We start from the raw sequence: 72089 nt of genomic DNA, 5'->3' as shown, positions 1-72089 counted from the left end.
TCTTTGTATGTGTTTGTTTTTTTCTATGTTTTTGTATTGTTTTTCGTTCTGCCAGTGTTTTTTTAGACTGTATTATTGTTAGTTCATCTGTAATTTTATATTTTTTTTCAGAGTTATGTATCTTTCTTTTCTTCGTGCGTGTTTACGTTCACGCGATACAACATTATCACAAGCATTAACACCATGATCATCTTCATCATCACTTATCATCATTGTCATCATCATAACATCACTTTAACATCATCATTAAATTGTCATAACAGTACAACAACATCATTATGACATCATCACGACACCATCACATCATCATATCTAGCTTGCATCCAGGTGACTTGTACATGTTCACTAGAAAACCACTTTTTCTCATCGTAGACAGCAACAATAGTTCTGCGTTTAAGGCTAGCTAGATCACTTAGTTGTCATCTTTTTTTTCTGTTTTGATCTTTCTTTTCTTTAGTTTTTCATTCATTCATTTGTTAGTTCATTCATTCATTCATTTGTTAGTTCATTCATTCATTCATTTGTTAGTTCATTCATTTCATTTGTTAGTTCATTCATTCATTCATTTGTTAGTTCATTCATTCATTCATTTGTTAGTTCATTCATTCATTCATTTGTTAGTTCTTTCATTCATTTCTTACTTCATTCATTGATTCTTTAATTCATTAATTTCACCCATGTTGTCATCACAATCATCAACATCATCGTTTCTGCTTGTTTAGTTTTGGCCCAACTTATTTGGGCAGCCACTTGTTTGCTTGCTGTCACCTGAAGAGGTTCCGACCACATTTGAAGGTAGGTGCGTTTGTTTTTGGCCTGTCGTTCGTTTGTGGTGTGGCTGGTTTGTGGTGTGGCTGGTTTGTGGTGTGGCTAGTTTGTGGTGTGGCTAGTTTGTGGTGTGGCTGATTTGTGGTGTGGCTGGTTTGGGGTGTGGCTGGTTTGTGGTGTAGCTGGTTTGGGGTGTGGCTGGTTTGTGGTGTGGCTGGTTTGTGGTGGGCTGGTTGTTTGTCGTGCGCTGTGGTGAATAGTAATTACGGTTAAGCTGACGGTGACACGATCGATTTTCCCAAGCAGATCAGCATCAGAAGGGCAACATATTAACACTGTTTCTACACAGTCCCCTGACGGCATTCTGTTACGTCTGCAATATAAGCGAAGTACCTGTTAGACTCTGGGATGCGTGCCAGGTGTGTGTTGTTGTGTACAGTTGTGTGTGGTTTTGTGTGGTAGTGTCTGGTTTTGTGTGGTAGTGTCTGGTTGTGTGTGGTTGTGTGTGGTTGTGGTGGGTTTTGATCGTGTGGTTGTGGTGGATTTTGATTAGTCAACTAATGATTCTCTGTAATCCGTTAGAGGACTTTTTGCTCTTTCCAAAATTTGTTTGCCATTGCTTTCAGACACAAACCTTCCAACCTTAATTCCATTTCTCTGAATGTTGTGAGTTGTTTGCCCATCCTACAAGAGTTTATTTTTGTCATTAGTGCAATTTTAATTACTTTGATTAGCTCGTTGTTTAGCTCAATTCTCATTCAGCGTCTTTGCTAGATTGATGTGATGATATGTGTCTCTGTACTGTACTTAATAATTGCTGTTAGAAGTTTACAACAGCGCATGCAGTTTATATTTCATGCGTGCGCTATTTTGCAAGCCATGCAATAACTCTTTTTCAAAAGTCTCAGGTTGACAAGTTCATATCAGATGCTAGCAAGTGTTTCACAAGGTCCAATCACATCGGTCAGTTTTTTTTTCATCGTTGCTGATGTTGTTGTGTGTGCTTGTGTATGAGGTCATTCTTGTTGGCGATTTCACGTGAATGTTGTTGGTTGATCCGTGTAGTATTCGGTGTAAGGACGTGTGTAAACGATTTGTGTCAGTGCATGCATGCAAGAATTTCTGTGTTTTTTCTAAGTTTAGCTGCAAATAATGTGTTGCCATTTGATATATTATTAATAATTATAAATCAATATTAATTTGTTATATTGTTGAATATATGTCGGCGGCAAATGCTAATGACACCTATTTTGGCCAACGTCACCTATTTTCATCAACAACACCACCACTACCACTGACAGACATGTTCTTCATGTACTTCTTCGGAGATGACTTCCTGAGAACATTGCTACTGAGGCACGTCTTCTGTTACCTAGTGCTTGCCATGCACAAGATGTTCAGAGTCAGTTATAAATGAAGATAGTTTTTTTTACTCTTATGTGTTTTTCTTCTTCAAAATTTACTCCAAAGAACACACGGCGTATGTAATACATATGACTCAACACATCACATACACAGTTTGTGTGCTATTGGCGGGATATCATTGCGTTTGAATCCAGGCACGTTAATCATTGCACCATCTTTCTATACATGATTCTGATGCCTGTTCTGTAATGTTATGTGATTGTTTGTGTTGTTTTCGTCTTATGAAGAGGATGATGATGATGATGAGTGATGAGAAATTGAACAGTTGAAGTTCTGATGAATAGCATTTAACAGAGTGAGTAGTTATATAAAAATTGAATAAAAATATAATGCGATGTAATAGAACGTATAACATAACAACAACAACAATAATAATAATAATAATTTATAATTCAATATAATATCGCTAAATGATTCTTAACCAGTTAAATCGATCGATTAGTTTGACTAACTATTTAGTTAACCGTACAATTCAGTCGGTCAAGTACTTGCCCAGTTCCTACCCCAGCTTACCAAAGGAGGACGTCATAGAGAACATCCAACTGGTCAGGTGCGTGAGGGAGATTGCTGCCATCCTCAACATCGGGCACCTCTTCCTGGATGAACTGGACACCAGCATGGTCAACAACAACAACAATAACAACAACAACAATAATAACAATAATAATAATGCCAATTGAAGCATGCCTGTGTTGTGTAATATGGGAGATGGTGAATGAGTGGACGAATAATAACTTTGGGATTTATTGAATTAATGGATTTATAAATGAATGAATGAGTGAGTGAGTGAATAAATAAATGGATGAATGGATGGACGAATGAATGGATGGATGAATGAATGGATGAATGAATGAATGAATGAATGATTGTATATTTGATTGATTTATTGAATGATTGGTTGAATGAATGAAAGAATATTTGGTGATTCAAGCAAATCGTGTAGCAAAATGTTAAGGATGATTGTGTAATTAATATTGTATATTGTATGTAAGTATGTATGTTTAAAAGAACGTATATATAGATGCATGTATGTATGTATGTATGTGTGTTTGTTTGTATGTATGTTTGTATGTATGTTTGTATGTTTGTAAAGGTATTTGTTGTAATATGACGCTCATGCAATAGAATGAAAGTATTAATCTATTTACCTAGTCAAGTAAACCTATCGTTTAAAAATCTTCATCAATAACACTTGTTTGTTTCACCGTAGTAAGTTGACCGATTTGATTGATTGATTGATTGATTGAATTAATGACGGAATGATTGAACGAATGAATGAAGAAACGAATAAATGAAGAAACGAATGAATGAATGAATGAATAAATGAATGAAGGAATGAATGAAGGAATGAATGAAGGAATTAATGAAGGAATTAATGAAGGAATGAAAGAATGAATGAATGAATGAAGAAATGAAGGATTGAATGGCTACATAAATGCCTGAACGAATGGTCAATTAATTTTCGCTATTATTAAAAATAGGTTAATACGTACGTTTGCCAGTCTTTTGTTAAGATTAGCGTTTAAGATTGTCTCCATTTTAGAACTCAGTTAGTTCTCTATTGTTAATTAAATAAATTTTCGTACCTAGCTCAAATTTTTATATTTCTAACTGCAATGGACTATTTATTGATCACGTGATGATTCATGGTGATTACACTGGGATATAATTTTAACATTATTAAGAGTAAACGTTAGTTAACTAAGATAAAATACTAAAAATGAATAAATAATCGTTAATTAATTAATATTAATTAATTAATATTAATTAACTAATTAATATTAATAACCCTGTGACTACCTTACTTATTTCATGATCAATTAATCATCATCATTGTATCACGAGCAATGCAGCTGTCACTGTTTAATTTACATTCCATTTAATTTCAATTCCTACTACCTACAACCAACTAACTAACCAACTATCATCTTTCAGGTATTATTAATTGATGTATCTTTTTTTATCATTTCATCGTTTCGCCAATCTAGTCGGTTTAAACATTTTTTTTTCTAACGATTTTCAAGTTGGAACTTTTTCAATTTTATTCATAAATTCATTTATTTGCTCCTGTTTTAATTATACATGTTGAGTAACAACTATAGCTATGTATACATATGAAGCGAATGTTGTGTCTTGCTGATTATATATATATATATATATATATATATATATATATATATATATATATATATATATATATATATCTAACTGACCGACTAATGATTTATTATTGTTGATTCAAATTATTGTGTGCTATCGTTCGCATTTTACTAGATGATTTGGATGGTGATGATAATTAATTGATATTAACATCATGTCATGTTGTTCATCAAAAAGTTGTTCATAGCTATCTGTGTACGGTCAACCCAATCGAGACATTCATTTTGGGACTAACTTGAAGTTCGCTTCCTTGTTATTACTTCTTTTATGTCATGTTGCTAACTGTCTGAAACATCATATCACAATTGCGGCATTCAAATAGCAAGAAGAGATGTTTGTTGAATTTTTATTACTGCACCTATTGAAAATTTCCTATCTTTTGTTTATTCCAAGTTGCGTTGTATATACTCTTCTTATCAGAAATGACCTTCTCAAATAATTTGTCGACAGTCACCAATGATGTGTGGATGAGTTTTTTTTCCAGCTTTTAAATGTCTGTACATGCTGTTGTATCTGTTTTGAAGATTAGATCCATTCCTACTATTTCTAGAGTGTAGGGATTTCATTTGGTGAGACTTCGTATTATCATGTCGTATGTTGGCATACTTGTGTCGTCAGCAGGGCTCTATGAATAGTTGATCTCTTTAACGAAAAGTTTTAGGGAGTTGTTAAAGCTTGATACTAAGTACACTTAGGGTGTAATTATTCTATGCGTATATAAGTCATGCTGTTTATATTTCAAGTTTAGATTTAGTAACTAGAGTTGAATTGCACACAAACTTGTATTGGGTTTTTACTATATGTGTATGTGCTAGTATGATGCACTGTACCGTACACCGACATGCTGCGTTTTAAAGTAAACTCACGCGTTACATTGTACATAGACACACAGATGCTAAACTAAAGTTTTTCACCTTTCTTGCCTCTATTACGTGTCGAAGTGTTTGTGTGTGCTTGTTCGCGATTCTTTTTGTTGCTTTATGTGTGTGTGTGTGTAGGTATGTATGTGTGTGTGTGTTGTGTGTGTGTGAGTGTAGTTTAGTGTCTAGCATGAAAAAGTCCGCGTGCTTAAGTATTTGTTCTAACCATACAATCTTACGTAGTTGTGTTTATTCAATTTTATTTTTTCTCCGAAGATGTATTCTTTCTTGTTGACCGTACATGCTTGGGTCTTCCTATTTGCAATTTTTGACTCTACGTGTCGTTAAATCTTCGAATTGTCTTTGCTTATTTAACTGATTCATTATATAGCTCTCAGAATGCTTATCTTTTAATGGCATCTATCCGCTGTGTTTCATGCTTTTGATGAATTCATAATTTTTCCAGCTACTCTCCAGACAGGGCATTTTAGGTCCAAGCTTGATTTTTCATATTTTTGTTTTTCACAATTTTCTAACTCAGTGAACCAACCAGTTGGTTGTTTAATCTCATGTCCTTGTTTGGTTAAGTTTTACCTGGTCCACGCCATCATTGTTCTTTTTGTCGGCACTGTATGCCTGTTAACTGCAATGTCTCATTTTTTTTTCAGTGACATCTGCGGAATCTTTCAGCCTTACCCTGTTCTGTCACATATTCTTTAATTTTTCTGTGGGCTCATTTTGCGTCATATAACCTTCGTATTTAATAACCATTGAATAACTGTACGTTGTATATATATGTCATTGGATTTAAGATCCAATACGTTGTTATACATTATATACATACATACATACATTTATTTATATATAAATATAAATGTGTGTGTGTGGTGAAGTGTGTTTTTCGATTGTATGTATCACATTGTGTTTAGTAATCTCGGTCTAGTATGGCTTAATAATATTCAGAACTCAGACTACGTTGAATTGTTATGTTGGTTGCTTTCATTTTTGTTGAAGCTCCAGATATTAACTGAGTATGGTTTTCTACCAGTCGATCCAACTTGGTGTGTTTGATCATTTCTTTGTAATCTAGTAAATATTAGTGACCGTATGTGTAGTACACATAAATAAGAGTGTGTGTATATACATTGATATTTGTATATATGTTTTTGTAGTTACGTATTTATTATTTGTACGTGCTTGTTTGTGCTTGCATGTATGTCTATGTTGTGATTGGCGTGAAGGTTCTGTTTTAACGTTCATCAGGTATAGTTAACGTGTTTGATTTCGTCATTTCTACTCCATGTTGGATGCACATTCATCGACAGCCTACAGCGAGATACATTGAAATGTTAGGATTTTCAAGTTTATGAATCTGTTCTTACTGACCATCGTATAAATAGTTTGAATGGTTGAATGTTTAGCTGTGTGGCAAAAGAAAAAATGGGCAAACTTTATCTTTTTGAGTTGTCCTTTGCCTAAATATTCTCGAATTGTAAACTACAACACTGTAACATTTTGTAGAAATTATTATCGTTTATTTTCCAACGCGTGTTCGCGTGTCCTGGTACTATTTTAGTGTTATCTGGTTGATGTTGAACAAAAATTGCTACCTGAGAGCTTTTTTCATTGAAGTTGGAACAGCAGACCATCTTACCGAAATCTGGTGACAGTTTTTTTTGTGGTGTTTTGTTCTGGTTTTACTTCAGTTGTTTTAGTTGGAGTTTGTTATTATATTAAGAGAATGTAAATAACTTGGAAGTAAATGTTTGAAATGATTGTTTGGAATTATGAAAATGTTGGACCTGACATTAATTATATAGTTGCTTGAATGGGGCCAGGTGGTGCTGCTGCTGTGTGTCTGATTTTTTTTTGTAACGTTACTTCGTCTGTAAACGTTTTTTTTTATATTTTCTTGTCGCTTTTAATATTAGCTCAAATCTCGTTCCTTTTTATTTAAAATTATTTTTCCCCGCTGTGTGTTTGTAAATATTGATACAAATAATTTACCGTTATCTAGGTTTTTAAACGAATTTAATTCCCTATTGTTATTTTTTCTAAATTGTCTTAAAGTATGAAGCGTTTTTAAATTTCACAGTTTGAACATTCAAAGTGTTCTATACAGTCTCTTATCATTTTATAACTTTTACATTTGTGTTAGTAAATTTTGAAAAAAAAATATAGTCGCGCTTTTTAAACTCTCAATTATTTCAATTGAACAGCTCACGTTTTTTAGTCATTTAAAAAAAAAATTAGTTCTTTTTTTGGGTGACTACTTTTGAAGTTTTTTTTTATATGAAACTGAATTTAACCTTCAGAAATATATTTGCATTTATATTATTACCTGTACTATTTTTATCCGTATTATTATTTCCCATGCTAAAAATACATCCTATTTATAATAATCGAATTTGAGTTATAGAAATTTAACCTGAAACATTTTCAACTTCGATTTTAATGCTGCATCTTGCAGTTTGGCTTAAATTCTTTTCAGGAACATGTTTGTCAATTATTATGAAACGTTTTTTTTTCTTTCTTTATTGAGTTTTTTTTTCAGATTGTAAACCAGCAAACTCTATCGTCACCGAGTTGTTTATTGAATTGTATTTTTGAAGTTTTTTTTTGTTTGTATGTTTTTTGCATTTATGTTTTTACATCCCAATTTAGCGCGAGTTAAAACTTTGTCACATCTTAGTAGTAGAATTTACATTTTAATTAAAACCTAATGGTCGTCAAAATGGTCATTAGATAGTCATCCTTTGCGGCTTTAATTGAGTAATATAACTAATTATCTAATTAATTATGTAACATAACGAAGTGACATGATTAACTAATTAGGAATAATGTAACTCCTATTAAGTATTTTTAACTTTTATTTATAAATAACTAAATAATTGAAATCGTATCGTATACCTTAATAATGTCTAGTCAGTATTCCATATTTCATTCCCGTTCATCAATGAACTATCTTTATCTTAGTTCCTCCCGTGTGTTATTTTAATTTGTATGTAGTACACGCACACACACACACACACACACACACACACACACCACACACACACACAAACACACACGCGCACATACACACGAACGCACACACACACACAAGCAAACAAACACTCACAGTTTTATAGGATTTTAAAAATCTACGCGTCAAATCCTTTGTAAAGACGAATCCATTTGATCACGTCGGTTATTTATTTTCCATAGTTTGACATGTTCTCAATGTTGTTTCACTCTTCCAGACTTTTAGTCTATTAACTTTTATTTTTTTTATTTATTTATTTATATTATTTATAATTAATTTAATTATTTATGTTACTAAGTATTGAAATTATCTTTTATATTGAGTTTATTTTTTGGTTGCACTGTTCTTTTTTCTTCGTATTTTAATATTGTTAAATTAACTGTCAGTAATTCACGTGGGAGTGTGTGCATGTGTGGTGTTTGTGCGTGTGTGTATGTGTGTATGTGTCTCATAAAACACTAAACAATGAATTGAATTAGTTTGTGACATATAGAAAAACATGTAGTATTTTAGTAGCAATCAGTTAAGAAGTATTTCTTACATTACGAATGTCTTTTTAATAATTTTCTAAGGTATCTATCTATCAACAATTTGGGTTATTTTACATTATCTTTTTGATTTCATTTAGTTGAGTTAAAATTTGGGTTTTCTTTGAAATAAGGCCTTATTTAAATCTGAAAAAAATGTTATTTCAGTATTTTAAGTTGGAATTGTGTGAAATTACGTGCTCGTGTGAATGAATTTTGCGTTTAACACGTGGCTGAAATGAAAATTATTATTATAAAATGACTTAAATATTCTGACGTAAAATATTGTAACGGCTGCTAACTGGAAGTGGTTTGAAATGAACGAACGGACCATTGAACCGTTGACAACAGCTGATTTTTCAATGTCTCTTCATTCAAATTATTTATCTGAAATTTTCAATTTGCAAAATTTCTAGACATTTGCATAGAACGGATATTATTATTATTGTTCGTATTTTGGTGATTTTTTATAATATTTTTTCCGAAGGACTCTTCTTGTCTTCATTGTCATGCATATGCCTGTTTAAGTGTGTGCGTGTCTGTCTGTGTGTGTGCGTGTCTGTGCGTGCGTGTGTGTGATACTGTGCACTGTGTGTTGCATTTGCTCTTTATTATTTCATTTTCATTTCAATCCAATCATTTGCATTATTAAAAAATCAATTCTAAACATTTTGGAGACTTCTTTTTGTTTTATAAAACTTCAGCTGTAAACTTGATGAAAACTGTAAACGTTAATCAATAACAAAACATATAAATTTGGTAACGGTTGGTCTCACTTGTGCGACAATGACTTTGGAAAGTATGGCAAAGGAGCTTCTTGCCTTTCTACTTGTTACGGAGACCCAGAAGAAACCTGCGGTGGATTCCACCAAAACAGTGTCTTCAGGGGTAGGCCAAGTTTATTCAATTTTTGATATTTTAGAGTAATTTTTTATTCTATTTAATATTTGTATTGTTTTTGTTTTTGAGGTGTTTTTTTGCTAAATTGCGGCAATTGTTTTAATAACGTAAATGAGTTATTTTTAAAAGTGTGAAAACATGATCGGTGAAGTAATCTTATGCTCACGAAGATAGACCAAGTGAAAAAATTAACTCTAGAAAATTTTAATGTAAGGGTTTTACTTTTTTTTCATTGATAGTTTTTCAGATTTGTGGTAGCTCTACAGAATACTGAAATTTATCCCACAGGTTTTGGCCTGGCAACATTTTTCTACATTTTCTAATTTTGATTTTTTAATAGACTTTTTTTATGAATATATATAGTTTCAACATTTTAAGGTAATCTTTTAAATAATTATTCTTTATTCTAGTCAAAACTGGAGTTTGCCCACATTTGTTAAGTAATGTTACACATCCATCAGTGGATCTATCGTTTCATAATAGTCAGCTTGTTTTGGTGGAGTGAACAAAATCTTTCGTTCGTTTGTTCATTCATTCGTTTGTTTTTTCAAATTTTTTATGGCGTTTTAGCACGTTTTTTACGGCCTTTTAGCACGTTTTCAGGCTATCTTAAGCAAATGAAAAAACGCTGAAGACATTCACTTCCCATCAGCGAAACGTTCAAAAATGTCTTATCTATGTACGTCAAAATAAACAAGAAAAACATAAAAAGTGTAAATAAAAACTAATTCATTTTTAAATTAAAAAACCATTGAGCAAATGAAATTTCATACAAATGGATTCAAAAGAAGAAAATCGAAAACAGTCAGTGTAATATCAGGCGCTGTCACTTGTCGAGAGGATTTTGTCTTTACTTTTTTCAACATGTTCACTTATTTGCTACAAATATACGATCCACTAATAATAATTTTAACATTATAATTGAGCTAAATGTCAGTTACAACAGACACAAAACAAATTTTATAAAGTTCATTTGAACATCAAACATGTTCAAGTGAGGCAAGCGATGAACATTCATTACCCATAAAACCAGACACGGTTTAACACTTATCATCATATGTTCATCATCTTAATATTATATTATAAAATATTATTATTATACTACCATTATTATCATCGTATGTAGTGGGGATGTATGAACATGTTTGTAATTATTGACAACATTTTTTAAAATGAAATCTATTGCAACGGAGATGAAAAATTATGTCGTGTAGACTTAAAAAGTATCAAGAAAAAATATTTTGTAATTTTAAGCCGTTAGTTTTAGAAAATAAAAATACAATTAAACTAATTATCCCAACAATATTTTTCATCAATTCACCCATACGCGCCACATCAGCCATTCAAGTGCCGATAAAAAATGTTTGAAGAAGTTTTCCGCCTTTCTAAAGTTGCCTGCGACTTGGCAGATGAAGTTTGATAAAGTACACAAAAAATAGTTCGTCATTTTACTTCATTAAACAAATTAGATTTAATTACTATTAAATTTGTTGATTGGTAACAATTTCTAATATATATATATATATATACATATAAAAATATATTATGCAATTATGGAATAAGTTGAATTAAATAAACTATTTAATCTTACTACATGAAAAATTGTCTCAACCAGTAAAGGCGCTATGTTGCATGGTGTTGCATAGATCTTGTTCAAATGCACGGTGAAGTAACGGTTTGCTGGTGCGTTATTCCACTAGCGATGTCATATGTAATTAGTGTAGCTATTGTTAGTAGTTATTGTTATAATAATTCTCAAGATCACAAATGAAAGTAACCTTTAAAATTAAATAAATAAACTCAACACAAAACAAGTTTAAAAGAAAACAAAATTCAAACGAGTCACCAAAGTTTATTTAAAGAACATTCACCTCTTAAGTGAAGTGGATTATCTATTGCGATGAATGTACCAATACTAGAATTTAAATTACTTTTTATTAAAAATCTATTGGGTAAATTAAGAACTGCTTATAACGCAGTGCTAAATGATGGAAATGCGAAAATTTCAACAGCTATTTCATCAACCATGCCCGCAAGGAAACCACGTGGGCAGATCCGAGGTGCAAACTGTGGAGGAAATACATCGGATCGGTGAGTGAGTGAATGAATGAACGAATGAATGAATGAATGAACGAACGAACAAATGAATGAATGAATGAATGAATGATTGTGAGTGAGTGAATGAGTAAATGAATGAAAGAATGAATGAATGAATGAAGGAAGGAATGAATGATTGACTGACTGATTGAACAACTAAATAAACTTCATAGAACAACTAAACTATATGATGAAAAATCTTATCCCAAAAGGAATCTACCGAGATGAACCACAATGAACAGGACGACGAGAAGGTCATCCAGACCATGTACTCGTCTGCCGACAGCAAGTTCATTAGCTCCGTCTTCATAGCTAACAACTTCAACGTCTACCTCACTTCGAAATGTTTGCGGAAGATGCACTATAACGCCAATGAGGTTTGCGTTTGGTTTGTCATTGCTGAGGGTTTGTGGAAATTCATTTTTCGTCAAATTGGACAAGTCCCACTCTCATTCAGTAAAATTTGACGTGTCTGAGCCATATTCGGTCGAGTTTTTTAAAATTTGTTTTGACCTTCTTTTAATGTTTAGTTTTATTTTTTTAGCTCATCATTGTGACATTTTTTCGTTCACAATAGTAACGGTTGAAAGTTTTTTGACTCCAATTTAATGTCAGTTTCGAATAAATTTTGATGTGCACCAGTATGAACTTCGAGCTTTATAATGTATTTGGGACACACACACACACACCACACCACACCACACACACACACCACACACACTCACACACACAAACACACATTTTTAACATTCAATAACTTTTTTGACAAACTGTTTGTGACTTCATTGACAAAAAATAATTTAAAAAAATTTCAGTCTTTTGCCAACGCCGTCTTGATAGCTAAAAACAGAGTGCCTGCCTACGGAAATAGTACTTAACAATTTAATTTTAAACAATTTTAAGCATAAACATTATCAGTGTATTAAGCTAAATAACTATTTATTAAGCCTATTTACCTAAAAATATTTTAATTGTATTATTTTACAAAACATTTTGTAAATAAAAATCTTGTTTTAACACGTTTACAGCCTAATCAATACATTTTTAATAAAATTAAATGAATTTAAACTGAATTTAATGAAAATGGAAAATTTTAAAAATTAAAAATGATCAATTCATTTTTTACTAGCTAGTGATTTTGCTTGTGGAAGCCAAAATAAGTCGTCAAAACCGAAAAAAAGAAAAAAGGCAAATAAAGGAAAAAACATCCAAACTTCTTCCAAGTTAGTTTTTAATCATTTTGCATCTCTGAAATATGCGGATCGGCCTACAGAAATTTATCATGGTATAAATTCCGTGCTTAACTTAGTGTGACTTTACTTTAACTTTCGTGCTCCCAACACCCAAGCAACGCAATGTATTAACAATTACATTATTTTTATGAACGTGCAAGCACTGCACCATACACTCATGGCATAAAATGTTTTATGTGCTTCGCACAGACAGAATTCGAACCTGGTCATCATGCAATGACAACTCGAGAAATGACACTTTTACAGACTGAGCTAATTCGCCAACCAAATTTCATAAATGCCAGTTATTGAGCTGCTGTTGTATCAATGTCCAATACCTTTTTCAAAAACTGACACCTTTTTTTGAAACATTGAACAATTTGAACTCTTACAGTAGCATGGTAAAAAAATAATGTTTTTCTATATTATCTATTATTTGTTTAATAAATATTTTCGCCATTTACATTTCACTAGAAGTTTCGTAGAACAAAAAGGTGGGCAAATTCATTTAATCGCATTTGTTATAACAATTTCGGTTTTAAATGTTTTTGCTTTCACATTTATACAATATTCTATTGTGTTTTTTACTTTTTGTCGTGTCGTCTGTCATCTTATGCGGACTTTAAAATTGTGAGGTGGTTAAAGCGCCTGACTCTATCCTTACATGTCAGTTGCAGCGTGTGTGATGCTTTAAACGCACTGAGTTATGACATTTTAGACATTTTATTTATATCTGCCAAATATTTTAGTTAAATTATTTTTTCAAATGTAAATGTTATTTTTTCTTAAAACTGGTTAAAGTTTCGTTTAATTAAAATGGAGATTTTCTTTAGAAACAATTGAAAACCCAATACTTAATATCTTTTTAATTCATTATTTTTAAACCGTTGAAAATACTTTTTTTAAAATAATTTTTCAAGTCCATATAACCAAATCGACAAAAGAACAAAGTGAATTAATGAGCCCCCCAACCGTAATAAATATTGATAAGTTGATGAAATACCTCACACTGCCAGCTGGATGGGTTATGAAGTATGATGCCGTCCAAGGACGCCAGTTAGTTATCTCTCTCTCTCTCTCTCTTTCTCTCTCTCTCTTTCTCTATTTTATTTTTATCGCAGTTTTTTTCTGCTTCTTTGTCTATCTGCTTATCTCTGTTTGTCTCTTATTTGTTTCTCTCTGTCGATCAATCTTTTCGTCTCTTTCTCTCTCTTTTTAATTTCTTTTTTCTCTCCTTCTTTTCACTTGCCCTCTCTTCCTCATACAGCTACTAGTTTTTTTTAGGTTCTCTCTCTCTCTCTCTTTTTCTCTTTTTCTTTACAAACTTTAAAAGTTATATCTAAATTGAAACGCTTCTAGTTATTTCCACCACGTCGCGAAAGATTTCTCAACGAGTTACGACCCACGATTTTTTCTACTGAAAAAAGCAATCAATATCAAGGTCATTTATCAATTTAAAATAAAATAATTTTAATTGAATATTTAAATAAAATACACCATAATAAAACTATCTAAAACTTAATTAAACTGAAACTGAAACTAAAACAGCGGGTAAAGCTCACCCATGAGCAGACGCATGACGAACAGCTGATCAGATTTTCCTATCCATCTGTCAGCAAGACCATCATCCGATGTCTTTTTGTGGCCTGCGGATTCAAAGTCAATGAGGTCTGGTACCATCTCTACAACATGGGCTATTCCAATCGTGATGTATGTTGGAAAATATCTTTTGACGCTATCCTTTGGTCAAAAATCTAAGAGCAATTAATCCAACTTAGTTGTATTTGTTTTGAAAAATAAATTTTCGTTTATTATTTTATTGAAAATTTTTTACTTTATTGTATTTCTTCATGTTAAAAATTATGATTATCGGACTTTTAAAATTTGAACTGACGTTGTTAGCATGGAGATTATTCAAAATTAAAAACGTCAAAAAATGAATTGCATAAATTTAGAATCATAAAAGAATCAGATTATTGATTGTTTCCAAAATAATTAATATTTAACTAAGAACTTTCTTTACAGAACTCTGCTGAGCAAGAATACAAACAATACAGCGGTTAGTTACCTTTAATCTTTATCAGCAGTTTGTGTAAAAAAATTATCACTCCAATTCCAAAACAGTCTTTTTTTAAAACTTGCCCAAATTAAGTAACTGAATAAAAATATTATATAAAAAAGATATTCCAATGGTTAATGCACCTAGCTCTATTGTCGCAGTGACTGGATTCGAATGCCAAGTTATCCCATCTTTCACATGTACTGTGGTGTGTGTCTTTGATACTTCTGATAAATAAATATAAGAACAATTTTTGCCGATTTAAAATCAGAACTGCGTGTTATGGCCGATACAACTAGAACAAGAAGCGAGTTCTTCAACTCCGCTGTACAACTACCCATGTTGACACCTTCATTAACAGGATCGAATGCCGGAGATGGATTGAAGTTTGCAACAACTGTGTGTGTGTGTATGCGTTTTTGTTTTTGTCACTGTGTGTGTATGCGTGTATGTGTTTGGGGTTTACGATTTTGTATGTGTCAGTATTTTTTGTATGTGTGCGTACGTGTTTGTCTCTTTCTCTTTTTCTTTCTCTCTTTCTCCGTGAATTTGTGTGTGGGGATTTGTATTTTTTTTATCTTGTTAGGCTTGCATTTCTTCTAAATACATAAAAGTTTTATCAAAACCGTCTTTCATACATGCCGATTTATAAAATTTATAAACACTTTTATTTCTTGACTCGACAGAGTTGGAAATACAACGACAGGTTGGCTAATATCATACTGTGACGTTTTTGCATCTATTAATTTTCCAAGTCTATCCTTATTATAAAATATTTTATGTTAGAAGGATAGCTACACACAGCAAAAAACAGACACACACAACACATACAAATTCATTTAAGCATAAAAAAGTTAGAAATTTAGTAACATTTAAAAGTTTTCTTACGTTAAACTAGTAGGTACATAACATTACTATACAGATCAGTGCGTAAACACACTGACACTTGAGAAATTGACACTGCTGCCAAAGGAGTGGGAAATGATGTTTTCTGAAAGAGATAACAAATAGTTTGTTCTTTTTTAACATTTTTATTCCAATAAGAATGATTTGCGCATTCAGAGTTTGAAGCAAATGTTCCACTTCAAAAAATTTTCATTTCTTCTTTAGTTATTTCACGAATGTCCATTTAAAATATTCAACCCTGGAAGACCCGAGATTGAAACTTGCCAAACAGCTTTTTGATACTAATGTTAGAATTTTTCCGGCTATTAAGTTTTTATAAAAATTTAAACAGCGCGCATGTACACACACACACACAAATACACAAACACAAACACACACACACAAACACACACATTTGAAGTTGAAGCTGACGGAACCAGAGGAGCAGGCAGACTGCTTACTGGCAACGTTGTTTCCGAATGTCAGCCGAGAACTGATCAGATGCATGTTCATCGCTTGTTACTTCAACTCAAAAGAAACTGCTACGTGGTTGTTGAAGATGGGTTACAAGGGACTTGTACAACATACTGAAAAGGTTGTCCTGGCAGTACTTGCACTAAAATATCAATGATACATAATGTACCTGAAAACGAGTAATTTGACCAATCTTTAAATTGACAAATATTTCGAGAATTTAATTTTTGACAAGGACTTGAAAGAAAACTTTAGATGATAATCTCTGCTTTTAGTTTTATACAAACGAAAATTAAATAATTTTTTGTTGTTCTGACAATTTTACTACAAAAACTCAGATAATGAAATCATATCAACTATATTTATAATATTTCCATAGAGTTTGACTAGTGACAAAGTAGCATGTGAGGCGAGTGTGTTGAACAGTGCAAAGTGCAGTTTGCCTCCAAGGGCACCGAAGAAAATTAATAAAGGCGAGTATTGTAATAAGTATGGCTCCAAACCAGGGGTGGGCAAACTTTTTGCTGTAAGGGCCGCATTGAGAACTATTTTACCTTTGAATGGCTGCATATGTATTTAAATAGCAAATTTGTTCGACCCGGGGAAGAATTTTTTTAAGATTTGTGTCTCCTTTTTTAATCATAATGCCTGGCTAATGACCTTATTTAAAATGGCTTCACAGGCCGCATGCGGCCCGCGGGCCTTAGTTTGCCCACCTCTGCTCTGAACGAGAGGTAAGAAAAGTATGGATGGCTCTACAGAGAATATTGAAATTAAATTTGAAATTACAGAATTTTCAGCATGGTGAATTTATGCGTTTGAAATAACTCCACGAGTTTATGTAACTGAAAATAGAATATTATATCAATAACTTTTTACAAATAATTTTCTAAAAAAAAAATAAAAACACACAGGTCCAGAATTTGTAAGTTCGCAAAAATTTTCACTCTCTTGCAAGAACAGTCTTCTAATCCAAATGTCTCCGACCAAAACATTCACCTACTCCTCCTCAAGCCCACTTAGAACTTACGGGATTCAGAAATTATTTCAATCCGTACCTTCTTCGATTCAGGACTGTCAACCACAATCGTCAAGTTTCAAGTGAGAATAATGTTTTGCATTTAAAATCATATAATCGTTTTTATTCATCTAAATAAAATCAAGAAATTATTTCAAAATTTTTCTTCTTAAAAGTGTACCAACTTTGCCAGCTCTGGACGTGTCCAACATCGTCAGATCATCCTGCCCATTTTCACTTTCTTCCATACAGCTATAGTACAAGTGCTGCTTTCCATTGAGTATCTGTTACCAAAACCAACGTTTTGTGGTTATAAAAATAATAAGTAAAGAACTTTTCAGAATTTGTGCCTGTACATTTTGTGTGTTAACATTACGGAAGTTAAACAACATAATTTACATTTTGCTCTTATCAGGTATTGGAATAAACAATTTAGAAAAAAAATTTAATAAAACAATTTGTTAACTAAATTTGTGGTCATTATATAACGGTAGAGATGGACTGCGAGCTGATATAATTGTTATGGTTAATGAGACCTCCACCTACAACCCATAGATGTCTCGATGAAATAACAGGCTATTACATCGAGATGTCTATGCTACAAAGTATCCCATGCAAATTGTGTGACTTGTGGATTCATGCGTGTTCACTTGGTGGAGGTATTGTTGTTGATAGCATTGAGAATCAAATTAAAACTAATTGATAGTATCCAAATATAGAAATATAATTGTCCCGATTTGCAAATGCAAATTGCAGTATGGTAATTTACTGTAATTTTTTTCTATAAAAACATACATCATCCTAATGAACAAAAAAGTAATCATTGAAAGGATGAAAAACACTCCAAAAATTTACACACACACACACGCACACACATACACACACACACACAAATTTGGTCAACATATTTTAGACGTTATTTAAACATTTCCTCGAAAGCAAGCCATAGAAATGATAATCACCAACGCGCGCCTAATATGCATCTCATTATTCCGACTTCGATCTCAATCATCTCCAGTGTCATAATATTTTTTGCCGGACTCTCGTCGTTCGAAGAGTGGATGGATACTCCAGATACTATACTTTGTTAAAACAGTTGTTTGTGTGCATATAGGGCTGACAATATATATATATATATATATATATATATATATATATATGTATATATATATATATATATATATATATATATATAAATATACGGCCTAAAATATATATATATATATATATATATACACAAATGCATGAAAAACATGTATTATATATATTATATATGTCTATGCCGATATCCTTACATATTGTATATTGTAGCGGCGGATGTAGAGAGAACCGCGGGGATGTGCCATCAGTTGCTTGCAATATTTTCAATAATAGTCAGTAAGACTCAGTGTTTTAACGAAAAACAACATTGTTTTATTTTAAAAATTAGCCAAAATAGAGGACGTGATGAGCAAATAAAAAAGCAGTCGTCAGCTAGAGTAGCAAAATGTTGGCCCTGGTAAATGTGTCGGCTCTGCCGTGAAAATCAAAATATTTTAAAAAGTTTTCTAGATAAGCCACTGAGTGCATGCATATTATTCGCTCATATATTTTCATAATGTCAAAATGTATAATAGTGTATAATACATGTATACAATGTTTATAAATCTATACCGTATTTATATATGTGAATGTGCATGTATGAATATATGTATATTAGATATATGACTAAAAATTTTTTTTGGCAATTTTTGGTTTCCCATGCCATTATGAGTGGAGAAATTACATTTTAAAACTAGAAATATCATTTGAAAGTGTTGAATCTCAAAAAAGTTCACCCCCTAAGCTGAAAACCGTTTTCTCCCATCTATCTATTGTTAGATACAGTACAGTTTAAGGTATCACAGCTTCAGTTTATTGCTGATGTGATTTGCTATATGTATGCATTCTTATTACATAATCTTTCATATTATATATTATATTTGTTATCATCACCTGACTTTTGATATTTTATAAACTTATTTTGATAACCTAAACTCATAAGATTTGTTTATTTGTAGATAATTAAATTTACAATCAAATTATAATTCGACAGGACTATAGTCAAGATGTCTAAAAATAGTCTTCCTTTAGATTTGAATAAGAAACTATGGGAATCAAATTTGGTGAGATTTGAAAAAGCTAAGAATTCAAAAAAGTATGCAAAGATTGTTGACAGTCTTGATCAAATGAACAAAATGCCAACAGAACAGCATATCCTGGACAGATTTAAGTGCTTGGCTGCAAATGTGAAAAGTAGACAGGAGAGAGTTGTGATAGTGATCAAAGAAGTAAAAATCTTATGGAAAAAACTGAATCTTCCAATTCAAAAAGGCAAATCTACAGTGGAAAGAAAAATTGAGAATGTACTAAACAAGTATGAAAAAGACAGCAGAAAACCAGGAACGTAAGACTTTACCAACTTGTTCAACGTAACTGATGAAAATGGAGAATAGTTATGTAGAAAGATAGAGCCCTCTATAATCTTCAGAAGTCAAGAAATGGTAGAGCTGGCTACTGCACCACAATTGAAGATACACAAGGAGTTCATCCTAGAAAACTAAAGTTGATTAAGCAAAAAGTCAGTCAAGATACTAAGGATGATTTAAACAGTGAAGATGAAAAACAGCAGAGTCAGTCAAGATACTAAGGATGATTTAAGCAGTAAAGATGAAGAACATTTTAACACTGAAGAAGAAAAACAAGATTCTGACAGTGGTTCTCAAGATTCAGATGCTCTGAAGGAAGAAGAAATTGTTTAGAGAGATGATATGGCTTTCCTTCATCACTTGATCACTTGTTACAGACAGTTTAAGAAAACAGGATGCTTCCTAAAGTAAATTTCAGAACTTTGCCAAATATAAGCAATGCAAGATAGAATAGCCGAGCAATCTATGCTTTGCTAGCTTATATTTTACTTCCAGAATTTTGACAGTCAGCCGAGGGTCAGTCATCATGTGACTTTATTACTGGCACGTGAAGTGACATCTGGTTTTCTGGTCAGGTTTATAATCAGGATAACTACAATAATTTGGCAGCCGTTTGCAAAGATCAAAGGCAATAAAGACTTTAAGGACTTTTTGGTCGGTTGAGCCGACTCCAATCTCAACTCAAAGGTCAAATATTTGTGCTGAACGTGCAATTAAAGTTCTGCAGGATTTACTTCTATTGTGCAAAAGCATTGAAAAAATTAACATTAAATTTCTTTTGACAAATGAACACTAAAACCTGTATGTTTGTATTTCTGATTAAAAAAACCATTTTGTACAATGTATATATAATATAAATTTAATTAAGGGGGTGACATTTTTTTAAATTTGACACTTGCCATTGGATTTTTCTTGATCTTTGCATTAAAACTCCACAAAAAATAACATGGGGATAGGGTCTTTAAAAATTGTCATATCCCTAATGTATATATATGCTTCTGTGTATGCGTATGTGTAATTATGTATGTATGTTAATATGTTGACGTAGTGGAGCTTGCCGACTTTAGCTATAAAAGGCTGCGGTTGACTTATCATTCCAGCTTGTTTTGTAAAAGTTGATGACTATTAAGTCAAAAGTTCGTCGGAAATTTTAAAAAGTAAAAGCTTTTTCAAAAATCTTTCTAATAATTAATTAATAAACTATCGTAAAGTTAGCCTATCGTTCGCAGTTATTTCAAGCTCAACTTTAACAGTCAGTTTTTTATTTCTTAACAAAATTTGATTTTTGTTTAAATTATTTTTGTGTTTTTAACCCAAAATCTAATGCTAAAGATGTCTACAATAAATTTTTTAAATAATTTTCAGCTCGGTTTTATACTGTTGTGTATTTACTCAATGAAATTAGAAAATATAAATAAAAATTGTTAAAGGAACTTATTTGTTAACTAAATCAGATGAGCAACCTCATTAACAAAGTTGTAATATTCGCTCTTCTCTTTGTTGCACCATCTCTGTCGGATTCCAGTCTGGATGACATCGACGTCCACCCAATCAGCGTCAGGTCGAAAGCGAAACCACTTCCGCTGCCAGCTTTGTTCAAAAATATCGACCAGCTGGACAAGATGTTGACTGATTCTTTTCATTCGTCATCGGTCTATGGTAGGCCGAGGTATAATTAGCAACTTTTTGAAGATTTTAAAACTGGGAAGAATTTTTTTGGATTTTTTAACGATGAAATTGCGTACACAAAACAAATAACATTCCATTAACCGTTTAAGAAATCTAAAAATTCTTATTTATTGTTTAAGACAAACTTTTCTTTTTAGTTTATTGATTTATTAATGTTTTAATTTATGAAGTTATCATATTTTTTTGCATAATTAATTGTTATTCAAAACACTTATGAGCTGAATTGATTAATATTGAAATTTTTTGAAAATTTTTTATAAATCATTTAACAAAACCTGACCAACAAAGATTTGGCAAAAGAAGCGAGTTATATCAAGATGGAAAATCTCTGGCTGAGTTGGTGAACGAGCTGAAAGAAAACATTCAACTACTCAACTTGCTGAGATCGGAAAATTACAGGTGCACGTGTGTTTGTAACTTGTTTGATTTTTGGGAAATAAAAAAATTGTTCTAAAAATTTTTTCTCTAACAAATTTTGAGTTAAATTTTATATTTTTAACAAATTTTGAATTTTCAGAACTTGAATTCCAGATTTCAAAGAATAGGAACTCTTTTTTTTGTTTGAAAAGGACAGTTGAATAAAATAATTTTAATGTACATGAATAAATCATTATTTCAAAAAGTTGTAGATTTTTTTCAATTTATTGACAAAAAACATGTTTTAAAAATGCATTTGCAATTATTAATACAATTAAAACAATTAATAATTTTATAAGTTTCAAACTAAAAACTTTTTTGGCAAAAGATTTTTAACCGTTGATGAGTTCGGCTGTTTATAAAATAAGGCCTAACCCAGTAGGCCATGAAATTTTAATTTAGAATTGTAACGAATTCCAGGCATTTAATAATAACAAAAAATCATTTTAGTACTTAAATTATTATTCAAATTTTTAATTTTTTAAGTTATTTTTTAAACCATCTGGTTATTGACACGGTTTAGCCTGAAAATCGAGACATTTATTGTAAGAAGAAATTATCGCGTAGGCTGATGGACTAGATGTGAGACATTCAGCTGCACCCCACGATGTAGCACTAACCAGTTTCTAGTTCTTTGCTGTTTCTTCGAAAATCAAAAGACCGCTAGAATCGCCCTTATAATTGCATGAAATATTAAAAAAAAAACTGAAATGTTTTTAGATTTTAAGACAAGATTTTTTTGTACACTGCATGCTTCTGAGTTGAAATCCTTTAAATCATAAACACACACTTGGTTATCGGTGAAACTAGTTTTCCAGCACTTTTGCCATTGCTTCTTAGTCGAGACCAAGACGTCGACTTGGGTTTCTAAAAGTTCTTGCGGAGAAGACCCACCCCTTGTTTGAATAAATTTTTTATGAGTTGAACGCAAATGATAAATGTTGACAGACAGCCCACCAATTGTGCTTTCTTATCTTGTAATGTACCAAATTTTATTGACGTGGTTGGGACTTCTGAATGTTTTTTATTATAGTCACGACGCCTCGGACTGGTTTCAACCACAAACCATGGATCCTATGTAGTTGATAGCCAAGAGTGCCATTGCCATTGTACACTCTGTGCTTGTTCTTAATGGAAGTTTAAAATTCTTCTGAGTTCTGCGGCGACATTGGCGTAGGTACCGGCAAGAATTTCATACATGCCTCTGTGATAATGTGGCAACTTATTGAAAATTTTATTCTGTCACGGAGCATATACAAATTTGATATATGACGCAACTTGCTAACGGGAGCAATCCATCGTAATGAGCAGCAGTAACAATTAATATTGAGTCTACAATGGAGCCGACACAGTTTAAAATTTTTCAAATGTACAGGGCTGCCTGCCGTCGCAACTCATCCCTCTCAGTTTTACCCCCCCTTCAACTATGCGTGCTTCAGGTGAGGCATGCCCCGCTACTAAGAACACCAAAAATTGATTACAAATTTAAAAAAATGTGTTTTTCCATGATTCAAATTTGCAATAAAAAATTGAACTAATAAACTGAAGATGGCTAGAAGTTCTTCATTTATACTACCTATTATCAAAGTGAAGGCGAGGATTGAAATAAGAACAATATCCGCGTGGCTCATAACAGACGCATTCATGTCACTTGTTAAAAGTCATTTAACAATTGGTGAGGAATCAATCATCTGTAATGAGTATTTAGGAAACAATTTATTAAGATAAGTTGAACAATTTCAATATTTTATCTCTGATGATAAAAAGTTATTATTATTATTCGTGAGTGTATTTTATTTTTTCTATTCTGAAATTCAAAGTTATCGATATATTTTTCAAATGTCCAAATTTTATTTTTATATTATTAAAGTGGAATAACAAACTTTAAGCAAAGAAAATGTTTATTGATTTAAGTAACCAATTACATCCTCATCTGTTAAATAAACACATTAATTCCTTCAAGGCTGTGACAAGATAGTAGAAAAACAATGTAACACGATTTGGAAAGATTGGAAAAAAATGGAAAAAACGATTCTATTATTTTATTTTTTTGTGGAGCTAGATTTTTTCAATTCGATTCCAAATAACGATGACGAACAAGTAATTCTGTAATAAAATATGTTGAAAACTTGAAAAATTAAATATAACGTAAACAAATGAATAATATATTTTTTGTCACTTTTTAGTCCATACGAATATGCATTTATATGGGTTTCAGATATGGAATTGGTAATGTTGATTCCAGTTACACGCGGCAAAATAATGACATTATGAATAATAAAAGGGTGTCGTAAGTCATTGTTTGTAGAACTTAGTGGGAATGTTATAGGAAGAGGAAGAAAACAGGAAAGCTATAAATATGTCTCACCACGATGTCAACATTCGGAAGAAGATTCTTATCTATAAACAGAAATTAAGATCTTTTTGAAATTTCATTCTAACTCTTTGCATTGTCATTAAAGTAAATGTCTCTCAATTATTATTTGTCTATTTGTTTAGAATTGTTTTGTATAGATTTTTTTTATTACAAATTATCCACATCTTAAAACTTTATAAAATTCCGTTTTTGATAAAATTTTAGAATTTCACTCCATGGCAATACTTCTCATTGAACAGGGCCGAACATGACCTCGGTGGGAACCTCACTAATAATCCTTTCCACCCTACTAACATTCCTACATTGTGCTCCAATCGTTGAGAACGTGCACGCCCTAAGGTCAAGGTTCAAAATCGACCCCATGATGTCAATCGCCCTACAAGAGACCATCGACAGTTTGGACAGGTACCTGTCGGAGAAAGCCACTTATTCTTCGTCTGACGCCAGACCGAGGCGAGAAATTTTTTTTTTATTCTGCATATTTATGTTTCGTGATATCGTAGTTTAATACTTGTGCTCAATTTCTCATTAACGCATTGAGAAAATAACTCAGCTATAACTCAAATTACCGTAATTTCAGTTCTTTTGTGATTATTTTAAGGTGAGATATGGATAGATATAGATATAGATAGATAGATATAGAAAAAGATATATATTCTTTAAAGTTCATTCTTATACAGATGAACAATCTTTTAGAACCATCTTCAATACAGGATCATATATTTGTTTATGGTATATTAAATGAAATAAATAAATAACTCAAATAAACTAATTGAAAATAATAAACATAAAATAATAAAATTAATAATAAATAATAATGAATATAATTCAAAATGACATTACAAAAAATGTTTAAATCTTCATACGGAACCGACAACAAACAGATACGGCAAACGTGGCGGCTTGAACCAGGACCTCCTCGCAACGATCGACCTGACGAATAATTTGAAGTCACTTCTTCAGCAGATGGCGAACTCTAACATTGATAATTTATATTAAATATTTGAGAATTACTGTTTAAAGTTAATAAAGTTTGTTAAAATTTTAATGAAATGTCACTCGAAACGTGATTTGAATACTGATACATAAATTAAACTGATGTTAAAGTTATTTGATGTTTTTTTTTTACAACTAATTTTAATGTCGGAAACTATAAAAAAATTTGATTGAAAAATTTCTCTCTAGACACGCAATATCTAAATCAACGAATAGTGGCAATCGAAACGAAACGAAATTTTATTTGGCAACAAAATCCATGATAAGTAACTGTCACAAATTAGCGATAATCTTTGTGTGACCACCAAAATAAAGAATATTTTAAAAATTTTTCATCTAAGACAGTGCCATTCTCAAACCAGCAACAACACTAACATCTTACACAACATTAATATGAACAAATAGTTAATACGCACTTCTAAACTCACGGTAACATCATGAAGCCTTATATATCTTCCATTATATATTCCTATAATTAGATTCTTTGTTATCCATTTCATTTCTATTACGCGATGGATAACTTTTTGTGGTTTACCAACTAATGAATAAGACAAAAGATAATAAGCACACAGACAAACACGCATACACACACATACACACACGTATACTCAAACACACACACACACACACACACACACACACACATCACTCATATATTTATTCACCCATTTTTAAGTTATCAGGAATACTTAATTTTTTTTTTCACAAAAAATTGCAGGCAGTTTGATTAATGAAGACTTTTATGGTGAATTCTTTTTATAACATTTTTGGACAAGACTACTGAATATAAAAGGTTATGAATTAGTCAATGGAAAAACATTAGAAGGCATAATTTGTTCAAATAAAAGTGAATATTTTAAATTTTTAGAAAAAGCATAACCTCACACTAAATATTTTTGTTTTAAACTAATAATTGAAAATAAACAAATTATTTCTAGCTAATTAAACAAAAAACGTTGAAAGTATTTTTTAAAAATTTTACATTTTCTGCTGAAATTTTTATTTTTGAAATGTTTTTTGCCTGTTTTTATTTAAACTACGTACACAAATTAAAATGATTTTTGATTTTTTTTAAAATTTCAATTTCAGATGAGAACTCACAACAGCAGAGTAACATTCTTCGTAGTCATACTTCTCTCTTCATCATGGATGGTCTCAAGTTTTGAAGCCGAGGATTTGAAACCGATAGAAAAGACAAGAGCAAAAAGAGATTCCTACATTATTTCACCAAACTTATACAAGAGCATCGAACAACTGGACAAACTGCTTTCAGGTTCTTTTAGGTCATCCGCCGCTCTGAACAGACCAAGGTTGGAATATTTGTTTAAAGAACATTTGATATGTATGCATATTGTGTTGTAACAATTTTAGTTTCGGTTGGGTTTTTCATTTTATTTGTACTGAAGTCAGAATTTTTCGCATTAAACTGTTATCGATTGTTAATTTCGATGGTCTACTCACTAAAATGAGATTCAAATTGAATAGATGAAACATGCTTCATTGAATAAAATATAGATTGAAAAAATGTTAGCAGCTAAATAACGACTAAAAAATTTTTGTTTGAAGATACGGTAAGAGAATGGATTTGAACCTACAAGTGAAATCTCCGTCAGAACTGATCAAAGAGTTGGAAGATATATTGGAAGAAATTAAGATGTTGAAGCCGTGAAACTGTATGACAGTAGTAACATGATGATTAAATGAATAGTTGAAAAGTGTAAAACATTTTTTTGTTTCTTACTTGGTGCACGACGAATCGAATAAATCTGCTTGCTCTCTTTTAATTTGCAAATGTTTTATTAGCGAATTTATTTGTTCCTTTATATAACGAAAATTATTGAGAAATGAAATGTGAATATTATTCTATACGGAGGTAAATGAAAAAATACTTATTTTTATAATTTGCTAATGGAATGATACAGAATTTATCGTTACTAGTATAAAAACTGAAATGAATAAAGTTTGAAGGAGAAGTAAATAAGTAATTTTTATCAAAATTCAGCTCCGTTACATCTTTCAATCAAAAACATGTTGAAACAAATTGTATGAAAATATAATCACCAACTTCGGTAACATAACATGGCAGCATTTTTTTCTAACGAAAGTAACAATAAAGACATTCGTCCATATCTTCGCCAATCGTTAATTGGTGATTCAGATTTCATAATCACACTAGGCAAGAGTCTAAAAGACGTTGACTGGGAGAGGGGCAAAATTTTAACAAATGTTGAAATTTGACGGGTGGGTGACAAAAACTGTAAAAACGTTAGCCAGTCTGTTCCTCTAGGCCCACCTCAACCTGCCACTGGATCACAAAGGTGCGCATCAGTCAAATTCTTTGTGAATACATCAAGCCATAGTTATTGCACAAATAAGTAAATATGAATAATAAAAAAAGGAATACATAACAAATAATAAAAAAAGGAATACATAACAAACAAACAAACAAACAAACAAACAAACAAACAAACAAACAAACAAACAAACAAACAAACAAACAAACAAACAAACAAACAAACAAACAAACAAACAAACAAACAAACAAACAAACAAACAAACAAACAAACAAACAAACAAACAAACAAACAAACAAACAAACAAACAAACAAACAAACAAACAAACAAACAAACAAACAAACAAACAAACAAACAAACATGAGGTGACATGATTTTTGTTTTTTATAAGGTATGAGATGAAATGGAATAATGCTGTCAATAGTTATTTACATCCATCTATGGCGAATTTTGCGGACTTCTTTACTATTTTTTTAATTATTCTATAAAATATCAGAACCTGACAGACGCAGAAACTGTTGCAGCAAGCTAGACTATTACTGCCAAGAAGAAAGTGAAAGCTGATCTACATATAATAATAATGAATTGATAATAACCAAAAAAGATTTGGTAGAAAAAAAAATTGTTTTTTTATTATTTATTTCATCGAGTTAGGATGTTGTGTGCTGGTTTGTGGGTGACTATGACAGGAAAATAAAATATAAAATGAATGGCATCGTGGAGACTTGGCGTCTGATTTATATTTTTCATCAAAAATTTGTTTTATTAAAATTTAAGAATTCCATTTCTGTCATAGTTTGTTTGGTTGACTAGCTTTCTAACTTTTGAATTTTCAAATCATGTTGTGTAAATTTCAAAGTTTAATTTACCATTATTTCCATTTGTTTTAAATGAACTTTTTTATTAAACCCACTCTCACCATTCATATAATTATATATCAATTAAAAAAAAAACACATTTAAATGAATCCAGTTTTTTGAAATTTTGACAAAAAAATTAATCTCATAAATACTAATGAAAAACTTTCAACAGAACATGACAACTTTAGTTTGTCTCGCTGCCCTGCTACTGGCAATGAACTGCGCCTCAAGTTTGGAGAAGGAAAACGTTCACCTGGTGAGGTCAAGGGCAAATATTGATCCCTCTGTGGCCCTTGCTTTACAAAAGGGCCTCAAACAGCTGGACAAATATATTGAGAAGATGGCCATATATTCTGTCTTTAATAACCAAGTTAGGTATCAAATTTATTTTGTCTGTAATACACTTTCTTCTCATTACTTTAGAACATTCAATCGATCAATTCGAATTTTGAAACAACTTAATTTTCACGTAACGCAGTTCAAATTCATATTTTAGAGGAGATCATATGTAAAATTTACATTATAGTTTTAATGAACTGATTACCCGAGAATAAATTTTTCAAATTTTATGAACTAGATACGGCAAAAGAAACGACAACGTGGAATCAATAATAATTAACAATATGGCCAGCCTGAAGACATTACTTCAAAAACTTGCCGATGATGTTTAGAAATTTCTGGGAAATGTCATTCTACCCTCAAAAAAAATTTTCAAATTTTTATTATTTATTGATAAAAAATGATTTTTTTAAAACTCTTTCACAAATTGTAAATTTATGATTAAGTTATGCCTTAACAAGCTTATAAGCATTTAATTTTTTTAATACATCGTTAAAAACGCTACTCGTTAAAACATTCAAAACGGTATCTTCACTAACTTTAACAAGAGAAAATAGAATTGAGTTGGACATGATGTCATAGAATTGTTTTGTTAAAAACACAGATCTGTTGTTTTAATTTAACTAGTGTTATGGTTATGTTAATTTGTCGTATTTGGGTGATGTTTACAAGGGGTTTTCAATTAATATTATTAATAGATAAAATTTGTTTGCTGTTAAAAGGTTACAAAGTAGTGTTAGGTTAAAAAAGTTACTTAAAAGGTTACTCATGAGTCGTGAAAACTTTGATATAAAATTATACTAGCTCTGAAATGAAAATATTTAGTTTTAAAAATATCGTATTTAAAATTCAATTGTAGCAACACATTGTCAAAAATAACAAAAGTTGGTTTTATTCGTGTTATGTTTCTTACCCATTAAAAACCCAGATAAATGTAAAAAAGAATAATGAAAAAAATAAAATCAATAAACAAGCGTTGATTTAGCGTTTGTATATTATTCTATAATTGACTATAATCTCTTTAAAACGATATATTACCAATTCCTTGACCGATCTATTTTTTTTAAAAGTTAACTATTGACTGCAAAGTATTTCCTTCATTATCTGCCTCTACCAAGTCTGAAGTATTTACGTAGATGTGATTAGAGTATGATAGAAGTGACGCTGGGCGGTTCGTACGAGTGTGGCTTACCTGGTCCTCTGTCGTAGCTGGATGTGGTGCTGGAAAGAATGACGAGACGACTCGGAGGCGATTTTTTGGTTTATGTTTCGATAGTGTATTGGGCATGTAGTCATTCTCGCCTCCGATGCACTAAACCGAAAATATCAAAAAGTTTTATTCAGACAATTTCAACAAAATGCTAATCTGCTACTGCTGCACTCACGTCTATTATTCCAGTTCTGAATAAATTATTTTCCAAGGCACTGACCCATTCCAACATGGAAGTTCTATGAATTAATTAAATTAATTAATTAATTATATTAAAAATTTAAATTTGGCAATTATTTTTTAATACTTTAATTCAAACGTTATTTTAAATATTTGGCAAGCTAGACATAAATAATCTTAACTTCAGCGTTCAATCTGAACTGTCGAAAGACTTGAATGAAGATTAACAAAAAAGCATTTGGCTCGTTTTTACAGTTTTTGGCTTTTTAGCATCTTAATAAATATAACTGATAATAAATGGAAAAGTGTTCAATCCAATTTATCGAAATGAAAAACGCAATTAAAGCATTTAAATGAAAAAATTTACACAATCAATCTTAAAACGAAACACTATCTTTCCAACACGAGACCTGTTAGACGGCGATAAAGAGAGTACTCTACCTTTCAAAACAATCGAAAATATGTGTTCGCAGTTGTGAGATTTTTTCTGACTTGAGAGGACATAGAGACACTGGCTGAGGTCAATTTTTCCCGATGGGACACCTCTGAACGCATCGTCTTCTGACAGGTAGTAATCCATGAATGGAATCTCTGTGTTCAACATGCCAAACACGAACCACCTCTTTACCACTTTCTGTAAGAGGAGCGAAATTGGTACGATATTTTATTTTGTTACATCTATTGTAGATGTTATTTGATAAAATGTTGTTCATTTTTTTTAATCAAACGATATTTTACTTTATCTATTGGACTTGTTATCGATTGAAAGATTGGGTGGTTTATGGTTTTTATTTATCAAACTTGATTGATTCACTGTGTAATATTTTTTAATTTTGCCCCGTTAAATTTAAAAAAAAACATTTTTTCTTAATTTTCAGTCAAACTTTGGTCACTTATGTTTATTTAATTTTGATAATAATCCGATTTTTTTTTATGACAAATTTGTTTATGTGATAACAACAAATTCCTACGCAGTGTTTTAATCACACAGAGACGCACGCACACACACGCACACACACACACGCACACACACACACACAGAGTCGCTATCACACAAAGCATTATTTACTAATATTTGTTAACAGCTGATAGCTTCATATTGTTTGCAACTAATACTGATGAATGGACCATGTCTCACAAACATACACGCACACACAAACTCACACACTACACACACATAGATTTGTTCGAAATATACTGTTTCAAATATAATAAATATACTTTTTAATATACCTATGTATATAAATGACGTTATTAACGTGTAGTATGTCCAATGTAAATATTTGCTTATGAGACATTTGAAATCATTTCGAATAAATCTCAATTTAAAAAGGTTATATCATATGTAAATCATTGATACAATACAATACAACACAAATAGATATATAACTCTATAGTTGCATGTGTTGTATTAGTTATTTATATATATATTATATGTATATAAAGTTCTGAGTACCATCCTTACCTCTTTCTTTCTGGTAGAAAGTAAGTAATCCGGTTTAAAAAATGAAATTCACCAACCCTAAGAGAGGATCCAAGCTTAGATTTGTCAGGCAGTTTATAAAGGTAGCCCTGTTTGATGATTTTCTTACTGAGCGTTCGACAAGTTGCAAACAATCCCATTGTGGTGTGCCGCCGTATGTGATGATTCGTAATCGCGGCTGTTGTAGTGGCCTCCATCATCCAGTTAAATTTAATTTTATTTTAATAACATAAATTGGCAAATTTCATGGCTGTGACACAGAATAAAACGGTTAAATTGAATAAATGTTGTCAAGAAATCTTAACCGCTAAAAAATAAACAGTTTTGGTTGAAGAGATGTGAGTTAGGATATGATTATATAGATTTATTATCCTGAATGTATTCATTAGCCGTTTATATAATTCACATCCTAGTTTAAAATAATTGCGCGACAGTACGTAGTTTCATAGTTTCTGACAGCATAGCTCATTCATCTCGTAATTAACATTGTCGAACGTATACATGTATTGTACATGATTATTTACATATGTAAAATGAACACAACTACATATATTCATGTACGTACATATGTACATGAATATATATTTAAAATGTAAGTTATAAAGTATATCTAGTTATATGTAACGAGAAAATAGTTATATATATATAATATAATTTACAAAGGTTTGCCAATGTTAATGCTAATGATTGTCTGCTATTGCTAAGGTGATTTTGTTAAGGTGATATTGTAATTGTTAAATGTCATACTATTATTCTCTATATTTAAACAGAGTTTGGAGTTTTTATGAAAAAAATATTTTTTTTTATTTTATAACTTCAGATTAGTTGGTTATTATCGTCAAAAGGTTTTTTTTTGTTGAAGATTTATGCCAACAGATATTAAGAATTTCAACTCCCATTTTGTTATGAGATTAGAACATAGGTAAGTGATTGGTTTGTAATAATCTACTGGAACTTAAAAATGGAAAATTTTGGCTTACCATATTATCAGTCCTCATGACAAAAATGTCAATTAGATTAAAAATTATTACATTTTTCATGACAAAAATATTAATTAGATTAAGATTTATTACATTTTTCATGACAAAAATATTAATTAGATTAAGAATTATTACATTTTTCAAAGGGGATGTACAAAACATGTTAGCATTCTGTAACTTTGGAAGATTAAAATGAACTCTTAAAACTGTACTACGCCGAATTGTTGCAAAAAACTCATGATATACAGTAGAAGAGACAACTAACATTAAAACTGATTCAAAATATACCAAATACACAAATGTAATATTTTGTTGTCCATCTTAGCTAGGAGTTGTTCTGATGGCCACCTCCTAATTCTTTTTCACATATCGAGTATATCTAACTTGCCCATCAGCCAGTAGGTCAACATAGTTCCTTTGCCCTAGGAATAGTAGAAAAAAATATAATGCTTTAGTTTTTTTTTAAATTTTATAAACAATTTTAAAACTTAACGTGTCAAAAAATTAAGAGAATGAAAAACTATGACGTTCTTTAAATCTCTAATAGTTTCAAATGGGGTGATAATTTTAAGGAAACAAATGAAAAAATAAAAACAAATTTTTTAAATCCACGTTCGCATAAAAAAGCTAAAATTTTTTTTTTTCTTTGCTAATAGTTTAAAAAAAACCACTTCAAACCCTCAGACGCAGGGTGTACAAACAAAAAAAAAGACGTACCTTAACTTCAACATGCCCTCTTTTTACTAAATTGAAATGTTCGTAGTTTCTCAATTCCAGGTATGTAGATTCTGACAGATGAACTTTTGAAGCTTTAAAAAATATTACGTTAGAAATATAAAAAAATATACTAAATATACGACTATGAATGTTGAAATTCTTAAACTTATGACTTGAGTCCGCCTCTGCAACATCAGCATCAAAAATTACATTAACATTGGCTACATCAACAACCAACATAACAACAATGAGTAAAAAACAAATTATATATATATTTTAACTTTTAATGAAGAATTTAATTGAAAAAGTCTACAAATGTAGGTGTATCTTCAAAATGTACCTGCTCCAGTCGACTGCATACGTGAAGCGGTGTTGATACTGTCACCAAAGAGGCAGTACCTAGGCATTTTGTTGCCTACTATGCCGGCCACGCAAGAACCTGGTCACATTTTAGATGGTAAGTTTTATTCATAAAATGTTTTTCACAGTTTAGATGGTAATTTTCATTCATCTAAGATTTTTTTATCTGCTGCTGTCTTGCGAAATGAAAACAAGGTTAAAGTAAATTCAATATTGAACGTTTTAGATGAATTAGTAGGTAACCACGAGACAATTCTATTGAAATAATCTAGAAAAAAACACACACCTGTTCATTGTAAATTTTGTTTGAATAAAAATGAAAGATTAAATGTAAATGCCATTAAAAAAAATGTATACCAATTTGTCGGTTATTTTCATCACAATTTAGCTACTAGTAACGTAACAACCTGTATTGATCCCGATTTTTAATTTGATTTTAACATGATCTCGTTCAAAATCCAGCTCCTTAATTTTTTGAAGGATATCCAGACACATGTTAGCCACTTCGAAAACATGACGCTGTCCATTTCTTACTGGAACTCCACTCACAACCATGTACACGCTTCCAATTGTCTCCACCTTACATATCAGGAAAATATTTCATCATCTGCTAAATCTTTATTTTCATAACATTTTTGGATATTAATTATATTTTAATTTAATTTATATTTTGTGGTAAGATTTCATAATTTAATTAACCTTGTATACATCGTAGCAGTCAATGATAGTGTCCAGTAAATTATACAAAGAGTTGAGTATGTCGATGATTTTTATCGGCGAACAGTTCATCACAATTTCGTTAAAATCTACGATGTCGCTAAAATAGATGGTTGCTGACTGGAGAATAAATTTTGGTTAGTTAGGAAATATTTCAATCACAAAAGAGCAAATATTTACTTGAAAGGTCTCAGCCGGTATTGGCCCATTTTTTAACTCTTTGACAACAGATTTTGGTAACATTTCACAGAGTAGTTGCTCATTCTTTTCCTTTTGGTCCAACAAATTCTGAGCTTGGCTGTTAAACATCGAAGAAAACTGTTTCAGATTTCTGATTGTGGTTTCTGAATTTCTATAATTGAGAAGGAACGCAGGGACCAAAATCAACATGGCGCATGAATAAAATATCACACCTGTTGACGAAGACAAGAAATCTCAATAATACTTTAATTATACAATTGTGAAACGACTGTATGTAGCACATTAGTCTGCGACAAATGTGTATTATTTTCAATAAATCACCAATATCACCAATAAACATTTCATCAAAATTTGTATCGTAAAAATAGATTTTACTGAATGAAATATCACAAACTCAACCCGTGATGCATCGGTGCTGCTCAGGATAGAAACAGTTCTCTTTAGTTTTCTCAATTATTATGGTTTTCACGTCACTGAGTTGTTGGTTGAATTTGTTGCAAACAGTGAACCAGTGTCCAAACGTGCCGTCCTCAACGGAAAAATTTGTAATTGATTTGACGTACGTGTGAAAATCATTCGCGATAGGGTCATTTTCGGAAAATTTGCTAGAATCGATGAAGTCTAAACGAAGATCAAAAACATTCTGTAAGCTCGATCCACCGGCACTGTAGTTGCCAACAAAGAATATCTCGCTAAAACTGTCAGAAAATTTTCCGCTATAAAATTTGCCGAAAGCCAGAAAGCATAAAGTCGACATTTGTTCATGAACATTCAACATATGCAGAAACCCATAGACGTGCAGAAATGTATATTTGGAAAGAGCCACATCATAAAAACTCGGAGCAAATATATAAATGTATTTATTGAGTACGCTGTATATGAACATCATGTAAGTGTAGTAAACATCGCAATCGGTTGAGTTTCTACCACGAAAGCCACCTCGAATAGAGTCTAAGAGCTGAATAAACCTGGCCGAATTATTGGCACTCAGACCACTATCTCGTTTCGATGCGTCTAGTTCTGAGGTTTGTGGGAGCCAAGGAAGATTGCGAAATCTGTCCACTACATTGTTTGTTTTGTTGGTCACAATTTTGATGTCGTCGTTGTAGTCCACGCACCATGATCCATTGTAGACGGTGAAGTTGGCTATCCTGTCATAGTTAAAGTTTAAAGTACTCTGCTAGTGACTTTTTTTTATCTGCTTTTCTAGTTAGTTTACTGATGTTTGTAATTATTTTTAATCGATTAAATGTTTAACAAAATTGAAAGTATAAACTTAAAAAAATGAAGAAGGAGAAAGAAAAAAAAACATTATAAAAAATAATTTAAACCAAGTAAATAATTTGTGTAATGAAATGAACTAATATGTCATTAAATAAATAAACAAATGAATGAAACAATGAGCTAACGAACGAATGAATCAATGAATAAATGAAGGAATAAATAAATATATGACTTACTTATTGTTTAAATATTTCTCAGCAAATATGGCTCTCTCATTGATGATAGCCGTGGTTAAATCAGCCATAGTGTATGCAAACAGGGCTTTGTTGTACATACCCTCAAAACTCTTCAACGTCTTACTGTATAGAACCAACTGCCATATGATGACGGAAATGAACAGCAGAACTGGAATTGTGGGCAGCCCTAATAACCTCACTCTCTGTAGGTTAATCCCGCGAACTGTTGACGAGTCTACAGTTACGAATACGTACTCGAGTTTACGTACTACTGATTGTATCGCTAGCTTGCTCTTGAAAATTTTGAAAACATTTTGTACGTGATACTTCAATTTTGGCATTTTTATATATTATGATCTCTACCAGGTCAATAAAAAATCACGAAAAATATATTTTACGAGTTAAGCCTTTTAAACGTTTATTTATATAGAGATTGATAAGACATTAATTATTTGGAATAACATATGAAATGTAAATCGTTCACTTATTTGAAGAATGCTTCAGTCAAACTGAGCACATGTGACCAATTAAGAGGCCATCGAATAAATTGTCTTCCTCACTAAACTAAGTATTTTTTCAAATTTAACGAAGATGTCTTACTCTTTGTTTAAGTTTTGTTATTAATCATCGTCTTATTTTTATTTTAAATTACTTTGAAAGTTTTTCTTAGATTTTGGGTATGTTTGAAGTTGTAACATCGACATTAACTACTTAGAAAATACACAGCAGTCATGCACGTATGTACAAAACCAACACATCACACAGTCATATTAGATTGAAAGACTATCTTGCAGTTGAACACAGCCACCGCAACAGATAAAACAGGAACTTTACCACTTCCGCCACCAAAATTATAACAGTTTCTCTTCAAAATTAAAGTTACCAATGAAAAAGTCAATAATAATTCATTGTTTGATTTTTCAACATAATTTTTTTTCGATTTTAAATTTGTTCTTGCTATTGATGACGTTTAGTTGTTATAATAAAATTATTTAATTTGATTTCTGTGGCATTTAAAAAGTTAACTGAAAGAAAATTTTAAAGTTAAAAGTGCCAAAACGCTCAAACGTCACACAAAAAAAAACAAAATATTTGTAAATAACCATTTATAAACAATGAGTATTGTTTATAAATGAAAATTGTTTACAAATCAACCATCTATATAATAGTTTATATTAAACTTCATATAAATCTTTTTTTTTGAAATAATTTATTCATATTTTTCCTTATTATTTATATAATTACTCAAGTGTAAATACAAATTGATTTTTCTAATTTTTAATTTAGGATCGTTATAATGTAAAAAAATGTATTTAAAGTTAATCACATGTACATTATACGGAGTCCTCACATTTCATATAGTCCTATTGAAAGATATGGAAGACAAAATTTATTTGACTAGCAAGCAGAATCTTACATTTCTTGGTAGTTCAATAAATGAAACTTTGAACTCTGAATTTGACGCAGTTTACTATTTGAAAAAAATGAAGTTTTTTGACAACTATTCCTCAAGACAGATAAATTTTCTGGAGAATTCAAATAAACGTCATACGAATCGGAGTATTTGGAAAAGAGATGTAATCACGGACCCAAGTGCAATAAAATCCGATGATGATTTGAAAAATCTCTCACCGGATCTCATCCAAACTAAATTTCCTATCTACAAGTCGGAGTTTCTGCAACTGAGCAGTTACCATTACAGTTCGAATTCAGGGTACTTAGAAATGTGCGATAAGGGAAAGCAAAAAAGTGAAGGTTTATGAATTTGAAGAATTTTTTTTAAAATTAGTCTTCTTTATTAATTAATAGATAAATAATATTTAAAATCAATAAATTAGATAACCTTTTATTAGGACTTTTCTAATTAATTACGATTAATAAATAAAAAACTGGTGATCCACCAGCTGTTAAACTGAGTGGTCTATTAGAATAATGGTTATATTGCCTGCTACTACTGTTATAGTTACTAGTTTCGATGGCGAATAAATCCTATCTTATCACATACCATTCACGTGTATCTCATCACATGTAATGTGTCTTTGTTGTTGATACTTGAAAATACCAGAAAGAGAATTGTCGAATAAAAAATCGACCAATCTAGCAGACAAACGAAATTGCTCCCTTCTTTGCGGCCACAGCGTGACACCCCTAAGTATTGACCTCGCCTGCAGGGCTCTAGGCTTTGAAAAAGGTTTCAAGGTCACTGTACTGGATGGATTCAGCGGTTACAAGAAGCGACGAAACGATAGAATCATACAGTGTGATAGATCCCACATGAAGTTTGATGACTGTTATGACGTCATGCCATCATCCTTACTCTGTCGTGGTTATTATTCGGTTGAGGTTTTTTTTTATGGTTTAAATGGTCTCTAAGTAATTTGGAGTGTTTTTAAAGTTCAGTTATATTTTTTGGATCGTCATAGCAGCGTACCGTTTTTAACGTGCCATGACTTATCCATATTGATTTGGTGTGTTTTAGATTTATAACTGAAATAGGAAACAATTTTTTGTAGATATTTCATTTTGAAGTTTTCCAAAAAATAAATAAATTTCATCTATAAACGTTAGCGCTGATTAAAATGCATTTATCTTTCATCTGTTGAACGCCGAAGGCTCAGCGTTCAAGCCATTTTACATCAGATGCCAGAACTCGCAACCCGATGCCCTACACTGGTCGAGGCAGACCGTCGATGGAGTCCACAGAATCGCTTATTACAGGTTCACCCCTCAAATGCCTCCCAACAAAATATGCGCCGCAGGTCTGTTTGTCTGTCAGTCCGCGTTTTCTGCACTATAACTCATTCACATGTATTCATTTGTGTGTCTATGATTGTTTGCGCACATTCTGTAGTTGAAAATTTGTAACTTTACTTATTCAGTATCGTTTTGTTGTAGTTTATTATTTTATATAGTTAATTTATTAATTTTTATTATTATTATTGTTACTACTACTGTTGTTTATTCATCTACTTTGAGGGATACAATGTGTTAGTGGCACAGAAACAACTCTTCGCACCTAATATTTTCTGTTTATACTATATTATGTTACAAGAAATTGTTGTAGAGTTTTGAAACAATGTGTTAATCGTAGTCTAATTCCTAATTTTATCATTAATACTACTAAGAAAAAAGCAATGTACGCCGAAAATAAATTCAAGTGAGTGCATGACATTAACAAACACAGCTCAGCTCAGCAGTACGAAACAAAACTAATCTTGCATTCTTCTCAGAAATAAAATAGCAAGATGGCCAATTGATTGTGGTTGAGATCGAAATACCATTATGTTAATTTTTAATTAGAATAATTTTCATCACTACCTAATTTAAATTTACACATGAAGGTTGGAACGAGCACGCAGCGTTTTTATACTGCCAGCAGAGGAAACGCTATTTGGGCTCGTACACTGTGACTGATTCCAAAAGTGGAAATTGTCGCAAGTTTGATTGTTTGAGGAGGGATAAGACATTGGATTCATGCAAATCCAAAATTATCCCCAGCAGCAACCAAACAATTGCCATCTGGTGCTACTTCAGCTACAAACACGAGTTCGCCGACATGGTGAAGACGATTAAAATCACCCAAGTAAATAACGGAACAATCAACTTGACTTTGGTAGTAGGGAGGATTAAAAAGTTTAAACTGCAAAGACTGAAGAATTTGAACTTTGACTGTGAAGAACTCTCAATTGTTGGCGATCCACAGGCTTCTAAATTTAATTTACTTGATAGTATCTTTTTAGGAGTTTACTACGTACCTAGTAACTCGAAAGATGTTTCTATTAGGTATGTATAGACGATATTTCAGATTATGTGACACATGAATTGTGAAATGCTTGCATCTAATAGGTACGTCAATTCCTGTTACAACAACAGGGACTTTTCTATTATAGGATTCACTTATTGGAAAAGCGAACCGCAAGATTTCAAATTTGCCCGCATCCAGACGAAGGTTACATTTCATTTCTGATTTGCTCTAAAAAAATAATAGATCAAATTGAATGGAGAATATTTTAGAAAATATGTAGCGTAGAAACTTTAAATTTTCCTAAACTATTTAAACTATTGACATCGTAAAAATCAAACGAGGACTTGTAAAAATCTTTCAAATGTATAAAAAGGTTTGCAATTCGAAATACTTTAAAATATTGAAATAATTTTTTAATCAAAGTGAGACACAACAAAATACAAAATGGACATTTCCCCAACCAACAGGACTATGCAACGATTGGCATCTCCTTAGGCTCAACCCTACTCTTTCTGTTTCTATCCATGATTGGAATATTTCGAAGAATATTTTCGAAGAGGAGAGAAAAAATATCCACAGCAGAGACCTCTGCTCCATTTTCGTCCAACGCGTCGGCTCCTATTGGAAGTTTAGAATTAAGTGCAGATTCAAAGTCATTTTTTACCATTAACATCACTGAAGATGAGGACTTATGGGATCTTCATTTGGAAATGAATTTCTGATAGTACATCAACTGATTTGAAATTTTTTTTGAAGAAAATGCTTATTGCTAACTGCCTCTTTTATATTGTATTTTAATCTCAATGATATTTCAGATGTTATTAACGGCTCATATAATTGTTTGACATAAAATCAATAAGTGAATATTTACCTTTTAAGTTATTTTTGAAAGATAAAATTAACGTTTTTTCAGCTTTTTTTCTCTTTATCTTTCAATAGTAGTAAACTTTGTACAATTTTTACTGAGAAATAGTAGTTTCTTAAAACTCATTCAACTCTTCATAAGTTTTTCTTACAAAAACTTTATAATTAAAAGTTATATAATTAGATAAATTAATATGCATATAATAACTCTTTGGTAATAACTATAACGTGGTTATTAAAATCTGGCTAAGATTCTAACTGAGTGACAAAAATCTAAGTAATTTTTTTGGACAAGCTCTTGAAATTTGTACGAAACATCAAACAACGAATGTTAAAATTTGACAAGGAAACTACATATATTTAAATTAGCAAAAAATATATTTAAATAATTTTTCAGCAAAATTTCAAGATTCAAAAACACTCTGGTGAACGTTTATTTAAAGTTTATTTTTCAAACTCAGAACTTTCGAAATAATTATGAAATGAAATGGAAATTTTTATAAAAAAATTAAACTAAAAATTACTGAACAGTAGTACTACACTAAAAAAATAATTGTAAAATTGGGAAACTTGATGAAAAAACGCATTAGCCACACAAAAGGAACTAAACGTGCATCAATATTATTACATAATGGTAATTATTAAACAGACAATTTCAGCTGTTACTGTTGAAATCAAACCAATAAGCACTGAAACGAGTAAAAATCTGCCTGAAGCCTACCTCCCGAGATGTTTTATAGCTTATTTGAAGGGTCACACACTCTCGATGAAGCGCTAAGTCTTTATATAGTGCCAATTTTCACGAGATCTCCATTCATAGAACATTTTTGGCCCTCTAATAAAATCTCTGAGAAGCAATTAACACACTGCTTAGCACGTTTTCTCGGTGTGAAGTAGATCAAAATAGAATGCACACACACCACACAGACACATAGCACAGCACACACACACACACACACACACACAAACACACACACATATATACACACACACGCGCACACAAACACACGAACGCAACCCACACAAACACAAATAAACACACACTACATATACACACTCACACACACAATACACATATAACACATACGCTGTCATTAATGTAAGCAACCTCACTATCAATTATCTTCTAATTAATTTTCTAAAGTATCAGGCATGTGAATACGCATTAACCCAGGCATATGATGGGCTGGAATCTCTTGGCATTTGAACCTGGTCATTGCTACAGCGGGAGCAGATGCCTTAACCGTTACACTATTTTGCTGTCCAAACTGGAATATAGGAGTAAAACTCATACTTTTATTTAATAATATATATATATATATATATATATATATATTTATAAAATATGATTATATATTTTATATATAAATATATATAAATATATATATGTTAGATATTTGATAAATTTCAATATATATTTAATTATATTTGTACATACATATATGCTTACACACGTACGCACATATATCTATATAATATAATATTATATTTATGAAACTTATATACAAACACGTGTGTGTGTGTATATATATATATATATATATATATATATAATATAAGATATATATTGTGCACACGGAAGGCTCTTCCAATTCGTATAAATGAAGTGTACGAAAGCTTTTCCCCGTGTTGTGCATGTAGGAGGCAGATGTACGCAACGATGTACGTTCGTAATTTGTGTACACCATCCGTTAAATAATGGAGAATAATTACAATAAATTGTCGTTTATTTTGTCGTTGTTGGCGGTATGCTTTTGTTGTTGCTGCTGGCCCCTCGCTGTTGCGTTGAGAGTTCAAGTGGCCGATGACGTGGCGCCGGGATTCGAAGTCATCAACCTGAACGCTCGCGGTTACGGATACAAACTCGTTACTAATATTCTGGATCAGGCGGACAACCAGAACTCTAACGTCGTCCACAATTTCAAATCGTATGACAGCCCCAACCATCGTCCCAGCTGGATTCCTGATCTCGGGAAGACCGACAGAATTATAAACAACCATGCATACAACAACATGCCTGCTCAAAACGCTTTACACCAACCTAATAATGACAAAATTAGAAATATTTCAAACCACTGGAATAGTGAATTAAAACAGAAGAGCAGAGAACGAGACAAATGTTACAATTCATTCAAAATCCTCGGTGACAAAATATTCGACATCACTCCAGGCGGATCAATTGTGACGACAAACTACCTATCCAACTTCACCGACTGCAAATTTAAATTAACTCTCAGACACACAACTTCCAGTAGGTACAAATCAAGAGATCGAACCATCACAATCAATGTCGTTACTGGAGAAAATGTTGCCAGATTTGTCGAATATTCTTACGATGGAACTCTCCTGGAAAACTCGCCTGCACTCTCCCTCGTTCAGAGCCTCTCAGATCTCTACGCTGTGACTGGCGGCGAATTGGAAAACATTTGTGCCTTCCAACCACTTTGCATTTCGTCGTGCATAAATGGGATCACTGATGAAACAAAAAACAAAGACGCTCCTTTTAAAAATGTGAAAGCAGACGACAAAGATGGCGATAAAATTATCAAAAATAGTTTCAATTTCAACAAGATGAAGCATTGTAAAACAGCTGACGTGTACAAAAATCGAAAAGTTGCCAGTGGGTCTTCAGATTTTGTTAGGGACGCCTATTGGTATTCAATTGTTGATGGACCGAGTCATTTTTTCGAAATCTTTCAGCCTGAAAATAACTACAACGACATCATATACAACAGCAATTGTAAGAGCAACAACAACGTCGAAAGGAAAAACCATCACAACAACCGCCGCAACAACATTAGAATCAACAATAGCAACAGCAACAACAGCCACAACAACAACAACAACAACGACAACAACAACAACAACAACCACAACAGACATACAAGCGTTCAGAGCAACGACAACAACATGCACGACGCGAGTAACGAGCAAATGAATGGTATAAACTGCCGACCTCCCGCGCTAATTCGTACCTTACAATCGTCAGACAAATTCTCCGACACACAATACATGCTCGTCGTTATGGCGACACCTATCAACAATAACATTACGACAAATTTTCAAACAACTACCTGCAAAATTTGGATAAATGTAAAGAAGCGTAATAATACCAGTTTAAAATTTAATGGTAACTTAGTTTTATTTGAATTTTATTTGTTACAGTCTTATTTGTTAATGTTTATACTTTGGTCGTCAATCTCTATAGTAATGTTTTTAACTTTTTTTTTGTCAGTTTTAATTCTATGATGAAATTTTTAAAAGAGCTAGAATACCATTTTCGTTTTATAATAATGAAGATGTTCTGCTGTTTCAGTGAAGAAGGAACTCATATCCTCGGTGCTTTTTTATTTGCAATGAACATTTTGGACTACGCTATACGTTGAAAACTGTTTTTTTTTTGTGTTTTTGTCTCAATAAAAACTTGTTTGTTTGACATGAATACAACACTAACCTTTATTCCGTTAAATTTTACGCTTCATTAGTTATCAGTCATAATTTATGTACATGTAATGTAAATGTTGTTGTTGTTGTAGCATTATTGTATTAGACTTTGTCGTTGCTGTTGTTGTTTATGATGTGACTATGCGGTCATTAAGACAAGTGTTGGTGTTTTTTCTTTGGAGCTAACAACAACAACACAGCTCCTATGCCTGTTTGCAAAGAAAATTCTGCTCTGCATTTAAGTGATTCTGTTTGCATGTGCTTCTGTGTGTGTTAATGTGTATGTTTAAGATCCCTCTTTTCTCTCTGTTTCTTTTTCTCTCTCTGTCTCTTTCTTTCTCTCTCTCTTTATTTCTCTTTTTCTTTTTCAATGTCTATACATGTGTTTAAATATATATTATATGTGTATTTGTGTTTCTATGTTTTTATGCATGCGTGGAGGTATGTATGTTTCATACGTGTGTGTATAACTAAATGTATGTTGTTGTTGTTGTTAAATGTATGTGTTGTGTATTATATAGATTCGTGTGTATGTGGTATGTGTGTGTGTTGTATGTGTGTGTGTATTGTATGTTTGTTCAGTGTGTTTGCATGGTAAGACTTTATGTATTATTATATGATGGAAAGCACTTGCTTAAACGTGACACAGCGGGTACATTCGTGTCTATGTACATTAAATCAGTTTGAAAGTAAAGTCTATGAGATTGTTGATCATTTTCATCTGTTGTTCTCTTGTAAGTGACTGTGTAGAACAATAAACCATCACGAAATTTTATTATTATATTATTTTGGCAATCTTATCGGGGAGAGATTTTACTAATTTGAATTTTCTAAAAATTAGCGAATGAATCACAGTTGAAAGTGTAAATTTTCATTTATTTTCACGTTTGAAAACCTCTAATTGATGTATATATGTAATTAATTTCGATTGAAACAATAATTTTAGACAAACAACATAAAAAATTTTTTAAATATTTTACTAATCAACAAAAACTTATTCAGATAAAACATCCAAAAAGAAATCATCAAATCACCAGAAGGACGATGGAACGATAGATAGCACGAACGCAAATGGAACGAACGCGAAAGAACTCCATAAATTATTTTCAACTCAAACTCACAAGCCACCTGCTAACAAACAAGTGGAAAAAACCATTATAAAGAGCAAATCTATCAATAATTCAGCCTCCATCCATCAGCCGATACAACAGCCAAAAAAACTATCAAACCGCCAGCCAAATCGCAAACAGCGGTCGGCCCTCGTGAAACCAACAAACGTCGTCCACATATCAGAGTCTGCACACGGCGATCTCATAACCATCAACAAAAAATATTACGAGACACTTTCTTTCAAGAAGCGGCCCAAACACGCTGGAGAGGGTAACGAAGGGGTTGATTGGTGGTCGCCGGAGGATTTCTTTGAAATTGATAATTTTTCCGGGGTTATTCGATTGAAGCATGGTCAGAGATTGGATTACGAGAGCAGACCCGTCATTGATTTCACGGTTGTCCTCACTACAATTGACGATCCGAATTGTGAGTTTGATGTTTTAAATTTGAAAATTTGACATTCATTCATTCGTTCGTTCGTTCATTCGTTTGTTTGTCCGTTCGTCCGTCCGTTCGTTCATTCATTCATTCATACATTCATTCATCGCATTTAAATTCAAATTCATACATTTATTTTTGTTAATTTTGGAATCTATAGGAAGCAATTAATTTATTTTATGGCTTATAGGAAAGTACTTATATTCAAATTAAATTCGGCGTGTGAATTCTGTTTGGTAGTTCAAAAATTTTGTTTGCTAGGTTTTAATTGAATAAAAAAAATTTTTTCAAATAAATAAACTAATATATTTTCAGGTCAAAAAAAACATTTTATCAAAAAATTTGAAAAATCGATTCAAAAAATCTCTAGTTACATTCATTAAATGCAAGATGTGCGTTTAAAGTCTCTTTCTCTCTCTTCCTTTCTCTCTCTTCTCTCTCTCTCCCTTCTCTCTCTTCTCTTCTTTCTTCTCCCTCTCTCATTAAAATTTAAATCGACTGCGCATCGAATGTGGACCAGGTACGTTTTTTTTATTACTTAATTCAAATTTTAAATGATCAAATAAAATATCTGCTGCAGCTTAATCATATCCTGAAAATTTTAAATAGAATTATTTCACGTCATACATTCAAAAACTTGCGGTTTAAACAAATGAAAAAAAATCATATTGGTTTATTTACAACACCAACAACATAGTCGCATTACGAATATCATCATCTATATATGTTGGTAATAGACCATAATTTTTACAATATTCTATAAATTCTACCGAATGTTTGGCGTTAATATGTTTGTAGTTCGTTTTTTCGATTTTTCTCACTAAAGTTTTTTGGTGAACGTTTAGTTTATTAAAATTCAAAATAAACTTATTTTTCGAATTCATGCTGCAAATAAGGCCATATTTCGATTCCGAATGAATCATCGTCAGTGCTCCTTGTTGTATATATATATCATCTATATATGTATACATCGTCATTATGTTATCAGTTCATCTCATTATCATCTACGTCACGTTTTACGTCATCTTCGCAAGCAGAAAGCAACTGAAACATGTATAACACGATGACAACATGATAAATGTTACAATTTTCCATCGCTATTTCTTTCCGCAGCTGTCGGTGAAGAAGAAAATATTAAGCATGACATACATGGCGCTAACGGTGAGCTTTAAAATGGTCAGACGCAAAATTTATTATATCCTCCCTGGCTCCTGATATGAAAACTAGACGTATGTCCCGAGATGATCACATTCAAATTTCTCCATGTTTCAAATTCTTCCACCTTTCAAATTCTTGTTATTAATTTTTTTTTATTTTATGTCGCATGTTCATCTGGCAGAATGTCTCTAACTTTCTTTTTCTTTTACACTCTCTTTCTCTCTCACTCTCTTTCCTATCTTTTTTCTATTTCTACACACGCAGATAAATAAATATATATATATATATATATATATATATATATATAGTTGATGAGAAGCAACGATAATTGGCGCTATATAAATACAAAATTTGATTTTATTTGATAGTTGAAAATGCACGTATGCTTATTATTATGCGATTATTAAGAGTGGGACTATATCTAAAAAATTGTGCTATTGAAAATCAACTCTACCGATCTTATAGCAATGATTTGCTGATAGTTCTTTTATCATAATTTTTCGAATTAAATAAATAAATTAATAGAATAAAGTATTGCAGAATTAGTCATTTTTAATTCTTTTGAGTAAGGTAAATAGAGTTTACACAGTGATACATTGCTCACATAGGCCAAATATTATGCAAGGTTGGCTGAGACATTAATCAGTAGGACAGCGTTTAAAAGCTTTTACACGCCAGTATCTTGTACGAAAAATAATAATTGATTTGTTGCGCCGACGAAAGATATTTCGTTTGTTGATGTCGTAATGTGATACAGTATCTAATGATATTTGATAACATGTGACATTTGATGTATGATATGATATACTTCGTCTGTTGATACTGTAATGTGACACAGTTTTTAATGATACTTGATATCGTGTGACATTTGATGTATGATATGATGTTACGAGATTTATGGGATGGAGACTATTATGAAGTAATTATACAGTGTTTAATATATTTCGTTCTTTTCGCTTAATGCTTGCTAGTGGTGCTAAGCTATGTGTTTCTTCTAAAAATTAATTTCATATATTACAAAATTATTATTCAGATAATTTAGATGTACGACTAGATGTGAAACACTTAAAAGTATACTTATTTTCGTATTGAATAATGTTGACTGGGTTAAATTTTGACTGAGATTGTTACATTTTCTGTTGTTTCTTCTTCAATTGTTTTGACATTTTTATTATTTTTTAAAACTATTTTCATTAATTAAATAATCCGAAATAGTTTAATAAATATTTTAATTTTTTTTCTACCTTTTTTTTAAATCTCGAGAGTCGTCAGTGATGAAACACTGCTGCCTTCTCACTGATAGAAAAAATATCGCGGAATGTTTTATTTCCATTAAAGAATTCGTTAAGGCAGCAAGTGGGAAATTTCCAATTAGAATCCCTCCATTTATCTGCTCGCTATAATTTGCTTTTTATCTGATTTGATTTTATCTTTCTGGCTTGAAAACGAAAACCTTTTCCCGAAGCAATATGCCCATTTTTACGATTTTTTAATTTTAATTTTTAAATGTTTAAAAATCTTAGTGTGTTAAATTAATACTAATGTTTGATGTGTGATGATTCTAGGAATGAAACATTAAAATAAGGTTCAATTTTATCTTCTAAATATTAAAATTAAAAAAATTTTTAACGGGTGCCGATAACTTTTTATGCAATACATTCTTTAGACGTAGATATTTATGATGTCTCAAACTTTACAACAATTTTTTAAAATCCTCAGTAAACTTTTGTAAAATTTTATCTGTTATGTTGCAATTGCAAAGAAGTGAACATTTGACTGTATCTAGAAAATTTTCCCTAATCCCCAAAAATGTTCATAAACTAATAGGAGCGTCAATTTATAGTGACCCTAATTGTTTTTTTTAACACTTGTTTATTGCGACAGCTATCCAAATAGCGTAGCACTGAATAGGAATGGAGAGACTGAAGGTTTAGTAAACTCATAGAATTTCATTAACCGTTTCGATCAGCCTAGGGACAACGTTGGAAAAATAACGCATGAAATAAAAACCTGCCTCCTCTTTCAGCATTTTACGAGCGCTCTGGTGTTTCGTTAAAAAAAACGAAACAAAAACAGATCATAAATTTTGTGATCTGAGTTTTTTTTCTTGACTCATCTTTTTTTCCTTCAATTTTCTTATCGGTTGAGTTCACAGACGTTGTTTGCTTAGAAAATTGTTTATTTTCTCAAATAATTGCTTTTGAAAGGCTTAACATTTTCAGGTTTCATTTTATTTTTTTAAAAACATTTTGATTTAAAAATTATATTTGCATCTAATAATAATAAAATATAACTCCAGTTCAACTTAATGATTGGATTAAATTTTAACTAAGAAGCAGTTCAGAACTTTAATGTTCTGAACTTGTTCTTTAATGTTCTGTTACAAATTTAGATCACTGAATAAAAACAGTTCACAATTTATATACTCCGTTACAATCAAATAAATAACGTTTGAAGCTGAATGTTTTATTGCTTGAAGAATTCCTCTGGAAAAATTGCGTGCTTCTCTTGTAATAAATTCTTGCTTCCTATCAGATGTTTGCAAGCAGGACCTCCAACAAACTTTTGGAAGTTTTCTCTGCATCTTTTGTGCTGTTGGATTAAATTTTAACTAAGAAGCAGTTCAGAACTATAATGTTTTGTAATATTGTCAAAAATTAACATTACCTACGCATATGAATATATTTTTTAGACGTGTCATATGATTTACTGTAAATGAAATAGAAGGAGAATATAAAACATTTACTTTGAAATGTTTACATGTGATGTTTTGAAAGGAGTTTATTATTCAATTTTATTGATTTTGTTATTGACGTAAACATAAGTGACATTTAGTCAGCCAAATAAATAAATAAAAACCTCAAATACTGACTTTTTTAAACTAATGCGACCACGATAAACTTTCTCCAAAATGGTGCATGGGTTTGTGCCCACGGCCAACTCAACTCACAAGAAAGCAAAACAGCCGAAGTATCGCGAGCTACTGAATGGTGACAGTTGAATGGAAATGCATGGCTCTAGCTCGGAGCATTTGTTTGCCAAGACATACATACACCGTGCGTTTCTTTGTTGGTTTTGTTTAAACAAGCTGCAAATAATCAGATTTATTGAGCGACGGATGGTGGTTTGGAATTGATTATGTTTAATTCTATTTGCAAATTAAATTAATAATTAGTTCTTGTGGTTGTTAGACAGCTGAAGATATAGAAATCTGGTTTTTTGCATAAGTTGCGTCATTAAAATGTGTCTTTTACTATGGGATCTTAAACGGGACAGTATTAATTGATTCATAATTTTTGTATATTTTAAAATTTCTTTTACTGAAGGTATATTATTAGTGTGTTTAATAATTTTAAATAATATGTTATTAAAGCAAATGTTAAACAACGAAATACTGCTCTACTTTTTCATTGAATAAAAAAAGCGAAATCATAAATGTTTTCTGAGTTATGTGAACCGTTCAATTACAGCCGATAAAAGAGGCAATGATTAAAGCAGAGCCGGATCACATCCATCCATGGTTAATTGTTGTCGTCTCAAATTTCTCCAATCACCTATAAGCCTTGTAAAAAATGAACTAAATATATTAGTGGCGAATTCTAAAAATTCATCCAGAGTTGCTTCATTTGTGGAGTAATTGTTTAAATATTAACTTATTCTAAATAGTTATTTGAAAGTGAATTCATCTAGTTATTTTCTGATGTAAAAAGATCAACACTTACCACGGATGCATGGATTCAGGCGTACACGCATGGGCTAGGTGGGCATGCAGATGCGCGCACATGTGTGTGTGTGTGTGTGTGTGTGTATTTGTGTGTTGTTGCTGTGTATCTGAGAGTATTAAGAGAGAAAATAACGACGGGTTTCCAAAAAGTTATATACACTGTATGAAAGCACGTTTCATACGTTAAGATGCTGCTGATGAAGATCACGAGGACGATGAAAACACGTTTTGTATATAAAATATTTCGATATCAATTTATCTATTTAAATTATTCTACAAAATCTGAATAGTTTTTCGCGAGAAAAACTATTTATTACGCGATCTGTAGTCCAGTTAATCTGCTCTAGACACTTGATTTAATGGTGGTGGAGTCTAGAAATGTAATTATTCATGCGGACTGGCTGGGATTTATTAATCTGCATGAAAATTTGTTGTCGGTGGCGTTACGCGATTTACTTTATTTACATTTTCACGAAATTTTTTTGTCTCCTCTACCGATCGTGTTTCTTGAAAATATGCTCCCTGTAAGAGTTAGTAAGATGGTTAGTGAGATGTTGAAGATGACGCAGATGATGACAATGATGCTGACGATGACGACGACAATGATGATGAAGATGATGATGTTGAAGATGATGATGTGGATCATGATGTTGATGATGTTGAAGATGATGATGTGGATCATGATGTTGAAGATGTTGGAGATGATGATGTGGATCATGATGTTGAAGATGTTGAAGATGATGATGTGGATCATGATGTTGAAGATGTTGGAGATGATGATGTGGATCATGATGTTGAAGATGTTGAAGATGATGATGTGGATCATGATGTTGATGATGTTGGAGATGATGATGTGGATCATGATGTTGAAGATGTTGAAGATGATGATGTGGATCATGATGTTGAAGATGTTGAAGATGATGATGTGGATCATGATGTTGAAGATGATGATGTGGATCATGATGTGGATCATGATGTTGATGATGTTGGAGATGATGATGTGGATCATGATGTTGATGATGTTGAAGGTGATGATGTGATAACATCACAATACAAAAACACTTACATCAACATTAATGTCTGCCATCGTCAAGTTAATGTGGTAATGTTAACTCAGCAAGAAAAACAGGATGTGGATGAAGTGCATAACTAAGATGATGATGAAACTGATAATGATAATTGAATGAGAGTAATGATGAAGATCAGGAACGAATCTAGACAACGGGGGCAAAAATTTTGAAATTTTACTGGGAGCAATCCTACCACCCCTTGAATCAGCCACTGAAAAAGATATTTTATATTTTTTTCATCAAATTGGCAATAATAATGATGGCGATGGTTTAATGATGTCATGATGTATGATGACTACAAGACATATAACACTCATTGTGACATAATCGTTTTGAAAATTGTGATGAGATTAATGACGATGTTGATAATTATAAATGCCGTTCGTACGTTAAAAAGTCAATATTTTCGGAGCGAAAAATTGTGCAAATGAGAATTTTTTGAAACGAAAGAAAATTTATCCTGATTTATCACACGGCGTTTTCGGCATACAAATTTTCTAGGTCCGTCTGTCTGTCTGCGGAGGAGTGAGTCGCATTAAATAGCCTAAATTGGGAAGTAAATGCAGACAACGAACAAATAAACACACACCCACAACACCCACACACACACACACATACAACATACACACTCACACACTGCATACAAACATACACAAACATAACGTACACACCCACACACACACTTAAACACACACACACACATACACACACACACACACATGTATATATCCAAATAACTATTGCCATGCCTCAACCGATCCATTAGTTCACTGTCTGCAATTGTGACTGATTAATTTGAAGAAACTTTTGAACCAAAAATTTGCTTTCAAAATATTTTTTGTCCAAACTTAAATGCCGATTTAAATGGAAAAAGAGTTAGTTAACTCTTCGAGGTGAGACTTCAAATTTAAGTTAATTTATTTTTATTAATTTGAAAAGTTGGTATTATTTTGAAAACTGAACAAAGAATTGAAAGATGAAAGTAGAATGATAGAAAAAATAGAAAAAAAGAGAGAGAGAAATTGAGAAAAAAAGAGAGAGAGATAAATTTACAACTTTAATTTCTATAGGATTGTGTTCAGACTGAAAGTTTATGTCTTTGCTCCCTTACCCTGCTTAAAATCTGACGAGGAGGTTTTGATAACGATGACGAGGAGGTTTTGATAATGATGACGAGGAAGTTCGGATAATGATGATAAGATTTTGATAATGATGACAATCTGGCTTGTATTATAGCTGATTATATTGATTAATAACATAAGTAGTTGTAATGATGATGAGTACCGTTAAATGATGAAGTTATGATAATAACGATCCGGATGATGATGGTACTACCTATGATGGTGATTGATATCTTATGACGTTGTTATCTTATAATATCTTATTTCGGTGGCAGGCTGGTGTAATGGTTAAGACGCCTGGTTCTGCTGTTGAACTGACCCGGATCAAATGCAAGAAGATCTGTACTTGTCACACGCCAGGCACTACGTGTGTGTGTGTGTGTGTGTGCGTGTGTGTGTGTGCGTATTTGTGTGTTAATTAATTGTGTTATTCTTGAAAATTATGATAAAAATGATTGAGATGTTGTCGATGATTAAGAGATGACGAAGGAGATGATGAGAATGAAATTTACCGAAAGATTGTAATGATAATGTAGAGAGTGAAATATTAGACCAGGCTTCAGCACCAGTCTTCTAATCTTGCGGAAATAGCAGCATATTTTTCTGTAAAAATTTTTTTGGAAATGACAAATAAAAAATTTATACGACAAAAAATATTTTTTTTCTTCTGCTACGAAAATTTAAATGTAACTCGCGACCTCTCACTAATCCCAACATTTTGAAATATGAATTCTCTGTCTGTCGCATGTGCTTTCAAATTATGTTCCACCGAAAAGAAATCATTTTTCGTGTAAAAAAATGTCATAAGGTTGTGTTCTGACTATTTTATTCTTATTTTTTTGGTGAAAAATTGCGTCATGTTACTTTAAAATTGAAGATTAAAAAAAAATGCTTGGTTTGCTAATGTATGTTTACTGACTCGTTTGTTCGTAAATTTATAGCCTGTTGTCTTGCTGGACGGCTGATGAATGTTGTGTGAGTTAATTTGTTTGCAGTTGAGTTTACACGAGCGGTTGGCTAATTAATTGATTGACTGGCGAATCTATTCAATTAATAAATCATTGGATGGCGTGCTATAGACAAGAAACAAGAAAACTACACCGCAAGCATATGCAGGGCTAGAACGCAAAACATATAAACTCATAGTGATTGCATTTTTTTTTTCATTTATGTGATCAGCATTTCTGGAAGCAAGCGGGTTCCCGGTACAACATGCGAGCAATGGAACTTCTAATCAGCATGTACAACTCATTAGGCATTCTGATTATTACCAATAAACTCTCACAACTCAATGTATTATTTACAGAAAATCGCGTGAAACATTTCATTTTGTAATAAATTACAGTTTTTTTGCCTCGAACTGCGTAGTGACTACTAATGAATAGTTATTTAAAAAACGTCCTAACTTACAATGAAACCAGAAAGCGTTTTTAAATTCACTAAATGAAAATTTTTGTTTAATTGGAATGGTTGGCTGTACGTTAGTGAACAACACATTTTCTTCCGTTCTTTGATAGATAGCAGTACATGTAGTGCATGATCGCATCAGATCAAATTCAATCATTTTCTTGAAACATTTTTCCATATTATAACTTTTGTTATGATATGTGTAAAAATATGGCCAGAAAAAATACTATGAGTTGAATTTAAGTAAGATAGATCAGGAAATTTATTATTTACAATGAAGAAGTATTTGGAAATGATTTTTGTAGTTACACATTCACCCATCTTTCAATATGACAAGTAAACATTCCAATAAATTTACCAAATGCGCTGAACGTACGGGTGCTGGTGCAGCAGTCGAACTGGTTCGCCAGTACTTGCAAACTCTCAATCAATTTAACTTGCGGAAGAACCTTTGTAGGTGTGAGTAAATAAATAAAATTACTTGGTATTTTTGAGTTACAAAATGATTTTTTGAAAGAAATATCCATTAAAAAGTTGAATTAAATAAACGAAGAAGTATGTTTGTGTGGAAAAAAATGGTTACATACAAATAAACGACCGTATTAAATTATGAAAAAATATGAAAACAAATTGAAAAAACATAAAAGATAAATAATTACGTAGATAAAACACAAAGCAAATTAAAAAGTAGTAAAAAATGAATAAAAAATACTCCATCTCCTGCGTAGCAAATACAATTTTTGCCCAATGAAATTGCTTTTGGACGAGCTATCAGTCTGCTTTATTGTCCTTTTATTTGGTTATTTGGATCTGCCGCTGAGCGTTTGAGAAGGTTGAAATGGCCAGGAGGTACTCTAGATATTATTTATAGCATATTGTCAATAATTGAGAAATGAAAAAAAAAACTTAGGATAAATGAAGAAAAATCAATAAGACCAACTTTGGATAAATACATTACAAAGTTGGGCTATTTAAGCTAGGCTAGGCTAATTTAGGCCAGTTGTTAACTTTTTTTATTAATAATTATGTTGATTATTTTCAATAATTCACTAAGTACTTTATTTACTATTGAGAATAAATTTTATATAAAATTCCATTGTATCAATTTAATTTTAACCTTCCAGCAACATTATCATCAATCGCATTATCACCAGCAATTAATAGCCCCATCATCATCATTATTATCATTCTATTTCAATGGCGCGAAATTTTAATTTTCCTGAAATACATCATTGCGTGAGGCTGGGACCGTCAGGAGGGCCATCAATCCCATTCAGTTGTAACTAGTCTCAAGTCATTGTCGTCTTTGTCTCTTGTCTCTGCTACAAAAGTCATTAATTTTCCTATCATCATCATTCTTTTTAACTTCATTTAAATGATGATTGTGTTATTTTCATTAAAATTTTTCAATTTTTGAAATGAATTTTGGCTTTTATTTTTTTATAATGTTTACAGTTGATTAATATACTCAAGTGTATGCATTGTGTTATTTTTTTAGTAGTTCTCAATGGTTGGCAAATATTTTTATGACGTGTTCATGATATCAGAAAAAATTATGTTGTATTCTGAATATTGTAACTGAAAAATCATTTAAACATTATGGGTGATGAACATTCGAATTTGTGAACATTTGTACTTGTGAACATTGTAAGGGGCAAACATTTTAAATTGTGAAGATTGTAAATTGTAAACATTGTAAACCTGGTAAACCTTTAAAATTTGCAAATATTGCGAGAATATAAATCTTCTCGAGAGAACACCTAGCAGGTGTAAGCTCGTAAAGTACCATTTAAACAAACAAACACGCCAATCGTTGAAAGATTTCTTTTCCCATAAATTTAAAGAATCCAAACTCTGTATCATAATTGCATGTCTTGGTAAATAATCTTCCTTCTAATCTTACTTGGATATCATCATTAGCAATTTTTTCTTGCATGATAAACCGCTGGGAAATTTGCGATTGAATTGAATTGTGTTTTTTTGTTGATGATTCGTTTCTAATTATTAAAAAAAAATTAAGTAAGTTGGTAATATTTATTGCAAATTTTTGGTTATTTAACATGGAAATTTGATGGAATTTTCTGTGATGGGTTAAATTCAAATAATGAATAAAACATAAAGAGAGAAAGAGAGAGAAAGAGAGAGAGAGAGAGAGAGAGAAAGGGAGAGCATTTAACAAAATAAATATTACATGTTTTTATATACTTTCAAAATGTCTTTTTTAAATTATTTATTAATTTATTTAGATTCAGTTTCAAACCTTCATCGAAGAAGAAGCACCATCACAAAAAATAATTTAAAAATCTAAAGAATTGTTTGAAAAATTTGAAAAGTGATTTGAAATAGGTTTGACCTTTGCGAAGATTTTTCCAACCCGTTTTTGAAATGCATTATCAATAAGAAATTTAATGATCTCTCTATCTTCATAATATTATTCAAAATATATATATATATATATATATATATATACCTGACACAAACACACACACCCACCACACAGACACACGAATACACACACATACAGATACACACAGACACACACAGGTACACACACACACACACAGAGAAGATGCGTTATGTGCAACTGTGACGTATAATCGTATGCGAGCTTGCATACATTCTCTGATCCCTTGATGATTTGGATGAAATAACGGGTTGGAGAGAAGAATAAAGAGAAATAGATAGGTTGATAAAGATGATTGCAAGAGAGAGAGAGAGAGAGAGAGAGAGAGAGAGAGAGAAAGAGAGAGAGAGGAAACCGCTTATTCACAATAAAAATTTAAAAATTAGTTTTCTCTTCCTTATAGAGCAGAATAAAATTCAATTGCTCACATAAAATTAACACCTTCGTAAGTCTTCGCAGTTGATTATTTCCGTCTCAAGACATATAATATTTGCACAGGATTAATATTCTAAATTTGAAATAAATTAACAATTTGATTACTCAGTAATAATTTTTTCCATTTTTATTATTTTTAGTGTAATTTGTTTACTAATCAATATTGTATGTTTCTATAAAATTATCTTCTCATATCAAATGTTGAGCCCAAAAATGTTTTACATCAAAGATTATTTTAAAAATAGTTACAATGTTTTCTAGCACATTCAGAGAGTATTTAAACTGGAATTGTTAGACAATCACATTACGTATTCGATATACTAATAATCACATATCATGATAAACTCCCTTGGAAGCCAAACTAACAATAACATTGCACGTTTGTCGTATTATAAATTAGAAGTCATCATGCTAAATTCTTGTGAGAAATTACAAAATGATACAAACACTACTCTCTGTTTAAAGTTAAAGAGCTATACTTCAATTCCTGTACTAAAATTTCACGGGTTTTATCAATCATTGCAAAATAACTTTATACATATTATTTATATATTATACATATAATTTATTACATAGCTTTGGACAGAATGTATTTCAATTATGGAAAAAACATATAAAAATGAAAAAATAATTGAAAAGTGTCATCTATCATAAAAATTAAAAATAAATTATTCAGAATGTCAAAACGCCTGAATTTTTGATCAGTGTAAATGGCGTTTCTGGAGAGCGAATTTTTTTTTTATAATTCTAAAATTCTAGAACTTTCAGAATTCTATTTCAAATGCATTAAGCTTTTTAAAGGATAAAAAAAAGTCAAGGTCGTAGAACGTTCGTTCATTTTTTATTCACTTTTTTAATTTTATTTGAATATACTATATACTATTTTGGATTGCACGCAAAACTAAACAATCTCATTATCAATATTACTAACAATTTACAACTAAATATAAACTCATTCTTCGACTGTCCGACTCTTGAAGATTTGTGTGTGTAAGTTTTAATTTTCTCTGGTCCTCAATTTCTCAATTTTCAATTATCCATCAAGGCGTAAAAATTTTTTTCAACTGCTCGACTACCCATGATGACAAGCATTGATTTGTTACAAGTTTTCAAAATTTAAATTAAAAGTATTTATCACACTGTTATCATAATTTTCAAAATTGCTATAGGATTATTTCCTCTAAAAGAAAATATTAAAAACAAACAAATGCTCAGAAACAAACAAATACACTAACATTGGCAAACAAACAAACAAACAAACAAACAAACAAACAAACAAACAAACAAACAAACAAACAAACAAACAAACAAACAAACAAACAAACGCTAACAAACATACAAACACTAGCAAACAAACAAACAAACGCTAACAAACATACAAACACTAGCAAACAAACAAACAAACGAACAGGCAAACATACCCTGGCAAACATTCAGAACGTTGGATTTAAATTATTTGCTCACTCAAATGAATCGGATAATAATTTCTTATGTACGCACCTGTGTACACATTTCCATGAATGTACACATATACGTGTGTGTGTGTGTATGTGCACGTGTGTGTGTGTGCGTGTGTGTGCACGTGTATGTGTGCGTGTGTGTGTGTGTGCACGTGTGTGTTGTGTACGTGTGTGCGTGTGCGTGTACATGTGTGTAATATAGCATACACACGATATTCTGCACAACATATTGGCAAGACGTCAGTGAAAATCATTACTGCGTTATAATGTCTATGCGTATCACGCACGTGTAAATATGCCTGGAAAATGGATTTTAACGTTATTTAAACCATAGATACTGCTACAAATGAAAGGAAATTTAAATAGGTTTTTAATTTTTTCGGTTGTAAAGTTATATTTTTTCATAACAAATCAGATAATATTCATTAATCATTCATTCATTCATTTATTCATTCAATAATTCATTCAATAATTCATTCAATAATTCATTCATGCATTAATAATTCATTGTTCTTGAATGTTTTCTTATCAAAAATATCAGAAACGCCGCTAATTTTTATTTATAATTTAAGACATAAAATTAAAAATATTAAGCAAAGAAAATTTTTTTCTATAGAAGCATACACACGTAACGTAGAAAATTATTTCTCCCAAAAAAATATTCCATTCAACGGGTGACCAACTGACTGTCAGTTTTTGTTGTCGGCTAGTAAAATTGAGATACAAAAACACACACACACAAGTAGCACAAAAAATGATGTCGTCTCATAAAACTGAAATGAAAAGTGAAAATTATTTCTTCATATTCTCAAAAAAACTAAAAAACTATCACACGGCAAGCAAAAACAACTAACCAACAGCTTTTTGCGCCGGACTGTGAAATTGAGATTTACAAACTCCCTCCTCTGTCCATCCATCACAGACTAGCTGACATCTGGTATGAAGTACAATTAACTTGTTGAAGTAGTCTTGATTTGCAACTTGATGAATGGATGACAAACATGCGGAAAAAAATTATTTTTTTCCGGTTCAAACATCGCTCGCCTTTGCCTGTCGGAATTATTTTTCCTTCTACTTCCAAGTAATTTTAAAATAAATATATTCTTTGGCTGTTTACAAAACTGTTGATTGTTTTTTCCAATTAACCGCATGAGTGTTTGTGGAAATTATATTGTTGAAAGCCATTCAATAAGGTGAAATATATCAGCGAGAGGAGGGCCGAGGTAATTGAAACGGAATGAAATTTCTTGACATTGAAGTGTTTTGACTGGAACAAGTGACATTTTTTATTTTTTGAAAAAGTTTTTGAGATTAAAATTACTATTTTGATAATTTTTTTTAAAAACAAAATTCACTGTAACTAAAGCAGTAAAGATAAATCTCTGAAAAAAGCGTTTCTCTCGTAAGCGCTGTTCAGTAAATCAAATTTAAATTAATTTAAATTTTTATTAAATAAAGCTTTGAATTACAAAAAATTTTTACAAATGAAAACATCACAAATAATTTAATAAGTTGCTAAGTTTATTAATACTGATAAACGTAAATGTACTGCATAAAGGTGCAGTACATACGGAGTCAGATTTAATTTTCAGTGAGAACAAAATGAGAATAAATTAGCCAGGGGAATTTAGATCGACATGCAATTAACTTAATTGAAAGCTCGGAATAACAATCTGAGGATGAAAAATCTTTCTCATTTTAAAGGTAGATGTTTATAGATAGACGGATAGATAGATTGAAATACTTTGAATGACTGACTGACTGACTGAATGAATGAATGAATGAATGAATGAATGAACGAATGAATGAATGAATGAATGAATGAATGAATGAATGAATGAATGAATGAATGAATGAATGAATGAATGAATGAAAAACGTATATATAAATATAAACTTTAAATTTTTTGTATAAATTTTAAAAATAACATTTTTGAAAACGTTTTTCCGAGAAAATATGAAACAAATTAATAAATTATAATCGACCATTTAAACCAATATAATTGGACCAAAATAGTTTTTTAGTACTAAATGAACCGTAAATGAAAAAAAACGTAAAAATGTTTACCCATGGAGAACGTGAATATCACAGAGTTATCTGAATAGCATTTCAATGAGGCATCTTTATCGGATTAATTGAAGTTACGTGTTTTTTCATAATGAGTCTGCCAGCATCTTTAAAAAAAATTTATTTCGGTTTTTATCTTGTGTTGCGTTCATACGCAAGTAAGCACAAACACACACATACACATACAAAAAAACACACACACATACATACAAACGCACACACACACTCATATACAAACACACAAGCATTTGTACAAACATACAAAGGCAAACTCAACCTGAATGTCGGAACAACATTAATCTACTGTAATGAACTTTTACGAGTTGGCCTGCAACACACATCCATCGTTCAGCACCACGTCACTGTCACAACATTACATTCACCATTTTCTAAGCCACACACCACACCACAACACACCACACCCCACCACACACACACACACACACACACACACTCACACAAACATACATACATACATACACACATAGACAAATACACACATGCATATACACCATCATATACGTAAATAGATGTAGATAAGAGAAAGAGAACGAGAAAGAGAGAGAGGGAGAGAGAGAGAGAGAGAGATTATGATTAAAAAAATCATAATATAAAAGCCGGTCAATTTTTCTTTTTAATGAATCAATTCTAATGAAAGCATTAAAATGATAAATCGTCCCATGAATGTCCGGATGTTCGATGGTATTGTACATTTCGATTCAACGTGTAAGTCTGGCTGGATGTTGATGCCATGCGTTCTATCTACATAATGTTCTTGTAAGCTGTACTACTGGTTTATATATAGACCTAAGTGTTGTGATTATTCTGGTAGTTTTTTAAATGTAAACTATGCCGTTGTTAAATTGTTGGTAAAGACATTCAGTATATGTGTCTTCGTTAGACATTTTCGGTTTTTAAAATTGTTCAAATTTTCAAAAGTTTTTGTTATAAACTTCGTTATATTTTTTGGCGTCTTTATTGTTCGTCAACTTATAGACACATTTTTGATATTCAAAGTTAAGTTTAAAAGTTTAAAAGCTATTCTCTACTTAGTTGTGCCAGAATACGTAAATATGCGTAGAAACCATGCATCACCCAGCGGATCTGCTTGAATTCGAACCAGTCAGTTGCACCGCAGGACCAGGCGTCTCTAACCATTGTGCGTTTTTGTAGTTAGAAATAATTTTTATTTATGTATTAGCTCAAAATTAATTTTAATTTTATTTCTATATAGGAATTTCACGCTCCACTGGAAGTTTGATTTATTGGCCAGACGCACAAATATGAAGTTAGAAGTTGTTTTGGAAAAAATTCTTTTGTTTTTCTTCACTGTCCATCCAAGCGGAAAATTATTTTCAGCCACAAATTTTGTAAACGTCGTTTTTTTAGCTGTTTTTATTGTTCAAAGAAAAAAACTGTTATCGAGTATTCAATTGTGCTCTTGCAAGAAGATCTTCACTTTATTCAATTCATCGCAGGAACGTCATATGTATGTTTTTTTAGTTTGAAGTTTTTAAAAAAATTTATATGGCGACCATAAATCATAAACTTCCTCTAGTTTACTGTTTCAAACTCAAACTGTACTACGATGAATCAAGTTCTCAAATGACAAAAAATTATTCTGACTCTTGAAACAACACAAATTGAACCTTCACACAAACTATCAATACATAAACATTTCAAGAAGAAAATTAATACAATACCACAGCGATGCAATAGAAATCTTGCAATGATATAATCACGCAAACGGAATTATTACCACTAAACTCTGCACTGAGATTTTAGTCTCAGCGACCAAACCGAGAAAAGCCATCACGTAATGAGGATTGGCAATGTTTAAGGAACCGGAGATACAGGTTGAACACCATACTCGCAATAAATTTTGTTTACTCAAACTTCCTTCAGGAACACGGCATGTCAATCTAACTGTCAGACAGCTCAGTCGTCACGCAAATAAAATTAATTATTAAATTTTATTATCACTAGGCTGCTTGATGTTTGATTAGATTTGTGTTTGAGTTAGGATAGAGTTTCGAAGAGTAACTTTTGGTTTATTTGAGTTAAAGCTGAAATTTGTTCTTTGTAACAATTTGAAAGTTTTAATGTTGATACTTTAAGATATATACATATTTAAATCAAACGGAATGACGTCATGTCATAAATATAACAGAAAAAAATTAGTTCAGTAGTGAATCAGGCACGCTCAATGAATTTGATTGAAATAAATAAAATTAATAGTTAAACAATCGTTATATTATGTGATAAAGTAAATAATAAATACAGAAATAATAATAGATAAATCATTATTTTACAACAATTCAACAGAATTCTTACAAAATAGTTGTTCTTTCATGAATTTAAACTTTTTTTAAGCAAAATTTTTACTAGGCAAAACTTCGCGTGAGCAATTGTTATTAGGCTAATAAGCATTTTCTCATTTAAAACGGAAAAGTGGATAATTTATTTATCGAAAAATTAAAAAGAAAAAAAAAATTCTCATTCAAATGCTTCTGAATGTTCAAAGGAAAGAATTATTTTGATGAAAAGCATTTTTAGAATTTATGCATAAAGTAACTCTCCAATTGAAATTTGAAAATCTTCGAATTTGACTAATTTTGTGGCACCCTTTGTTTGACAATTAGATCGCTAAATGTTTGATGGAATATTATTTCTATAATATATTTTATAGTTCAGTATTTTTTTAAGTTTTATCTGGATCATTTCATTTATTTATTTTTCTCTATCTTTATACAAAGTAAAAAAATTGTTGCCTCAAACAGTTAAAGCTGCGAAATTGACTTTCAGATTTAGTTGCACAATAATTAAACTTAATCAAACATATCTTCCAGTGTTTTCACTTCCAATTACTTTATTCCAGTTCGACAAAACTTTCCTAAAGCGAATCTTTCCAAAAAAAAATTAGACTGTGAAAATCAGACATTAGTCAAAATTTTCTTTATTCAAAACTAATCGATTCAAGTAATTCAGTTGACTGACTTCATTTTTATCAGTGCCCACAAAAAAAATTCTCACCAGTAACTTTCTGACGACAATATCTTATTAATAAAACAGTTAAGTACTTACGTTAATTAAAATATTTTCAAATTATTATTTGTTTGTGAGTGTTTGTGTGCTTGTAAGACTGCATGTTATGTATGTTTGTGTGTGTGTGTGTGTGTGTGTGTGTGTGTGTGTGTGTGTGTGTGTGTGGGTGTGTGTAGTAAGGCCAGTGTCAATTTGAAAAAAAATTATTTCATATGCTTGTTAATATATTATATCGCAATTAATGGTGCAGAAATAGAATTATACCTGGCAAGAAACATTATTTCAATATAATGTGAATCATACAACATATTTCACTACCTGTATATAAAGTATATATGTACACAAGGTATATATGTACACAAAATATATATGTACACAAAGTATATTTGTACATAGAGTACTAGGGAGAGAAGTAGAGATTGATATATGGAGTTATTCCATTACACTGTCATCGGTGCGTGCCACAGCAATGCATCAATTTAAGGCTTTGGAGTGATTTTATTGCATAGTTTCTTCAAATGATTTTGGTTTTATTGTATCTTGTGATTGTTTGACATTCGGGTTGTTGGTGTTGATGGTGGTTTGTTTTATGGTTTGTTTGTTTGTATGTTTGCGTTAAGTAGTTTTGCTTTTGTTCATCTTGAGTGAGTTGAGTTTTTAAATGTTTTATTTTAATTCAAAGTTTTTTTTATTAATTATCTCTTATTTATTCATTTACAATCGATTGATGCATTTTTCGTTTTTTATTTTATTTTTTCGACTGACAAAAATTTTCATTATTCTATTCATTTATTGAAGATGTCCGAAATATATTATCCCATTAGCTGCTAATTTTTACAACTTTTGAAAAACAAAAAAATATTTTTCAATGAAATATCGAAAAATGTCTTAACGTAAAACTTGCAGTCAGGTATGTGGGTGAGTAGTTTGGAGTTTGGCGGGTTGAGAAAATTGAATAAGGAACGAAATAAGATTAATTTTGGCTGGCTTTATGCCGGTGTTAATAACATTTCGTGGCGTTTATTGAATGTATACCTAGGTGGATATTTATATAAATATACGCATTCATTTTTTTTATTAAATTTACAATTTTTTTTTGTTACTTCAGAGTTCACATGGGTCGCTCTATTTTTTCTTATTAGAGAGTGAGATTGATTCAAATTCAATTTTCTGTATCTTTTCTTTTGATTTTAAGAAAACAGAAATGCATTGAAATGAGTTTTTTAGTTTGAAGTTGAGTCAAAATATCTATCTATATCGCGTTTTGACCATTTTGTTCTCATCATCATCATCATCATTTTCTTCATCACGGTTGTCTGCATGTGTCAGATTCTGATTCTTTAAAGGATAACAAAAAAGAAAAAATTGTCCTCACCATCTTCATCATGATTGTCATCATCAACTTCATCATACTTGTCATCATCATCTTTATCGTCATATTACCAAATTCTATACAGTTTCGTCTTTCGAGATCACGCATACAATATCTTAATCGTCATTCGTAAGGCATAACTCATTGTCATCCTAATGGTTAAATGCGTGCTGTGCATATTACCATTACAGACTGCAAATTTTTAATGAAATCAGCTAGGCGAACAAGTAGTTTGTCTCTTCTCGTTTCTTTTCTGTTTTATTCTTTTTTTTCATCTTCTCTTCCATTCTCTCTTTCTCTCTTTCTTCTTCTCTTTTTTTTCACTTTCCCTCTTTCTCCTCTCTCTCTCTCTCTCTCTCTCTTCTGCTTGCATTTTTTGTGTACGTTGCAAGTTCAGTCACGTCTCATGGTTGTTGTTTGCGTTTGCATAAGTGTCAATATTTGATTATGTTGGCGTGTCTTCGTGCATGTGTGCGCGTGTGTATATATATATGTGTGTGTGTATGTGTGTGTGTGTGTGTGCGTGTATATATATATATATATATATATCTTGGAATGTGTTTGTGTATGCTTATATATATATATATATATATATATATATATATATATATATATATATATATAAATAGTGCTTTCTTAGGTTTTTATATTCTATGAGTGTATGTGTTGAAATGTTGATATGTAAAAGATTTGAAAGATTTTTTAAAATGCATGACAAATTTTAGTTGGCTGACTGTTTTTTGTTAGCTAAGTGCTAGAAAACTTTTAAACTTTCTTTTCTATCAATAATGAGATATGTATCAAGTATTAAAACGTGACCCTAACTCAAAAATTTTAAACTTGCACCGATTATTGATAAATTATATTTTCATACCAATGTGCATTTTGCTAGGATAGTAGAAATCCTAAAATGCATATTTAATGTAATAAAAGTATTTCAATTTAGAAGAACCTCCATCTCTAAAAAACCTAAAAAATGAAAAAGAGAGAATTCACGCATTAATAAATGTACATACAAATGTGCTTACACGAAAGCAAGATGTTATATGAATGGATTCATGGTCGTCTGCATCTATTGCATTGCGTATCATGTCGCGTGAACTGTGAGCATGTACGTACACGCGTGGAATATATCCATATTCATATGCGTTCATTTTTCGTATAGGAACGTGTTGGTGGAGAAATTAATTCGAAGTATGCGTGTGTTTGTGTGTGTGTATGTGTGTGTGCACCAATGTTAGTTTCTGTTGATGTAAAAGTTTGTTTTTGTTTGTTTGATTGTGTGTGTATGTGTATGTATGTGTGTATGTGTATATGTATATGTGTGTGTGTTTGTATGTGTGTGTGTGTGGTGTGTTTGTCAAAGTGCTTTCTATTTTCTAAGACGGCACTTACTGAATAATGCAATTATATTTGCTTTTATGGCCGGGTTTTAAATTCAAAAGTCTTCCGAAGTTCACCTCTTATTTTTTTTAAAAGGCGTCTGGTTATGATCTGTGGCGTGGTGTTTCTTTTAGCGTTTCAATATGCTACTTTCATTATGAACGTGTAATGTAACATGTGCGTGTGTGCGTTACTGTGGAGTGTTTTGTTGTATTGTGGTGTGATGTGTATGTATTTGAATTTGGCGTAAATTGTATTGCTTTGTTAAGTTGTACAAATTACGCTTTTGTTATATTGTAGTTTTTATTGAAGAATTATTTGCGTTAGTAACAATCTTAAAACTTAATGACGCATTTGAGCGATAATTTATGAATGAATTTATAATGGAAAAGTTTTTCTGTTGGCAAATCTGACGAAAGTGAACCAGGAAAAAAATTATTTTAGTTTTTGTAAAACGGAAATATTTTAATTACTGAGACGCTTAGGACATCAAAAGACTAACAAATATTTCCTACAACATACCCATGCGATTATTTTCCCATATACGTATTTCACTGTATTTATCGATTATCTAGGATTATGAGTTAATTAATATACTGAATGTATGGATTAGACAATAATTCAAAAATGTATTGTAATGTTATACTGCTCGCTCTTCACCGTCCTAGACAGTTACCAAACGAGCAACAGAGTTTGTTCTCGGGGAAATTCTTTCTGTTTCTGTAAACTCGCTCGCTCAACGTCAAACGATATTGTTTATGCACATAAACTAACGAGAAATGACTCACCCAATATTGTTGATAATATTTTTATTGTTTGATTGCAACAAAATATATTTTAACGAAGTAAAATAACAGAACTTAAAACTGAGAATTAAAATAATATAGCGTTATCGTTAGCGTAAATTGAAAAGAGACATACTTCCAACACACCCAGACGAGAAGAAGGTGTTAACTAGGTTCATTCCAAGCTCTACTTAACTTACATGTCGTTCGTCGTGTTAACATTTCCATGAATGGATGGATTGATGGATAGATGAAGCAATCTCCATTAAGAGACGTGATCCGCTTGACAATGATGTGTAACTACTGTGTGAGGACGAATGAATGAATGAATGAATGAACGAACGAACGAACGAACAAACGAACGAACGAACGAATGAATGAATGAATGATTGAATGAATGAATGGATTGAAGGATGAACAGATGGATAATTGGGATAGACGGATAGATTGTGATGAATGAAATAAAGGAATGATGGTGACAAAATACGTCATCAACAAAGACACAGACTGTACGATAGTTTTTGAGTTTCGGAGAGGTAGTACTCCAACCTAGTCATGATACAATAAGAGCATCGCGAGGCATGACATTTCTAATATCTGAGTTAACTTGACAACCGGCAAACCCACCAGCTGTAATATAGCAATTGTAACGACTGTACCAATAATAATAAAAATAATCTACCAATAATAATAATAATAGAAATAATAAAAATAATCATAATGATTTTAGTAATAATAATAATAATAATAGTATCATTAATAACACAAAGCAAAATGCTAATTTAAATAATACGATCCCGTATTCTACGTATTTATAATCGTTTCGCTGAGTGCAGTGCGTACCAAACGTTCAAATGATGAAGCAACCGATTAGAGAGAGAGAAACTGAAAGAAAAAAGAAAGAAAGAGAGAGAGAGAGAGAGAGAAAGAGACAGGAAGACTGAGATCTGAGAGAAAGAGAGATAATTGTGTTGCTTTTTCACGTCATTAACTGTCAGCGTTTGTTTGTTTGTATTAATATATGCTACGGCAAGAGTAAGGCTTTGCAATACCCTCCAATCCCCTTTTTAGAAATTCCAAGTACACGGCGGGTAACTGTTATTCGTCTTATTAATTCTACTACTTTATTATAAACTTTGTTATACAAAACAAACTATGCTGCAAATATCTGTGCCTTTGTTCAGGCGGTCATTCATTTAAACATGGCTAAACTTAAAATAGGAAAAACAGTTCAGAGAGTGCAATGTTATATTGTATAATTTTTTGTAAAATCGATTTAAATTTTGTTTTTTTCTAAGAGAGAGAGAGAGAGAGAGAGAGAGAGAGAGAGAGAGAGAGAAAGGTGGAGAAGATAGAGTCAAAAAGGAGAGAGCACATTTAGCGTACTCCACACAGATAAAAACGCATAAAAACGTATAAAAAAAGATACCCAAACATGAGCAGAATCAGAAATAAAAGAACAGAATGAAACAAAAACATAATATGATACCTCACACACACATCTATGCCCACAGATCATTGAGCATTTTTGATGCCTGTGTAGGTAGGTAGGTAGGTAGGAAGGAAGGTAGGTAGGAAGGTAAGTAGGAAGGTAGGACAATGTACTGCTCTGAAAAGGGAGAAAAAACCTTTTTTGTTTTTCTGAAGTAATTTTTTTGAGTTGAAAAATGACATAAATTGTTCTGTTAAAATCGAAAGTGATTCAAATAATTTTTCATTGAAGGAGTGAAGAAGTGAAGGCACGGAAATAAATTTTGATGAGGATTGAAAAAAATGTGGAAATGTTACCTGTAGAGAGTTTATTTTGTACACGTGGCATTAAATTACAATTGATGGTATCAACAGCAGCAATAAACCTGACATCAAAAAGTGGAAATAAAATATTAATGCCAAAAAACTATAGATGCCATAAAAGTTCAAAAACTTAAGAATTTAAGAACCGACATTATCCGAGTTTTCCTGATCCTAAACTTGAAAGGACTTGAATAATTTAATCTGAGATTTAAATTAAATTTTTTTAAATTAGGTTTGAACATTTTAATGTGTTTATTGCCCCCTATAATAATTTTTTTAATAAATTTAATCAAAACTAACTCCGAATTATTAAAATAAAAACTATCTTTATAAAAAATTCAATTGAAAAAGAATTAGATAAGTCGTATCCGCTTAAAACTTTTGTATTTTTATCTACATCAATTCAAATTCATCAAATTAAATTTGAAAGGAGAAAAACACAAAAAAAAAACAAATGTCAAAGAGCCAAAAAGCCCAACATTTTCTCATTATCGCCATCCTTTCTTCCTAATCCTCCCTTCATCTTCCAGCTTATAAGTTATGTATAACTACAAGATTAATTTCACATTCCGTGAAAATTAATAAGAAAATAAAGTTAAAAATCAAAAGTATTATAGCCATATTATAATTTATAATAATTTTGTGTGGAATGTCTTTTTATTTTAAATAATGCATTGTTTATGGCCCGCGTGTGTCATAGACGTCATCTCATTCAATTATTAAGTGCCATTATGTTATATTGTGGCAAGCTTTGTGAATTCAAATTTCTTTTGTCAGATTTATTTTTTGAAGTCTTTTAAAAATGAATTTTTAATATTTTTAATAACGTTGCTTTGAACTATTTGTCTCTGCAAAACTCACTCTGTAGTTTATGCACTTTAAAAAGATTGGGTTATTACATTTTTTTTCAAATAAAACTTTTTATCATAAGGTTTAAGTGTCTCGTGGCCGAGTGATTAGCGTGTCCGTCTACTACCCCCACGACCCGGGTTCGAATCTTGCAGTTTCTGCAGGTTTATCCGGGTAGCCGACCCCCCCGGCCAACCTAGCCGTCCATTCTTTCGAGACTGGTAAATGGGTAGACAACGTAAGTTGTCGCATGTTGGGCAGCGAGATGGCTCAGTGGTTCAAATGCTCGCTGAGTCAAACATCTCAATAGCTATCCTACACTCAGCGTATATGATGCGCTGCTTGCGCGTGCACATAAATACATGTGTACGTCGTGTGAAAAGGATAAATAGCCTTTGTGGCAAGGATGGCTGCTTCAGAACATAATAAAGATATATAAATAATATATATGCAACACCATTGTAAGTGGTTCTGCGTATGTCAGAGCTACAATAATAAAGATCAAAAAAAATGAAATAATTTTTTATAATTTGTATACTAAATTACAAAAAATATAGTCACATTTATTAAACTCTTAATCACATCAGTGTTCAACGATCCATCTAAAAATAAGTAAAATTATTACTCAAATATTTTAAAGTTCATTCAATAGAAAAATGCTACTTTTGGTATGTCGTGTAAGCTTTCATTCTATTGTACCATCAATTTTTATTCATTTTTTTGAATACATTTTGATCTCAGATTGTACGTCATCTGACCTGCAGTTATCAACTAGAATGCTATTTAATTGCTACATGAATGACATCAATTAATTTTTAATAAACGCTGAGGTGTGCGTACTAATGTAATGTACTGTAACGTAATGAAATGTAATGTAATGAAATGTAGTGTATTGTGAGTCCTATCTCCGCTAACTTATTTGTAAATGTGCTTTTCAATACAGAGTTTTTTTTAATGAACGTGAAAGAAATTTAAAATTTTGAAATACCAAGGATTGGTTCATTGTTCTGTTCTTGAAATAAGGGTCACTTTTGAGAAACCTTGTTTTTAATAATAAGCGCTTCATAAATACACAGAAAATAATCATAATAATAATAATTAATAATAATAATTAATATTAATGATAATAGAAACATATTTTATTATCATACATGTCAAAATATGAAATCAAATGATAAAAAGATAAAATTAATTACAATGAAATATATTTAAAACGTAATAATAATAATAAGAAAATTAATAATAATTATAATAATAACATCGATAATAATAATAATAAGAAGAAGAGAAATAGGAAGAACGGGCGACTGGAGTAGGATTAAGTTTCATTGCGAGACGCCGGGACAGGTGCGTCCGTTTGAAATGACGTCATTACCTCTCCACATTGTCTCCTCCATTATTATCATTTAATGATGGTTTACTTTTACTTGCCTCATGTCCAAGTGTTATGTGCGAGCGTGCGTGCGTGCGTGCGTGTGTGCGTGTAAGTTATGTGCGTGCGTATGCGTGTGTGCGTGTATGTTATGTGCGTGTGAATGGGCGTTTGTTTGTGTGAGTATAATGTAACTCAATTTCAAAGTAATCTTAATTTCAAATTCATTAACGAAATAGTCAATTACTCTTTTTTTCTATAACAGTAACGTAATCAATTCAACTGTCTCCAGCTGTCCGAAATATTTTCCCCCTCCACCAATAATTTCCAGTTCCGCCAATGAGTACACTAAAGTGTGATGAAGTATTTGCTTTCTATAAAATCTAGAAATCCTGTTTTGACTCACTTACACGGGTAGACAGACATACATACAGACAGATAGAGAGACGGACAGACAGAGAAACACACACAGACTCGCTTTATAATATACACAACACCTACATATAAAGATGCATACTTATATACGAGACGTTTCAATTGACTTACCCATCATCCATCAATTTCTCGTGAACTTTCTTACTGATCAGGTGTTATACGTCCCCATATTTATTTTTGATTATAAGTTTCAATATTCCAAAAAAATTATTATCGCGGCTGAATTTATTTTTAATAACTTTTTAAAAATAATAAATTAAAACATTAATTGTGCTAATCTATAATTCAAAAAAAATTATTCTAAGTTAATATTTTTCCAATATCAAACTTTGTAGATTGGTACACTAAAACCTTTCCATGCAATCACAACCACACAACTTTATAAGAATTTTCCTTTAATACGATTATTATATCTTTCTATTGTGACTTCTACACTTTATAAATCAATT

At 31.4% G+C, this 72089-nt stretch overlaps 11 protein-coding genes across 11 annotated transcripts in view; 9 read left to right on the top strand and 2 right to left on the bottom strand.

The window, feature by feature from the left end:
• The window catches only part of HELRODRAFT_114685 (hypothetical protein), a gene marked incomplete at its 3' end in the record, with an annotated part of 8789 nt that extends 5916 nt beyond the window's left edge, over positions 1-2873 (top strand). The window contains exons 10-16 of the mRNA XM_009028155.1: positions 264-384; positions 529-548; positions 723-795; positions 1072-1187; positions 1671-1731; positions 2070-2170; positions 2670-2873. Coding sequence (XP_009026403.1) covers positions 264-384; positions 529-548; positions 723-795; positions 1072-1187; positions 1671-1731; positions 2070-2170; positions 2670-2873 — 696 coding nt within the window. The remainder of the gene's footprint in view (positions 1-263; positions 385-528; positions 549-722; positions 796-1071; positions 1188-1670; positions 1732-2069; positions 2171-2669) is intronic.
• A 12462-nt stretch (positions 2874-15335) lies between these two features.
• HELRODRAFT_179311 (hypothetical protein) lies at positions 15336-17517 on the top strand (the record flags this gene model as incomplete). The annotated part of the gene is made up of 7 exons (XM_009028154.1): positions 15336-15439; positions 15740-15759; positions 15976-16063; positions 16164-16245; positions 16360-16533; positions 16792-16849; positions 17327-17517. 7 exons carry the CDS (start codon positions 15336-15338, stop codon positions 17515-17517), a joined length of 717 nt encoding a protein of 238 aa, XP_009026402.1.
• Positions 17518-19517: 2000 nt separating this feature from the next.
• On the top strand, positions 19518-20210 carry HELRODRAFT_179310 (hypothetical protein; the record flags this gene model as incomplete). Its single annotated transcript, XM_009028153.1, has 2 exons — positions 19518-19855; positions 20081-20210. The coding sequence occupies 2 exons, from the start codon at positions 19518-19520 to the stop codon at positions 20208-20210; spliced, it is 468 nt and encodes a 155-aa protein (XP_009026401.1).
• Positions 20211-21331: 1121 nt separating this feature from the next.
• Positions 21332-22020, top strand: HELRODRAFT_179309 (hypothetical protein; the record flags this gene model as incomplete). The annotated part of the gene is made up of 2 exons (XM_009028152.1): positions 21332-21546; positions 21855-22020. 2 exons carry the CDS (start codon positions 21332-21334, stop codon positions 22018-22020), a joined length of 381 nt encoding a protein of 126 aa, XP_009026400.1.
• A 4425-nt stretch (positions 22021-26445) lies between these two features.
• On the top strand, positions 26446-27025 carry HELRODRAFT_179308 (hypothetical protein; the record flags this gene model as incomplete). The annotated part of the gene is made up of 2 exons (XM_009028151.1): positions 26446-26666; positions 26923-27025. 2 exons carry the CDS (start codon positions 26446-26448, stop codon positions 27023-27025), a joined length of 324 nt encoding a protein of 107 aa, XP_009026399.1.
• Positions 27026-27435: 410 nt separating this feature from the next.
• Positions 27436-29037, top strand: HELRODRAFT_179307 (hypothetical protein; the record flags this gene model as incomplete). The annotated part of the gene is made up of 3 exons (XM_009028150.1): positions 27436-27582; positions 28684-28881; positions 29008-29037. The coding sequence occupies 3 exons, from the start codon at positions 27436-27438 to the stop codon at positions 29035-29037; spliced, it is 375 nt and encodes a 124-aa protein (XP_009026398.1).
• A 686-nt stretch (positions 29038-29723) lies between these two features.
• Positions 29724-31981, bottom strand: HELRODRAFT_193532 (hypothetical protein). The gene is made up of 5 exons (XM_009028149.1): positions 31762-31981; positions 30651-30874; positions 30236-30299; positions 29857-30162; positions 29724-29826 (listed from the first exon to the last, which is right to left on the bottom strand). Exons 1-4 carry the CDS (start codon positions 31921-31923, stop codon positions 29914-29916), a joined length of 699 nt encoding a protein of 232 aa, XP_009026397.1. The 5' UTR covers positions 31924-31981; the 3' UTR covers positions 29724-29826; positions 29857-29913.
• A 1768-nt stretch (positions 31982-33749) lies between these two features.
• Positions 33750-34611, bottom strand: HELRODRAFT_86673 (hypothetical protein; the record flags this gene model as incomplete). Its single annotated transcript, XM_009028062.1, has 3 exons — positions 33750-33859; positions 34185-34359; positions 34480-34611. Coding segments are annotated over 3 exons (417 nt in total), but the record flags the coding sequence as incomplete, so codon positions are not given.
• A 2854-nt stretch (positions 34612-37465) lies between these two features.
• HELRODRAFT_193531 (hypothetical protein) lies at positions 37466-40893 on the top strand. Its single transcript, XM_009028148.1, has 6 exons — positions 37466-37913; positions 38224-38484; positions 38771-38876; positions 39500-39941; positions 40005-40107; positions 40371-40893. The coding sequence occupies exons 2-6, from the start codon at positions 38443-38445 to the stop codon at positions 40623-40625; spliced, it is 948 nt and encodes a 315-aa protein (XP_009026396.1). The 5' UTR covers positions 37466-37913; positions 38224-38442; the 3' UTR covers positions 40626-40893.
• A 1572-nt stretch (positions 40894-42465) lies between these two features.
• HELRODRAFT_179303 (hypothetical protein) lies at positions 42466-45779 on the top strand (the record flags this gene model as incomplete). Its single annotated transcript, XM_009028147.1, has 2 exons — positions 42466-43897; positions 45214-45779. 2 exons carry the CDS (start codon positions 42466-42468, stop codon positions 45777-45779), a joined length of 1998 nt encoding a protein of 665 aa, XP_009026395.1.
• A 4049-nt stretch (positions 45780-49828) lies between these two features.
• HELRODRAFT_179302 (hypothetical protein) lies at positions 49829-51794 on the top strand (the record flags this gene model as incomplete). The annotated part of the gene is made up of 2 exons (XM_009028146.1): positions 49829-49907; positions 51307-51794. The coding sequence occupies 2 exons, from the start codon at positions 49829-49831 to the stop codon at positions 51792-51794; spliced, it is 567 nt and encodes a 188-aa protein (XP_009026394.1).
• Positions 51795-72089: the final 20295 nt, after the last annotated feature.

Source organism: Helobdella robusta, assembly GCF_000326865.2.
Source record: "Helobdella robusta unplaced genomic scaffold HELROscaffold_53, whole genome shotgun sequence".
Taxonomy (NCBI): domain Eukaryota; kingdom Metazoa; phylum Annelida; class Clitellata; order Rhynchobdellida; family Glossiphoniidae; genus Helobdella; species Helobdella robusta.
The sequence above is the reverse complement of the archived record's forward strand: the minus strand, read 5'-3'. Positions and strand labels throughout refer to the sequence as shown.

Excerpts from the sequence above, each read along its gene's own strand:
- HELRODRAFT_193532 (XM_009028149.1), bottom strand. The coding sequence starts at position 31,923 with ATGATGGAGGCCACTACAACAGCCGCGATTACGAATCATCACATACGG. Across the intron at positions 30,300-30,650 it reads TCTTTATCGCCGTCTAACAG|AACTTCCATGTTGGAATGGG; the intron begins GTCTCGTGTTGG and ends ATTAATTCATAG. Across the intron at positions 30,163-30,235 it reads TCAGAACTGGAATAATAGAC|TGCATCGGAGGCGAGAATGA; the intron begins GTGAGTGCAGCA and ends TTTTCGGTTTAG.
- HELRODRAFT_193531 (XM_009028148.1), top strand. The coding sequence starts at position 38,443 with ATGACTGTTATGACGTCATGCCATCATCCTTACTCTGTCGTG. Across the intron at positions 38,485-38,770 it reads ATCATCCTTACTCTGTCGTG|GCTCAGCGTTCAAGCCATTT; the intron begins GTTATTATTCGG and ends TGAACGCCGAAG. Across the intron at positions 40,108-40,370 it reads TTGCCCGCATCCAGACGAAG|GACTATGCAACGATTGGCAT; the intron begins GTTACATTTCAT and ends CCCAACCAACAG.